The 72,089-nt window shown below is 40.7% G+C and overlaps 4 protein-coding genes across 4 annotated transcripts; 3 read left to right on the forward strand and 1 right to left on the reverse strand.

Annotated features, from left to right (window-relative positions):
* Positions 1-6,079: 6,079 nt before the first annotated feature.
* On the forward strand, positions 6,080-15,463 carry rnf8 (ring finger protein 8, E3 ubiquitin protein ligase). Its single transcript, XM_036549785.1, has 8 exons — positions 6,080-6,501; positions 9,627-9,755; positions 10,116-10,778; positions 11,624-11,686; positions 11,775-11,864; positions 12,439-12,546; positions 14,100-14,311; positions 15,152-15,463. The coding sequence occupies exons 1-8, from the start codon at positions 6,379-6,381 to the stop codon at positions 15,237-15,239; spliced, it is 1,476 nt and encodes a 491-aa protein (XP_036405678.1). The 5' UTR covers positions 6,080-6,378; the 3' UTR covers positions 15,240-15,463.
* A 9,586-nt stretch (positions 15,464-25,049) lies between these two features.
* tcte1 (t-complex-associated-testis-expressed 1) lies at positions 25,050-29,689 on the forward strand. The gene is made up of 5 exons (XM_036549762.1): positions 25,050-25,088; positions 25,991-26,214; positions 26,905-27,473; positions 28,118-28,567; positions 29,503-29,689. Exons 2-5 carry the CDS (start codon positions 26,016-26,018, stop codon positions 29,671-29,673), a joined length of 1,389 nt encoding a protein of 462 aa, XP_036405655.1. The 5' UTR covers positions 25,050-25,088; positions 25,991-26,015; the 3' UTR covers positions 29,674-29,689.
* Positions 29,690-39,355: 9,666 nt separating this feature from the next.
* tmem151ba (transmembrane protein 151Ba) lies at positions 39,356-52,885 on the reverse strand. Its single transcript, XM_036549761.1, has 2 exons — positions 52,121-52,885; positions 39,356-40,813 (listed from the first exon to the last, which is right to left on the reverse strand). Exons 1-2 carry the CDS (start codon positions 52,202-52,204, stop codon positions 39,374-39,376), a joined length of 1,524 nt encoding a protein of 507 aa, XP_036405654.1. The 5' UTR covers positions 52,205-52,885; the 3' UTR covers positions 39,356-39,373.
* A 5,220-nt stretch (positions 52,886-58,105) lies between these two features.
* nfkbie (nuclear factor of kappa light polypeptide gene enhancer in B-cells inhibitor, epsilon) lies at positions 58,106-67,880 on the forward strand. Its single transcript, XM_036550361.1, has 6 exons — positions 58,106-58,818; positions 63,570-63,672; positions 64,984-65,194; positions 65,805-65,893; positions 66,487-66,735; positions 67,543-67,880. Exons 1-6 carry the CDS (start codon positions 58,481-58,483, stop codon positions 67,609-67,611), a joined length of 1,059 nt encoding a protein of 352 aa, XP_036406254.1. The 5' UTR covers positions 58,106-58,480; the 3' UTR covers positions 67,612-67,880.
* Positions 67,881-72,089: the final 4,209 nt, after the last annotated feature.

Raw genomic sequence — 72,089 nt, forward strand, 5'->3', positions numbered from 1 at the left:
AAAACTGATTTGGAAATGGCAACAGTGTGAGCATGTCCATCTGTCAATTTAAACATTGTGCTGAATAAACAGGGCCCTTTTACTTTGAAGTCTTTGGTGCTGCTGCCATCTTGTGGTGTAATGCAGAATTACATCCATGTCGTTGTGGTCTTTCTTGACTCCTTTTTGGGGTATTTTTTGCACCACGGAGGTGAGCCTGTAGGAACCAGTGATCATTTCGTTTTTTCTGGATTATTGACAACCTGCAGCTATAGAAACTATTGATTGTCTATTATCTTTTCTAGTGCATTGGTCATGTATATCATACCCTTTTTAATTCTTTACAAATTTTCCTTTGTCTGTTACTGTATGAATGTTTGTGCTTTTCCAATCAGTTTAATTATATTTTAAGTACTTTTTTATAGCTTTTTTATGTGCTCAGTTGTCAATCCAATAACAGGAACACTACACTAAGATGTCATTATAAATCTATCTACATTTTCTGATATAAGCATCGAAAGACTTTCCTGTTATTTAGTAGGGTTAGTATTAACAATTCATTTAAATGTGTCACATGGGTTTCTAAGTCAATCAAAAGCCAATTCCATTTGTCTGCAAAAATAATGTTGTGAGGAGGAACATTTATACCTTATTTTTATCTAAATTCTCAATTAATATGATTTGCTTGAGCTGTTAATGGAATACTGACATAAGTAATGTGCTCTTTGTGATGTATTTGTTCAAATAAGCAAATTAAGTTGTTAGAACATCGTTATTGTGAACATCTGTACCTTGAACTGCTTGAACAGAGCAGTTGTCTCAGGTAAGCTTAGTTTGTTCAGCTTGTTATTGGCCCTGTTGGACAACTAATTTCTCTTGATCCATTAAAATGGATATGTGATTGTATTATTGACTTGTTCAAGGGACTCAGATGAAAAGAAGTAATCTGCAGAAACATCCCTGTGTTAGAACAAAAACATTCCCAACAAGACATATGTATAACAAAGTCCTAATAGCGGATATCAGTGGTTATTTGGAGCGGCAGTGCACCATAGTGGTTAAGGAGCAGGATTTGCAACCAAAAGGTTGTTGGTTCAATTCCCCATGGGGGCACTGCTGCTCTACCCTTGGGCAAGGTACTTACCCACAATTGCCTCAGTAAATAGCTGTATAAATAGATAACATTGTAATAACCTGCAATTGATGTAAGTTGCTCTGGATAAGAGTGTCTGCTAAACGGTAATAATGTAATGTATATTTAACAGCTCAGTAGAACCTAACTAGTTTAGAGATCAGATGGAATAAGTGCCAGCATACACAGTGAGTCTCCAGAACCAGGGCTGAGAATAACTGATGCATGTGTTGCTTCTTGACAACACATGGCTTTGGCATAGGAGAAGGTGGGGGTTGCTGTCTGCACATAACAGCTTGCCTGCACGCATTGCACATTACTGTTTGCAAAAGAAATATGACTTGTAACTTAAAATTAGTGAGTAGGCTATTTTGCTACCTACTCCAGAAACAGTGGGACTGAAATACCATAGCGTATTATGTGTATTTAATGTATAATAATGCAGCCATATGTGATTAAAATGCCAATCAATAGAGTGAATTGGAGTAAACATAGGAAGAATGGGAAAATGACAATTAAAATCTGCTAGAGAAACATATTTGTTGTCTCACTCATAACAATCACTGCTCACGTTAATCTACATAATCTGTTTATCACAGAAAAAGGCATGTAGCTTCATGTTATCAACCACCCTCGATCATAAATTTCAACATGGAGGACACTTTCTACAAAAGCAATCACTTGGTCTCAGGTGCAGGCTAAGACCTATGGTCCAGGTTCAATCCAAGAAATGCTATCAGCCTACAGTGACAAGACTCCCGCAAAAGCAGAACAAATTGGCTTTGTACCTCCAGGGTAGGCGTGAATATGTCTGCAAAGTGTCCTTGTCTCACCGCTCTGAGGCACCTCGTGATTCATGAGGTGCCTGTTATTTGCTCAGATGATGTCAGCAGAGTAGCACCTACCCTCCAATTGCCACAATGTGGGACCAGAATGCTCATAAATGTCTAGCGGATGCTCGACTGTCCACAGTCATGACAGACCTCTCCACAACAAATATTGATATCATCTTCAGAGGAAGCATATAAAGTCAACAAAAGCCTGTTCATTTCCCTTCATGATAATCTCTCAAGGAAAATAACGGAAGAAGCGTTTGTGAATATATTTCCTGCACAGATGTACACCAGTAAATCTGAAGGATAGTGGCATCCCTTGAAAGGTTGTCATAAAATAAAAATGTCTACTCAGACCTCCCTCACACACACACCAAACCCCAGTGTGGGCAGAAGCTGCACTTTGTGTGGAAGTGATGCATGCCCACAGAGGATACATGTCAAAATATTTTAAATCCAGATCGATATTCAGGTAATAGTCCAATCAACCCTTCTTAATTATCAATTAATTCATTTGGAATGAACAAAAAACATATGCAAACCAAATATTTTAGCTATTCTCTCATAAGTATTGTAAGTTAATGATTAAAAGCATGTTGCAACATATACAGTGTATAGAGATTATGTTTGCCATGGTGTCTGAGAATTCAGCCAAGCTTTCCTGATCTTGTTACCAAGATGACGATTTGGTGGGATTAGAAAGTTGCATTTCTACACTTGAAGGGCTACCTCCTCAACCAATGAGATACCATGCGTGAGAAATGTGCTTACCTATTAAAAAATCAATCCTCAGTTTTCTTGGTGCCAGGTTTTCAGGACAACCACAGATATTAATTTTGTTTCCTCTCAGGTGAACTGTGAAATTCTCAAGCTGAAAACAATTTCTGTTTCCTCTATTGTCCCCCACAGGAAAAGAAAGGGTGTGTTTCCTTCCTCTGTACTGATGATGTTGTCAGAATACTTCCATTTCCCTCACGTGCCCTGGGGATTGCTCTTGGCAAGGAATATATAATGCGATTTGTTTTCCACATACAGTGCCTTAGGAACTTATTTGTACCCCTTACTGTATACTCTAGGAGTATATAACAAACAAAGGTCCCTTTCCTTGAAATGTGTTATATACAGGCCTTTTATCAACTTCCTGTAAAATCTTATTATGCACCTAATGAAATAACCTTCAAATGAGATGATTTTTTTTTCTGGTTAAACTCTATAATTTGACTGAAATGACGCTCCATACCAGATACTCAAAGTATGTCCATCACTACCATGTACTCACAATACCAGTTAAAGCTAGCTGGCTGTCATTATATTATATTATATTATATTGTCATTAACATCTGCTTACTGTCAATAAAGGAGCCAGCTAGCATTAACAAGCTAGAGTAATAGTTAGTAAAATGAATGTTAAGCTGTAGACTACTTTACTATCCATAGCAATGTTTGTATATGTGTATTTTGCATTTTGTTTAACCCTCTCATCTGGAATATAAAAGGATGGTGACCAAAAACTGGATGTAGTCCACGACAGCGGAAGAGAAGGAGTCAAGGTCAAGGTCAAGGTATCTTTATTATCCCTAAGGGGGCAATTTGTTTCACAGCCAGCAAACAAGCTCAATCATATAGATAGATAAAAATGAAAAATAAATTAAATTCAATAAATAGTCTGCCTCCTGAAGAGACTTGTGGCGAGGAACGGAGCAACCAATGATCAGCGTGTGACTACTTGACCTCAGTTTCAGAGGAAAATCTTAAGCACGTGAAATTCCAGAGAAAAAAAAACATGTTATTTGTTAGCTGTGATTTAATTGTTGGGTAATGATTTTTGTATGATGAAGCTGTAAATACATACTCGATTTCTGTGGATGAAATTGGTGGTCATTTCCTTGCTATCCATTTAGATGCTGTAAAAGTGCAAATGTTTTTCAATGCTACAATGCACAGGTACTAAGCACTGTAGGTGGCTTATACCTTGGCGATATAGTGAAGATGACTGTGTCAATAGTGGTAACAAATTATATTTAAACTGACTTCATCTTGAAGGGGGAGAAGAGGGGGAAGAGGCCATTGCCAGACATGATAGTTTGGAAAGTGCTGCACACTGAGTTTATGTTATCTATAAACATGTCTACTTGTGATTAATATGTTAAATGTATGTTTACACAGTATTACATTTTTTCAAAAATTACTATCAGTGCAATTGCTCATGGGCATTGCAGAATCAGAGGAATGTTTACATTGTATTGTATGTTGTGCAATATTCGGAGGTCATTATGAAGTCCTACATTAAGTGCAAGGTAAAGGGCATCAAGGAGAAGATTTCAGAGACAGTTTAAAGTGCTCAAGCAAAATGCTGGGAAAGGGTAAATACAGTTTACTTACACTCAGGCCCAAACTCTAATGATTATAAATGAGTAGCTGTGTTTGTCAGCGTTTCAGTAATTCATAGCAATTGTGACAATGCCTAGACCTGCTTAATTGTCCCATTGCCCATGTATTATAGGCTGCTTATCCATAGCCATTTGCACCTATGCCATTACTCTCCAGCCATATTACACATAGCTGTTTCATCAGTATACCTATTACAAGGAGCAGAACGAACCCAAATGTAGAGAGGACCCAAGACTCAGGAGGCTCAGTTCAAAAATAAAGTTCTCATTACTCTAGACTGGCAGAAAACAAACAGCTTGGGCAAAGGTGTACACACACAAGGTACGGCAACTCAAGACTGAGCAAAGACATGAACAAAGAGTAGAGCTTAAATAGCAGAGTATACAGACGCAAACAATGACGAACTAGCACAGGAAAAACGCATGAACTACATGAGGCAGAGAAGACGAAGAGAATTTGTCGCCATCTGGTGGCCAATCAGGGTGGCAGCAGCTACATTCCTGATGACACCTGGTGCCAGTCATACATTTGTCATTACATTACATTATTGACATTTAGTAGACACCCTTATCCAGAGTAACTTACATCAGTTACAGTTTTTTTTAACAATGCTATGCATTTATACTACTGGATATTTACTGAGACAATTGTGGGTTAAGTACCTTGCCAAGTTTCTTCACTGTGTCTTTGTGAAAGCTGTGTCAATGTGCTATGGTTGTGGCAACATATCTGGGAATCTCCACAGAAAAATTCTCACACATATTGGATTGGATAGTTACTCACACATATTGGATACTTCTTTTCCGTGAGTCAGCATACTTGCAAATCAAGTCTGCCATTCAAATAATTAACATCAAAATGAAGCCAGGTTACACTACACAATTTGGGTGAAAAGCGCTGTGGCAGCCTTAGCCAAGTGTCATAGACTTTTCAATTTTCCATTGTGTTAGGGTGTTACTCTTCGGGTACTCTCAATTAAATTCAATTTACTTTATTGACAAGACCATTTACAGTGTAGCATTGCCAAAGCAACAATTCAACAAACAGGAACATAAATGTAAAACCTACAAACCAACCATTCAAAACACAAGAAATACATTAACATTAAAACAGACCGAAATTGTCCGCTTGTCCATGTTCAGATTACCTCTATGTGTGAACATTTCAAAATAAAAGTAGCATATTTCAAAATAATCAAAATGATTTTTTTAAAACAACACCAGTTATGAGTATCTTAGCAAAATTATTTTAAAGTCAAAAACTAACCGTTGAAACCAATTTATTATTATAGCTGTAATCAAATGAAGCAATTTCTTTTAAGTCTTCACAAAAGCAGCTACATCCGATAAGGTGACTCATCGAATGTTATAACATCCAGAGGTACTCTACTAATAGGATGAATTATTGAATGAATTATTAGGCGTACGAAACAAACTGTAAAGCGGAGTGTCATGTCTACTATCAGGATCCAGTGTTATTATTAGTAACAGTTTTGCATAAAATCAATTTGGATATGCTGTGAATATGTAATAATTTCGCATGTTAGAATAAAAAGCTAAAAATGTCATCAAATCAAAATTCATAAAACAGCACAAACTAGATTGGTATGTGTGGTACTAAAATCTTACTGCTTCAATTGAAAAAAAAACGTGCCAATAAGGACTTTTATTGAGTATTTTTTCCGCGGGCTGCTGTCGGAAATTTGGAGGAACTTCCTGTTTTCACTGAGACTTACGACATTGGCTATACTGTGAATGGTGGCCTTCGGTTATTGTGAATAACCGCCACACTTAACTCTCTGCAATACGATGACAGTTTGCAACATATATGTTGAAAGTGTAAATTAGTGGCTAGCTGCGGAAGTAGGATATGTTCGTATGCTGTATAGTCATCTTGCTAACTTAGCTTCATCGCGCTACTATAGAGTAGCAGCAATAACATTACAGGGTTAACTAGCGTTAGCGAAGCGCACTTTGTGTGGTACTGCCATGCTAGCAAAACAACCAAGCTAAGCTAGTGTAAATGGCTTGATACTTGAGAAGTATGGAAGAGGAGAAAGTCTCAGAGTCTTCGAAAGTCGGAGAAGGTGACGCCACAAAAGAAATATGGTGTTTGAAAAGAGTCGGGGAGAATTCTGGCTGGCTTCGGCTGTTCGAGAACACGGAGGTAATTGTGACTGTAGCAACGACACCTTCCTATAAGACTTGGTAGTGGCGAGTGATGTTAGCTAGCTAACTGCAGTACGATGTCCATATTAAGTAACATATGATATGCTAAGTAACTGTGTGCAAAAGGGCAGTAATAGGCAAGATAGGTTGGATAATGTAATTTAGCTTGTTGTCTAGTGAATCTTTAGCTAGCTAGCTAGCTAGCGTCTTCTTAACTGTTGACTAACTTGTAGCAAGACACACTGTAGCTAGCTAACTAGCCGAATTTGCTGGCTAGCTAGGTCCAGTATGTCTGGCATAGCTTAGTGAGGGCTCATAGTTGTCATTATGGCTACTGGCAAATGGAAACAGAAATGGCAGTTCAAGAAAGCAACTAACTTAAAAAAAATATCTCCAGAGAATGCCTCTGTGGGGGCATTGTTCTCCTTAAAGTAGAGGGTTGATATACTTAAGCCCATGAACCCATTAAGTGCGCCAACATAAACCTGTTGAGTATGTTGGCATATACCTTTTTTATTATCCGCAAAGCCTAGAAGCATCTCATAACGTCGGAATTAAGAATTCATAATACATTGGGGATGATAAATGTCATTCTTTGTCATTTCATAACATTAGTGTGACATGACACATGACATGTATGTGTCATGTAACACTTGTTTCTGCGGACGAAAAACGAAAATAAACGTAGTTCATCTTTTTCAGTTTAACGTTTAGGGTGAATAAGGGCACTTCCACCAACGTCACTTGTAATGGGTTCACATTCAATGCATTTTCAGACAAACCCGTTTTTTTTTCAGTTTAGGTTACTTTCATTCGTATCAGGAAAATACAAACTAATTTGGAAACACTTTCAGCTGAGTTTATGTGGACAATACTTCTTTTGGTTTCATCCCGCACCTCCTCCATTCTGCCTGGTTCATTTGCCGTTGACCTACAGTGGAGGTTCTCTGGAGAAGCTTCAGGTGGTTCATGTATATATTTGTCAGTACATCACATGTCAGCGACAGTCTGCCGTAGAGAGATAACAGTGGGTGAAAGAGACTCAGGACAGTGACTGGACGGTGTGGAAAAAGGTCAAAGAACAGTGGGGCAGATCTGAGTTCAGGTGTCTTTGCTGTTGTTTGCTTGGGCCTGTGTCTAGGTGCTCTGCACAATATGGCAGTCACAAAAGCAGTACACAAGGCAGGTGACCGAAAGGAAAGGCAAAAGCATCACCACCGTAGTTTAGTGCTTTTTGAGCAGTTTGTTTCCAGATAAGTCTGAGCACATTTTACCTTCATACTGCAGACCATTATGATGTCACCAGCATCACAAACACACTAACAGTCAATGGAAGTGGCTCAAACAGTACACCAATGACTAACAAAACGGTCATACACCTGGTATAACTGACCACCGTGGGGCATCCACCACTATGAAGAGTAACACCTTCTCTGTTATGTTGTATAAGGCTTGGGAGGAGTAAAGCAAAATGGAATATTTAAAGTACACTTGTAATTAGTTGTGTGAAGTTCAGACATTTAAAAGACAGCCTATTCAGTCTCATTACTGTTGATCACCTGAGCTATGTATTGGGCAGTACATAGTATTTGTAATGGGAAAAGATGTCTGATGTTTTAAATATTAATTTGTACATATTATTTTTCCAGTTTTAACCACATTTTTATATACATGTGTTTAAATGTGTTTAATGTTGTTTTATATAAAACAGCATTTAACAGTGGGCTTGTTTAGAATAGGCATGGGCTTATATGGTACAGTGTGTAGCTATTAAGCCCAGCCCAGAAGAGGATGATTTTTGTAACCAGTATGTTGTGCTAAAATAAATTCTGAAAACTTTTAAATGAGATGTTAACATTTCATTTTCACCTGACTTGACATGAAACCTAACATGAAAGCTGGTTTATTTAGTGTTTTTGCTAGTCTGAACATCTAAAACATCGCTCAGCTGAAATTTGTTGGGCTTAACAGATGTGTTTACAGACTATGTGAGGCTGCAGTCATTACAATTTGAAATGCGCTGTGATCTGTTTTGCACAGTCAGGGGCTTCACCTTGTATCACCGCGTGCCGTCTGTGTTCTGACCAGAGACGCTGTTTTGACGTGCCAGCTGAGGATGTGCTGACCCACTCTGTATGCGACTCAGGCTCTGCAGAGCAACTTGCCGTGACAGAATCGGGACTGGGGCCTGTAGATGGCTCGGCGTCCTGTACTGCAGTGCTTTTTACGAGCACAATGCTAGCATCGCAGAAGCATGACGATGAATTTTAAATCTAGTCGCCCATTTTATGTACACTATCTTAATGCTACTGTCTTGCGTGTATTTGTATATTTTGCAGAATGTGGGGTAAATGTCAAACGTTCCGCTTTTGTGAGAACCAGTTGACTTTCTTCACAGGTAGTGCTGGTCTCTTGGGTTTAAACTTGTGAAAGGAATGTGAAAGGAAAATGTACCTTTTCCCTGGAAGTAGATTACAGTTTTATCTGAATTGTACTACTAGTGAAGCTGAACATCATTTTAACTTAAGAATGGCTTTAACATCTGAATATCTATGAAAGAACTTTAAATTAAATTAAAACATATATTTTTTAAATTTGACAACACACATTTGTGACAAATTCAGTAGTGACAACTAATGAATATTAGTATTTAAGCGGTTGTCTGTAGCAGTGTTTTTTTTGTTTGCACCTCCATCCTTGTCGGCACAGGAACTGTTGCGGCTTCCAAATAGGTGTGAAGCTGCGTAGGAGATGAGGCTTACCTCTTAGGAGTTGTGCAGGATTTGTGATGATGTAATGTGGCAGGGAAATTAAGAGGGGGGGGGGGAGCAACAGCAGGAGAGATGGAGTGCAGAATGGCTCAGGGTTTGGCTCTCTGTTAAGTGATAGTCTGAAGCTGTATCTGAATTCTGTGTGCACAGGTAAGGGTAGATGGCACAGAAATAAATGTTTATGAGGAACTGGAGCTCAGGGCCATCACGATTCCCCTGGGGAAAGATGAGTTGGATAACGTCATGTTGACATATTTCACTCCTCAGCTTCACTTGGGAGGTACGTGATTTTGTGATGCCATCAGAATATTCACCTAATTTTGCGTGTGACCCCTGTCATTGTGTTCTGTAGGTCACGCTTGGACGTGCCTTGAATGTCACTTATCAGCTTTTGTCTCCGAACTATCCTTTAATGGTGTCCAGACACCACTGTTTGTTCAAGCAAAACGAAGATGGACAGTGGACAGTAACAGACAAAAAGGTATGACCACTATATTGTACATCGTTCTTGTGTGTGTGTATGTGTGTGTGTGTGTGTGTGTGTGTGTATATGTGTGTATGTGTACACCCCTTGTACAAGAACACGTACAAGGGGCAGCAGTGTAGCATAGTGGTACGGAGCAGAGCTTGTAACCAAAAGGTTGCCAGTTCGAATCTCCCCCGGGGCGCTGTTGCAAGTGTTTAATCCACAGTTGCCTCAGTAACTATCCAGCTGTATAAATGGATAAAACTGTAACCTAACTTAAGTCTCTCTGGATAAGAGCGAGTGCTAAATGGCAATAATGTAAAGTAGTGTATAGGTCTGCATGACCGGCTGCTGTGTGCCCGTCTCGTTCCACAGAGCCTTAACGGAGTGTGGGTGAACAGGGAGCGCATTCTTCCCGAGAAGGCCTGGCGGCTGAGCCCCGGGGACTCCGTAAGGATAGGGGTGCCTGTGGAAAGCGTGCAGTTTGAGTACGTGCTTGTGCGGGACCATCTGCAGACCCTCGAGTCCTTCCTGCAGCCGCGGACTGACGGAGAGGCTAACGCCTCTACCAGGGCGAAAAAGACCAAGAGGAAACTGGACGCGGAAGGGTCGGATCCCCCGGTTTCGCCCGAGTCCAAGGCGAAGCTTTATCGCTGCTCCAGCACGGACAAGTCCCTGGGCCGGCCGTGTCCGACGGCAGAACCGGCGCGGCCCAGATCCCCGCCCACGGAGGCTGCCGGGCCCAGCGCGGCCCCCGCGGCGCCAGAGGGACCCGAGCCAGCCGCGCAGGACGGCCTGGACCTGGCCTGCCTGCGGAGGGACAGCGACAGCATCCAGGCTCTGAGGAGCAGGCTGCAGGACGCGTGGCAGAAAGCCGCCAGCCTGCAGGCCCTGCGGCCCGGCCAGCAGGAGGAGCTGAAGGAGCTGCGGGCGCAGCAGGACGCTCTGCGGGCCCAGCTGCGCAGTCAGCAGGAGCAGCACCTGCGCAGGGTGCAGACGCTGGAGGACTCCCTGTGCCAGGAGGAGATGCGTCTGGAGGTGATGGGGGGGCCGCGGGGGGGGGTTGTGGAGCTGAGAGAGAGATACAAAAGACTCAGCATCCTCAAATGTAAACGATAAATCGGTCTGGCAGGCCGCACACATTAAGGAATGTCTGTTAAACGGTGTTAAAGAGTTGGCTTGTTAAACTGAGTGCTCAGCAGCTCTGACACACTCTTGATTGAAAATGAGTTTGTGCTGCCTCACTGTGTGGGTTCCAGTGCAGCAGGCTAGCTAACTAGCATCCAACATCTTTAATTGCAAATAATCGCTAAGTATGAAAACATAAAATTAGGCTAAATCTGACTATTTAGCCAGATAGCTTAACAGTAAATGGTGGGGACAAATTGCCATGTAGTTATGTAGCTAACTTTATCCTATAAGTAAAGGGCAGTAAAGTGTTCACGACTGTTTATTGTTGTTTTTAATTTTTTAGTACCATGCATTTGATCCCAGGAAGGTTTTTGTGAGAGAAACTTTGAATAATATGGATTTTGTCATTTGCACATGAATGGTTAAACCAATGCACAGTGATTATTTTTGAGACACCACATTTGTGTGAAATGTTCAACACTGGCCTAAAGCTTAGCAGTAAACCTGTTGTGTACAACTGTGACAGCAAGTCATCTTAGCCACAGATCCCAAGTGTAGCACCTGCAGTATAAATCATAAGCGCTGATTTTAGGCTATTGTAAAAACTAAAAAACAGCAGTTGGGTGTGCTTCAGCCAGCAGATTTGGGTGTATCTGAATGTGGTGAAACCTGGTGCTGTCCTTGAACTCAACAAGAGATACGTTGTTCCTCTAATGTATTGTTTTGTGTTGTGACGTATTTTTCCTTTTAAGGTGGCAAAAAGACAGGAGAAGGAGGAAAATTTAAAGAAGCAACTGGAGGAAGCTTTGCAAGAGGTATCAAACTTTACAGTTTCTCACGTCCATTAAGAGAAAGCTGAGCCTAGGACCTTTTTAACCCCTTTTTGCGGTTATACTCATACAGCACAGAAAGGTGATTGAGGAGCTCAGATCCTCTCGACAAGGCTTTGAAGAGATCCTCCAAGCTAAAGACAAAGAGCTGAAGGTGACAAAGGTAGGCCACAGCATCACCTGCAACCACACTGGGTCCCACATCTTCCCACACCACACTCCCGCTTCCTACAGTCTGACAACCAATAAAATTACCAGCTGTGTACAACATTTTCAGGGTGCTGCAGGGACCCTTCCTTTTAGGAGTTAACTTTTAAAGCCCAAAAATAGAATGTCTCTGTTAAGTTCATTACATGCTTGCATTATGGTTTTAATTGCACCCTGTTTCATAATGAGCAACATCTGTGTCAGCACCATTGTTCTGCGCATTGACCAACATTGTGCTGGGAACAAGGATTCTTACCTTGTCAGTTAGGATGAGTGACTTTGCAAAAGGAAGTTCAGATGGTTTCTCCTGCCTCCTCGCTACAATGTTGATCGCTTTATCTCTCATATACACATGTCAGGTTAAGCTGTCATTAGCGGTAGGTGGCCCCCACTCATTTAGAGTGACATGCAAATCAGACTGAGTAGTTGGTGCTCATTAATCTGGTGAGTTCCGCGGGGTGTATTGTGTGATCTGGGGGCAAAGGAACTTACCGGATCTCCTCAACGGCATGACCCGCTTTGTCTCGTAGGAGGAGAAGGAGCAAGCACGAGCCCAGAAGGAGGAGGTGGTGATTCAGATGACCGACGTGCTGGAGAACGAGCTGCAGTGCATCATCTGCTCGGAGCTCTTCATCGAGGTGAAGCGCGCGGGTGGCCACGTGTAACGAGTGTCACAGCTCGCCTTGAAGTCCCATCCCCTGTTGTCACTAAAGATGCCATGGCACCTGCCGCAAGTAACTAAGAGAGAAAGTTTCCCTGGTGTCCTGGCCAAATTCCCAGTCTGGTCATTTGTCAATCTCCCACTCTTAATTGGATAAATAATTCCCTCCTTCTCCATTTCTGCTGCTGAGGTGTTCTGGTATAGAATGGCTGCCTTTTCACCCAGGTGGGTCCTACTCCCTCTGCAGTGTAAAGCCCTGCCAGATACTTAAAAGGCAGCATATGAATGTAGTTCCACATTAGAGCAGTATGTCAGTTTTGATCATGATTGACTCCCCCAGCCTGAGCGTGTATTACCATATGATTTATAATTTGATTAATTATCGGCGTGGCGTGGTTAGTAAAGGAACTTGAATTGTGATGAGAAGGTTGTAGGCTTGAAATCGAGATTACAATGCTGTAACGCCCTTGACCTAAACCCAAACTCCTGATATTTATGCAGAGTAATTTAATAAGTCATCCCATAAGCAGGAAGTCTGGAGTCAAGTTCACACAAGGACCAGATTTCAAAACGGAACCATTCTTTATAGGACTGTTCATATGCGAGAAAAAGACAATATTCAGCATAACATTTTGCATAGTCAGGCCTCAGGACTGATATCTACCATACCACTTGCAGCAGCCCGTCGAGGTCATAGCTGGAATAGGGAGTATATAAAAACCGTTTACACGTGCAGGTGTCTGAGGGAGAACATAGGTAGAGCAAGCTCTCTCTGTGTGTTCCTCGGTCACGTTTGGAAGACGCAGGGTAAGCCGAACGCCATGTTTTGTGGTGAGGGTGCAGCAGTAATTACGGTGGTTACTCGTGTTTGTTCTGGTCGCAGCATTCCTGCCAGACAGACCGCCATTCTGCAGTCTCTCTCCATGCGCGTGGAGTCCTTTCCTCTTTCGAGATGCCGTCATGTCCACGACTTCCCCCTCATTTTCACAGCCGCACTAGATGAAATGTAAATGTAAGCTGTTTAAGGGGTGACTGCTAAGCAGATGCGTAATGCCACCTGTACTACTGCTAATCATAATGATAAATTATTCTTATTATTCAGTCTGACACCTTCATATATCCGTCACACCTTTGTGAGGAGAGGGGAGAAGGGCATCCGGTCCTGAATGAAAAATAATTTCTTCAGCTCCCCATATGATGAATACATCTGTGACGACCCACAACATTGTTAGAATTAGTTTAGCTTTTTTTAAAATTATTATTGATCATATTATTTCCATGTTGCCTGAGAATGATTTCCACAAGCACTCCCTTGATCTCAGATCCCTGTGTGTGTGTGTGTGCGTGTGTGCGCGCGCGCGCGTGCGTGTGCGTGCGTGTGCGTGTGCGTGTGCGTGTGTGTGTGTGTGTGTGCGTGCGTGCGTGCGTGTGTGCACGTGTATGTGTGCATGTGTGTGCACGTGTATGTGTATGTGTACGTGTGTATGTGTGTGTGTGTATGTGCGCGTGTGTGTGTTAAATTCGGCACAGGCTGTCACCCTCAGTTGCGCCCATAGCTTCTGCCTGCACTGCATTGAGGCATGGAGGAAGCGCAGCACGGCCTGCCCCATCTGCAGACAGGACATCCTGTCCCAGACGCGCTCGCTGGTGCTGGACAACTGCATCGACCGCATGGTGGACAGCCTCAGCGCCGAGTTGAAGGAGCGTCGGCAGGAGCTCATTTCCCAGAGGAAGGGTGAGAGGTGCGTACAGAGAGAGAGAGAAAGAGAGTGAGAGAGAGAGAGAGAGAGCGCGCGCGATTCTGGGAACGTTCCGCCGTGAGATCTCTGATCTGCTATTGCGGTCAGTATTCTGATGAGCACTCTGAAGGAGAATGAAATGGCTTCTCCCAGCTCCTCACTATAATAGTGATCACTTTATCTCTCGGTATTCCAATATTATTCTGTGTCAGTGAACAAAAAAGGAAGGAAGAAATCAGTTTTATTCTTATTAGTGTTTGTAAAGGAGAGGTGATAACACTGTACACAAAACAATTTCATTTCATACTAATGTTCTTGCCTGAAAGTGTTAATGAATGCACAGTCGTTGTAGCGAGTCTCTCTATGTAGAGAAATAATTGGAGTTTCAAGTGCTTGGTGGGTGGGGGGTGTAAACCGACCTCAGTTTTTTTTTTAATTATTATTATTATTATTTCTGTGAGGAGGCAGAACTTTAATGAAGGGGTCTGCTCTTTGTGTGGGGTGTGGACAAGGGATACGTTTCAACTACAAAAGCTTTGCTCCTGACCCCTGGTATCCATAGTAGTGCAAGCATCCAAATTAAGAATTTGCCTCATTAAGAAACTGACAGAGCATCTTCCAAATGTTGCCTGAGGTATTCCATGTTATGAATTTGACAGTTATGAACCTTTACAGTTTAGATGTAGCTGTCCGTTTTGTTTTTTTTTTTCCCCCCATTAAGTTTGGAAGTGTGCTGTCTGCTGTCAGTCCGTTTCTGAAGGTTAATGGGGCTAAGCGCATTGCAGTTCGGTTGCATGTGCGCCCGTGGCCACTGACTCAGCTATTCTTCTTTTATCCCTGCAGCCCAGCCTGTGACCGTAGTGGTGCTGGTCAGTGTGGAGGGCAGCGGCAGCAGCAACGGCAACGGCAACGGCAGCGGCAGCAGCAGTAGCAGCAGTATTATCATCAGTAGTGACCATTCATCAGACAGCAGCTCCATCAGCTCCCCTGTCTCCCAGGGAGAGGCCAGCCGCAGCTCTCGGTCCGCCATGATTTTGAGCGACACCGGCGATGACCTTGAGTAAGACTCTTTGCACTGGCTCAACAGCACATCTGTCCAACACTATTAAAAATTAAATAAATGAAAGAAAGCCTGTTCTTGTTCACATTGATGGTAGAATATTTTGTTTACGATGCCTTTAAAGTTGTATTTTTTTATTTAGGGTTTTTTTTTGTCTTTGTCTACTGTCTTCTTGGAAAGAAATGAATAAAACCTTTACCTCATGGGCATTGTGTATGCATTGGTCTGCTGTGTCCTTATTGGGTGTAAGCTTGCAGCTAAAAGGTACGTTTTTTAAAATGTTCACTTCCCATCTCCATACCTCAGTGGTCATTCTCTACAGTACAGTGCAAAGTATCATGGTAGAATTGCAGAATTGCATGAAATGTATATTTATTTCTGAATGCTGATGTAGTTCATTGGCTGGGGGTATGTCCAGAGAATGTCTTGATATTGTGCTTATTTACCAACCTTACTGTGGTTCCATTACTGTACTTGTATTTACCAACAGTACTGTAGTTCATCCTGCTTGACACTAGGGGTCGCCAGATCATCAGTGAGCCTGGACAGTAAGGTCATCTGGAGTGGCCGACCTACTCTGTAAGTTACAGACTACAGTGATTTTGCAGAAAATATTTTAGTTGTAGTAACATTCTTTGAGAAGTGGACTGGCCTGTTAAAATCTAATGGATCTATGTCACTAAAAACATGCTACTTCAGATCCTCATTACATGGTCACAGTTTAAAATGTTTTTATATTTGCTCTTTTTAAAAGTGTGACGAGTGAATGAAATGAAATAGAAAACATATACTTGCATCGTTCTTTGTGCAAAATTCACTTCAACATTTTAGCCAGCTAGTTCTCATTTTTCAGTTGAGTGTTAAGGTAAGGTAATAATAATATAATAATATTATTACCTTACCTTAACACTCAACTGAAAAATGAGAACTAGCTGGCTAAAATGTTGGAAGTGAATTTTGCACAAAGCACGATGCAAGTCAGGCCTTTTGCACGTCAGGTTTTTTATAAATAGCCTCTAACCTTGAAGACTCCTGTGTCGTCAAAGGTGAAATTTGCGAAGGCTGAACCGCTGCTTGCGCCTGCTGTGCGTTTTTGGTAGGACAGCAGATGGGTCTGACTCAGTGGCTTCCAGCAACTTTACAGGCGGTCTGGACTGTTGTGCTGGTTGCCTCTTCAATGGGGTGAGAAAACTCCTGCTGAATGAGAGAATTCTACACGCGCGGCCAAGTGGTCGAGTTTGATTCGCTACACAGCACACCAGAGGGGACAGGTGGCAGCTGGGACAGCACCAGGGCTGAGCTAACCTGAAAAGGGATCTTTGTGTAAAATACATTTTTTCTTCACAGGCAAATGAGCTGCACGCTAACAGAAGTACACCTGGAAGCTCAGTCAAATATAGCATATAAACATTTATACTTAAATCTTTCTTTCCCCAACAATAAAACTCAGCATAAAGCAACATCATTTGAAATTTTTATTTGTTTGTTTTGTTTGTTTTTTTATAGTTATCCTCAAATCAGTCGGTGTAACTGAAGATGTCAGAAGAAAAAATACGAAAGGATTGTGAGAACCTGGCTTTTCCCACAATCTTACAAAGTCAATATTTTATGTGAATGTGTTTCACTGTATGTGCATGTTAAATCAAAATTGCAAAAGTAACTGGAAATTTGAAGTTGTATTTATTTTGGTGGCTGGGATAGATGGGTTTAAGATAACTTTGCACTGCAACTGGCTGTGGTTAGACAAGTTGGTATTTTTGCCAGGTTACTAACAAGATGAGTTGCTAAGCAACCTTAGTTATTGAACATCTTGGGCCATTTCTGATTTGTCTTATTAAGGTCTCTGTCTGAAACTGGGGCAGTGACATCATTTTATAAGTGGTTCAGTTTTGATGGCGCGGATATGAATGCCTTATGGGCAGCTTTTGATGTAACGCTTTATGTTTACCATACTGCGTGAATGCGGTGCTTTATGGGAGTCAACATGAGTGGAAATCATCAGGAAAATAAACAAGACAAAGATGTTTTAAATAAAACAAATAAAAAAAAAATAATGCTCTCTATTTGAGCTTTATTTAAGGCTGTGGTGTAACAAAGTCTTAAAGTCACCTGGCTGACTTTCAGCGCAATAGAACATAAGTGTATGTCCAATTTAACAAGCGACAATGTCAGACCAGGCTAACAACACTCCCAGACCAGTGACGTTATGGAAGCAGACCTGGGCAAACCCCTCTTTCCATATTTTCCCTCAACTGTCCTAACTTTTAATATACTGATCTAATTGCACAGGGTAACTGACGGCTATATTTATTATTGCTGTGTGTAATGATAGAAAGAGTTGTGGGGGGGAGAAGCAGGGTACAGAAAGTAGTTGGACGTATATGGTGCTCACATTCACGTTTCTTCTAACAACAGAATGGCCTGACTACTTGCAATACTAGAGTTCTTGTAATTTACCTCTCAATGACAAAATCCCACCCAAAAAAGGCATGGCTTGGCTACAAATTTGGTGTAACAGGCTTTAAAAGGCTTTATTATCTACGCTATTGCAAAAAAATGTTAGGGCACAAAATGAAGTCCTGCTCAGTGAAACTAAATCTTGCACAACACATTTCACAGTGACTTACAATGTTCCGAACACACCAGTCTTGTTGTAAAATACCTTCACTTGCAGCTCAAAATGTATCCTTTTTTTTGTCCTGTGATATATTTAGATAAGTTAATGTAGAAAAAGCACCCGAGCGACTGTTGTTAATTTGCAGATTCTTAACACATGCTCACACACCCCTGCTGCAGCCTGAGAGTCTTCACGTCGCCTTTCCCCTCCTGCGTAATTGATTCTCAAGGGAAAACCGCAGTTGCCTGGCAACTAATATCACCGCTTTGTGGCCTTTCACGCAAATGTCTCCGAACACCGGAGCGACGCAGAACGCTAGCACAGATTTTTTTATATATTGGCTAGATAGCTCAGAGCGTTCCACACTGAAAATTGCATCTCTGCCATAGTTCAAAGCCACAAGTGCTCTGATTTGCTGGCTCGTTATGGACATTCTTGAGGGGGCGTAGTCTGAAACAGAACATCTACAGTCGGCATAGGAATGCAGAACGCAGAACATCCTAGACAGTGGACAGAAAGAACACAGGAGATGAATATCTGTTCAGAATAAAATGCCTGTGGTACAAGTGTTTTCACTCTTCTAAGAAACTGGATCTCCCATCAGAGTTACAATTCACCTGTAAATAATCTTTTTTTAAGGTTTAAGATTTTATAGAGCTCATTTTCAGTGGACCATAAATAAGAAGGACATATATTCAATTTACCAATAATCTGCATCAGCGGTCTTCACCCACTGAATTGCACAGTACAATTCCCCTTCCTGGTATTTAACACTGCTATGCAGAGTATAAATTTAGGTAAAACCATAGCATCATTATTGGAAATACATGAATCAGAAAGTATACCTGCTTTCAGCTTTGATGCAGCCTAATGCTAGCAATTCTGTAGGTATTAAAAGAACTTAAGCAGTTCCATTTGAAAAAAATAAAATATTTTTGAGACTAACAGCTGTGTGTATGTCTTTCTTTTGTATTACAGTGTTTTGATCTTTGACATGTAAATGGTTTCAATTTTTTCATTTTCACACAGTAGTTTGGCTGTTTTAATACATAAATATTAGCTAATGTAAGATGTTTCAGGCTTGAAAAGGTAAGGGGAAGATGATACCTTCATTTCTGAGAAACCATTGTCAAAGTGAAACTTGCTGAATAACTAATCCTTAATTAACAATGAGTTTCTTACAAAGGATTTCATGAACCCTCATCTGTTCTACAAAGCAAGTGTGTAGGCTAGCTGGCTGTGCACTTCAGGGTAAGGGGCGGCATGAGAGAAAGGATACAAGATTATTAGGTTATGTAGGCTACAACATAACAGATTGTTGATTCTGTTACACCAAATTACGGTATCTTTACAATGATAATGTCTGCAATACCTAATACATAAGTAAACGATTTGTCATAGACGAACACTGTCAGTGTGACATGATTGCAATATTCTGGTACGGTTCAGACGTTATGCTTTAGAGTGAAAACCACAACGTATGACCACAAGTAGCTACAGTAGGCCTTAATACAGCGATTCATCTGTGTGTGTGTGTGTGTGTGTGTGTGTGTGTGTAGCGGGGTCTTTAAGGCTCGTAAAAAATGCATTTCACTGCCAGCTTCCACAGCCTCTCCTGCTCTCGACTCTCCGCGCCGCGGAAGCCGCTTTCATGTCACTCCGTAGAGGCCGAATGCAAGAGAAGCGTGTGTCTGTCAAGCGCGATTACACCGGAACGACACTGACGGACAGCCCGGGGCCTCGGACAGTCCCGGGCTCCCGCGTTTTCAAGAGCTTCCAGTGTGATTCGTAATGAAATGAACAATGTCACCGATAGTTACCCCCGGCTCCTCTCCTCCCCGCGTCCCTTCGGTGTATTTGTTCCATGTGACTGCGGACGTCTCCATTGCACGGGCTATTACAGTCATATGGGAGCTACTGCGTAACTACACGACAAGAAACGTTGCATCCTATATAAGTATTATCTGAAGTGGCCTATATTCTGTTATATTCAATGGTGGTTTAGTGTCTTACCATTGCACCACCTTCATGTGCGTTGGTAAGACACTAAACCATACTGTAGGCTTCGTGTATTTGGCACTGGGCTGTTGACGGAGTCCCGAACGTGGCCAAGCCGTCATGCCCGTGTGTGAGGAGCCATCCAGGAAAGCGACTCATTCGATGAAGCGTGGCTGCACCGCAGAGTGTGTCCGGATGGGAGATGAGCAGCCTGCTGACTCCCGGTGAGAGGTGCCAGGCTCTGTGAAAGATTAAGGTCCAGCGGCTTTTATTTTCCCGGCTCTCCGGCTCCCAGCTGCGGCGGTAGATAACATTCACTACATCCTGTGTGGCGCGCAAGGCGCCCGAGCTGTTGTTCCTCCGATGAAGATAACGTAATCGTTGGGGTGATGTGAGGCTAAAGTCAATCAGTCTGGCTTGGTCTGGAAATGGTTTTCAATAGCAGAGTTTATTTTTATTTATATTTTATTTTATTTTATTTTTTTTGTTCATTTATGAATGAATTTATCAGCCTGAAATATTAACAGAAGCACTTTTTAAACTAAATCTCTAAGCCTGCCTTTTATTGCATTGTTTATTTTGAACAAAACCTATGTGTCCTCCATTGTTTAGTTTCAACCTTTTGAGCTCTTGTTCAAGACAATGTTCAATGCAAAACAACTTCACACAAAACAGAACAAAAGAACATTAATAATATTAGCATGGATAAATGCTGACATAAAAAAACAAGATCAATGATAAAATAAATGATAATTCTTACAGTGAGCTTCTTTAGAAGTCATACATATAAATATAGGAGATGACGCCGTAATATTGCAGACGCCATCTGTTCCTTAAAAAAAATTGCCCTCTTGGTAACATATTACTAGGAGTGTAATAGTGTAGCTTTATATAAGATGTAAAATATACATACAGACATATACACATTACATCTTATATAATAAATAAATGAATAAATAATGTAACAGATATGCATGTGAGAGATGTTTTTAATGCTGGTATTTTTTTTTCTTTGCTTGCTTGCCTTAAGGAATTTTTTGACTAGCCTGCCCCACTGACATCAGTATCAGGCCACCTCTGTCTAGACAGGGTTGCACTGGATACTCTCCACTAATTAACGCAGGGTGTCTATTTGGCGATGGTTCCTACTGAAAACCAAACTGTAGGGGCATTAGTGCCCAATCATCCAATAAAGTGATGGACAAACCATTAAGAATCTTACATTGTTTATATCAAAATCTTGCATATTACCTAGGGGTACTTCCTCTTTGCGTGAGACTGAGGAGCTGAGTTATGGAATCCTATTTCACATGACAATTTACAATTTACAATCTAAAGGGATGCTGTAGTTATCTGCTACTACCTACACATGGGTGTAGATATTAGCTGCTAGCTTGATGTGCTGAGTCCCTATATTGCGTAACTAGCCAAGTAAAAAAAAAAAACAGCTAGCTAGCCCATGCAGCCAGTAATGCAGCCACTGCTGTACTCTAGCAACCAGGTCACAACTAGCAAGCTGTCTTCCCTGATGTATTATATAGCTTGCTGGCCACTTTTAGCAGTAAATACCTAGCCGTGACTATGTGGCAAATGTATGTCAACAGTAATATTTTTATTGTCCTTTGAATGTGGTGTGTTTGAGGACAGAATAGTGTCAGAAAACCATTTTACAGCGTTCAGTGAATGTAAAGATTTTCAGAGTATGATTCTATGTGGTTGCCAAATCGATGAGGTCAATTTAGACTTTTGATTGATCATTGAACATGTCATTTATTATACAGTATTAGTAGATATTAAACATTATAAATAGGGTGACAGTTTCCAGACCAAGAAGTACTTCCCTGCTAATTAGGCTAATATGAATGAAGAAACTTGTGTTAGACAGTGTATTTGTCAGGATAAAACATTAAAAATACATGTATGTACGTAATTGTGTACTGTAACTTTCAAACATGAAATCAGTAATAAAAAATGTTTGAGTTTTCACATTTTTCACAGTTGACATGAGGTCATGTGTGAAAACATTGCTTTATCACAGTAAGCTGTTTCAGTATGGAAACAATCCCCAGTGAGAAGCATCTTAATCCTATAAAAAGCTACAGTCTCCTGTAAACTATAAGACCATGTACAATTTATACTGCAGGCTACATGTAACCCATACTGAAAAGGTCAAAGTTATGTTTATGTTTTTAATCACATGTAGAATCAAGCCCTCCAGCCACTAAAAGTGTGTGTGTGTGTGTGTCTGTCTGTGTGTGAATGTGTGTGTGTGTGTGTGTCCTTCATCGAATGCATTTTTCATTGCATCCAGAAAGAGTTGCATTGCATTTTTCACCAAGCAAGGCTGCTCATGGAGGAATTTTGTTTGTATTGAACTGGGATATAATTTTTTTCAAATAACAAATGAACTATATCAATATTCCTTTGAAGTGTAATTAGACGATTATGTAAAATGAGCAGCATCTTTCAGATTTCTTAATCCCCGCCACTGTGTGCAACCGTTTTAAGTGCCTTTGAGAGCGCCGATATCTAAAGACCTATTTATAGCAGCATGCCCTTCATTTCTCTCTCTGATGTTGAGTTTCAGAGTTATGGCCGTGTTCAATTTGAGAAAACATTATAGGAGAGACATAAAGCAATACTAATTAAGAGAGGGATAATTAAGACATGGTCCTTCATGTATGCATGTTTCTCACTTTGTGAAGGCTTGATACTCTTTGACTTCTGAACCAAATCTTTGCTCTCTGCAACCAAGCCGGAGACACCGGAGGAGAGTAACACTGAGATGACAGCCAAGCTGCAGTTCCGTATAAATCACGAAAGCTCTGCTGACTGTGAGAACCCACACAGCTCCTTCTCAGATCAGCCTGTCGCTAGCGTGCGTCTCTTCGATCAGATGGGCTGCCGTCAGGGCTGTCGATCCAGATGATGTGAGGATGGATTATTTTCTCTCCTGTGCTACAGAGCACTGCGCCTGCTTTCATAAAAAGGAGCACCAAGAGTGCCTGTCATTAGGTGAGAGTAGCTATGACATTATGTTTGTTTGCATGGTCTCCTGGCTTTGGTAATGCTTTATTAGTGATTGTACATTTTTTTTTGGTGGGGGGTGGGTGTGTCTGTACCCACATGATTGTACATTTCTTTCTTTTTTTTTGGGGGGGGGGGGGGGGGTGGATATTCATGTGAGCCTTCATTGACATTCTGCTTGGCTTTGGAATACTGGGCAGCACTGGGTAAAGAAGTTCGTCCACCTGTCTACAACGGCAAGAAAGCATTGAGTACCATGATCCCCCCACCCCTCCACTCCAGAAAATGTCATTATAGCTGAGTTATAGACATTCAGTAATAGCAATGTCAGAGCATCACAGCAGAGAAATGTTTCATGTCATACCCTGAAATAAAAGTGTATCAACCTATGTGTGTTTAGAATCAAAAATGAACACCTCAGCAGCTCTGTATGGTAAAAGATTGCCTGCCCTCAGATGCCCGCTATATTTAATTTCATATTGCAGAACATCACCATATTTTTAGCCACCATATTACATGGCAAACAGATGACCTCTGTTCAGTTCTCTGCACTGATCACATTGCAGTGCATTTTCCTTTTGTTTGGTGTATTTGGTTTTATGTTCATCTTTGTGAGTGATGTCTTGTTGAGAGATGTCACTGTCTTTTTGAATGCATGTTATGGGTCAGATTCATAGAGGTTCAGGTGAGAAATGTTGCTGGTGCCTACAGTAGGTCAGAACCAGTTGGTCATTACGCAGGAGTATTGGGATGTCACAAGCCCGTGACACTGTGCCGTCTAGCATCCCTCCCTTGGAACAGGGAGTTGGCCTCACAACATTTCCTGGCCGCTGTGTACACGACTCCTATGCTGTCTTTGCCAACTGCAAAACCAATGAGCACTATCACAGCAGGGGAGGCTAATTCATCTGCCGTTAGCCAACTCAACCACCTGTCGCAATATTCATTCAGTGTTCTGCCAGCTCTCCTCGCTGTCTGTACTGTGGTCTCATTATGAGTAACAATTTCTTGACATAAAATCTTCTAATCTTCTAGAGTCTGGTTTTGTTCTATCAATATCCATATAATTGTAACTATGTATCCAATGTTCAACCACAAATGTTCAACTCTCAAAATTATCATTGATTCACAGATGCACAGATTGTACTTCCCTGATGCCACGAAGAGACCTTGATCTTTCTTTGAATTTTTGGGGAGTGTAGTTCTATTAAACCAGGAACACAGAACTGTTGAAGGATAGACCTGAATGCCCTTAGATTTATTTTAATTCCAGCATGTTACGTGGGTATCAAAATAGTCTGGATTCACATATTTCAGGAGAAAATCCTGTCACATACGTGCATTAATATGCAATATTCATGAAGATGGTTACTTATTGAGGCCATAAATGTAGTAACCAACAGCAACATTTGTCCCATTTGTTATTCTGCTCACATTTACCTTGGAGGTGTGAATGACAATTCCGTGCTGTTGTTCTCAACTGTATGAGAATTATACAACTGAATAATACACCATGTATTTGAGCTAGTATGAAAATGTATTTTATGGAAAATTAATAGACATTTTTCATTGTTACCAGTAGAATATAAAATAGATTAACCACAAAATTTACTCATATGGAATTGAAATAATTAAAAATACTTTAATGAGAAAGTAATGAATACTGGTGTCGTGTATAACTCCTTTCATTGCACAACGGAAACAAAGCAGTAAACTTGTGAAATTATTTGTTGTGAAGAATGACTGGCTGTCACTACAGAACACGTGGCTCAATGGCCAGCGGTGGATTAGTCATCCACATTTGACTTTTCCTGTGTCCCAAACTTGTTTATCGTAAACGCAGCCTGTGACACGGATGCCCGAGGGAGTCGGCAGTCTCGGATCTCTGTGATCTGATCAGCCTTACCAGCCTAACTAAATTTACTTTATTTGTTTTCAGGCGCGACCGGCTAAAAGCATGCTCTTGTAGCTGGCAGAATGAATTTGCGCCGCGCATGGCCGGTGTGCTTTACGCTCCTGAGTGTCTGTTGTCACGGCAACCGCTCTTCCCCTTGAAGACAACACGTTCACACAGTTAGGTATGTGCTGCTAAACTGACTTGAACCTTGTTCTCCAGGAACATGTAGCTTCCTATGTGGCTTTCATATTTTAGTTTGCACGACAAAAACTGCTAGCCAGGGAAACATGAATTCTAACTGACAAGTAGTTAATCAGCGATTTAATTAGGAAACAGCAGGTTAACTGCAGTCTGTGGCTAGCTGAAGTTAGCTCTGTTCTGCTATTGTTTGGCAGCCCCACGCGTTTCTTACTGTACAGTAGTATTTTTTTTAAATATCAAGCCTTAAACAAGAAACTTAGTACTGGAGCAAACCATTTTTACATTTTTCCCGATTTTGATCAGCAGCTAAACCGGTCAAAAAAGCTAGCCAGCCAACGTTAGCTTGGAGAATGTAACAAACACAACAACATTGTACTTGATATAAGGATTAAAGGAGTGGATGTCAAAAACGGAACGACATATAGGAAATAGGTGCTGATATTAGGAAAAAAACACTTAATGTTAAGAAATTAATTGTTAAAAACGGTCCTCTTATCTCCATCTTATCCTTTACGTCTTCCAAACAGTCTAGCTACATGTGAGACTGTTAAGTGTGTAAATGATTATTATTTCAACATATATTCATTTAAGCCATATTTCTATGTTTCAGTTCCAGCTCTTGCGGCTACTTAGATCAACTAGCGAAACTGACACCAAATAATATTGGCAGAGAAAATTCTTTGGAATTGATGGTTCAGGATATAAACGAGAAAACCACGTTTTAGTCTCGGAAACAATATTGGGGACATTCATGAATCCTGCAGAAATTGTAGAGCCCTGATTTATGATTTATGTTCTTTTTTTGGTGGGAGGGGCACTGATAATGAGCCTACGGCAGTTCAGTTAAATGTACACAACCTAATTTCTGCCTCCCGTTTTAAGAAGTTTGGGCAAAGGTTGCTGCAAGATGTCAGACCTGAAAGAGAGTGCGGACAGGCCTTCAGCAGGCTCCACACTGCAGATGCCCCCTCCGGTAACGAACCTGAATCCCGCCGCCGACCCCAGAAAAATGCGCAGGATTATCGCGGAGGATCCAGAGTGGTCTCTTGCCACGGTTCCTATGCTGACAACTATCTGCTTGAGGCACATTGTGAACAACTTTGAAGGTATGTTTATGATTTTTTTTTTAATTTCAGAACTAGGTCTGTTCTGTTGTCACATTATTGCAATGTGAGATTTATTACGTTCTGTGCATCAATCCAAGTTAAATTCGTACGTTGCATACTTTGAAGTAAATAAATATGTATTACATTTCATTCTCCTCATAAAACACATTTGGGTGCCTATTTAATAAGAGAATTAAATTACTCCATAACAGATTGCTCCATGGTAATTGTTTGGTATCTTGATTCGATTTTTAAATTTTATTTAATAATTTTCTGTAATAAATTTCTGTTGTGAATAACATTTACATTTACATTTATTCATTTAGCAGACGCTTTTATCCAAAGCGACTTACATAGGTTACAGTTCTTCACAATGTTATCCATTTATACAGCTGGATATTTACTGAGGCAATTGTAGGTTAAGTACCTTGCCCAAGGGTACAGCAGCAGTGTCCCAGCGGGGATCGAACCGGCAACCTTTCGGTTACGAGTCCTGCTCCTTAACCACTATGCTACACTGCCGCTAAGTCCCATTCTGACCAATAGCAGTAAGATTTTGCTTAAAAGCGGTCGTGAATGAAATTGCTTTCTTTCTGAAACAAAAAACAGCTGGAACCATGTTGAATAACCTTTGATGATTGTGTTGGGTTGGAAGCAAAGTGGTCTGTCCTTCTTTCTTCGATATCACAGAAAACCCAATTGTAGACCAGCTTCTGCCCAGGCACAAAGCACACGTGCTAGGGAGACTGTCCCCATCCCTGCCCTTGGCCGTGACAGCTAACCTGATCAGCGACGAGGGTTACTGGAGGAGGTGCTGCCAGCGACGCTGGTCCCTGTGCGACGTCTCCGCCTACGGCCACAGCTGGAAGCGGATGTTCTTCGAGCGGCACCTCGAAAACCTCATCGAGCTCTTCATCCCGGACGTGACTGACCCCGGGTCAGTCCTGGAGGTGATCCCCCTCTGCAGGAACTACGTGAAGAGGCTGGACATCTCCCAGCTGCTGCCGCCCATCAAGCAGCCTCAGAAGGCCGAGGAAGAGGAGGGCTCCGACTCGGCCAGCGAGGCGGGCTTCGACGGGCCCTCCATCGACCACTTCGACTTCAGCATCCTGCTGGACAAGCTGGTGAACCTGGAGGAGCTGCACGTGGTCTACCGGGTCAGGGGCTGTGGCATGAACTTTGAGTGGAACCTGTTCGAGTTCACCTCCCGCGACTGTCAAAGTTTGGCCAACGCTTTGAAATCTTGCAAGACTTTGAAGGTAAGGTGTGTGTGTGCATGGCATATGCAAGCAGCACCCTGACTGTTAGTGTCCACGTCTTTGCATTAACATTTTTGTCATTTAGCAGACACTCTTTTTTCCAGAGTGACCTACGTGTTCTTTATTAATGCTTACATTATTTTGTAAACATTACTGATTACATTACTCTAGATACATTACTGTACACATGTTTTTAATGTTTTGAAAGGGGAGCTAGAGAGGTGGGAGAGGAGAAGCACAGAGACTAAGCAGAGGACAGGGCATAGTTAACAATAACATGTGACATGATAAGGCCTCCCTAGATGGAGTCCCGCAGACCGACTGTCTTGTCATTTTATGATCAAGTCTTCATAGTATGTGGATGAGAGACAAGGAGGCTGCTGCTTCAGTGCCTAGTTAACAAGTGGATGAGCAGCCAGCTCAGAGGGGGAAACCCCAGCTACTGAATAATTAGCACTTAGTGTAACTGTACCCCGGAAACTAACAAAGGCAAAAACGGTAACTTTGTTTTTGTTTTTTGTTCGCTTTGGTTTTGGTTTTGTTTTTTGTGGACCATGTTTGTGGTGCATTTTGCCATCACGCGTAGCTACTGCTGATGTAAGCAATTCATCTGATTTTAATTTGTTCATCTTGCCTTTTCAAAGGTTCTCAGAATCCATCAAAGCAAAGTGGACGACGACAAGTGTCGAATGATTGTACGCAGTCTGCTGGATCACCCATCGCTCCGGGAGCTCAACCTGTCCCACAACACAATTGGGGACAGGGGTGCAAAAGCTATCGGCAAACTGCTGAACCGCAGCGGCCTGGAAAAACTGATCCTTTGCGATAACAAGATCGGAGGGCTGGGGGCCCAAGCCATCGCTCACGCGTTGACAAAAAACACCACCCTGACCTCTCTGAACCTTCGCCTGAACCTTCTGGGGGACGAAGGGGGGCAGGCTATCGCTCAGGCCCTTTTAAGGAACAAGACCCTGGTGACCGTGCACCTGGGAGCCAATCAGATGACAGAGCCCACAGCCACTGTCCTATCACAGGTCCTCCTCCAGAATGACATTCTGCAGGAAATCAATCTCTCCTGCAACAGGCTAGGAGTGGTAAGTGGCTCCTCAGTGTGTAAACACAAAGGTCTCCCGTACTGTGGTTTAAAAGCATGAAGATTCATGTGCAAACTGTCCATTCACTGTGAATTGTCCATAATTTACCAAATTTTGGAAGCTTGCAGATTGTAACTCATTTCACTACAAAGAAAGCTGAGCTACACTGCGCATCATGACAACTAATCTAATGAGTGTAAAATTCAAAGTCTGTCCTACTTTGCTGGCAGCGCTCTTGCCATCGCTGGCTTGTTCAGCAGTTGAGTGGGAAGGAAGATAAACATTCACTACAAATTGTAATAATGCTGTGATTAAAAATATAGTTTGGATGAGTGAAATGTTTAAAGCGCTGTTACAGCACAGACAAACATGAGATTGCTCTAGAGAAGAGGCATTCTTATGTCCAGGAAATCTAGCGTTCCCCTCCAAATATTACTGCCAAGCAGACCGTACGTTTTCCCATTTCAGTCTTTCCCCCAATTTGCAGTCCCTATGATATTACAGCTCTAGGGAAAGAGTGAAAAAGTGCTACTTCTTCTTTAGTAGTGTGTTCTCGGTGTCTTGTAAAGCCAGTCGAAGGTGTGAACCGCATGTGGTAGAGCCTTTTATATGTCCTTATCACATTTCTAAAAATAGGGCTGTAGCTTTCAAAGTCTTTGGTTGTCAAGCCTTAGCAAGCATTTTATTCACTGTTCATAAACCATATATTTTTAGAATATGCATTCTCAAAATGTTGAAGTATTTACAAATACTCAAAACTGGGGATGGAAGGTATTACATCCTCCAAGTTATAAGTAGGTGGGGCACACCCCATACCTATACCCACAATGACAAATAGGCTCTTTTTGGGTAAAATGATACAGAAGTTTGTCATAAAATGAACGACAAACTCTGGTTTTGAAGTAACATTAGCTGTCTGACTGATTGTTTTTAAGGATGGTGGAAAAGTGCTGGAAGAAGGCATGTCTCACAACAGCACCCTGTTGGAGTGTGACATCCGTCTGACAGAAGTGGGTGAAGACAGTGAGTACAACATCAGCCAAGTCCTTCAACACAACCGGCACAAGGCCCGCAGGAAGCACCTCCACGAGCAGCACACCACGTAGCTTTCAAACAGTCTTCAAACACGTACACCCTGATACACAGAAAGGTCCTGAGTTCAGTTTAATGTATCCAGACACGTCTGGTTGCCGAATTCTAATTTTATTAGAATTGATTTGTTCATGAAAAATAAAGAATAAGATTAATAATTAAAATGAATAATTTCACTGAGTTCCAAGTATTCTCTAAATGTCAGTGTCAGCAAAATTAATGTGCACACAGTATTGTGGCTTCTGCTAGAGTCATTGCTGAACTCTGAAGACTATTGAAACTGCTGTAGAGGAAATGAATTTAAAAGTCACCCAAAAAGAGGGTGCTGGAGATTTAGATCTCAGCAACTCTGTATATATCCCTTTCTTGTGGAAAAAATATGCACAACCAAAAATATGCAAAACCATAAAGTTAAAATGTGCAGCTGACCGACTGAAACTATATGAGATTCTATATTGCTATCTCATTTTGCACTCTTTGATGCTGCACTCAGACAAACATTTAATTTTTACACAAAACATGATTACCCCCACCCATTTGCAGAATACTGTGAAAAGATCATCTCAAAAACTTTGAGGATTCCAATAAAATCTCACCAATGTTATGCTTCCTATGGTTATGCACTAAAATATCGCTTTATGAAGGGCTATTTCCCCAAAAGGATACGTTGACAAAAGCTATTTCTGGGTTGTCATGGTCAGAGGCTCTCTTATTCAAGCCAGGTAATAATCCCTCACTTTAATTGGCTGAAGTGATCCTTGCCTTGTCAGCCAGGCTTATGTGTGGAAAGCAACCTGGCTCAATATAATTGCTATGCAGCACCTAGGTTAGAGGCTACACACTAGTGGTAGATGAGATAGACGAACTTCCATCTGCCTACTTCTCACACCTTGGGCCATTTTCAGAATAAACCATCAGCAGTAAATTATAATTTAGGACAATCGGACATGTCAGTAAAATTGTGACAGTCCTGCTTTATGAGCATCTCTCTTATGTCCCAATGGAGGTATCACTGTCACAATGTTTAGGCAAAAAGGAAACTTTTGTAATATCTCAGTGGGTCTTGGTCCCATCTGTGTCATTAGCTGACAACGACCAGGATCCCACGTCGTTTGACTCGGGGTGAGTCTTAAAGGCTTCTGGTACTCTGCATCCTTACCATTGTAAGGTGCCTGCAGGTTGCTTGGATGACATCGAGTCAGTTCCCACTTCCCTATAGTGCACAGTCTGACTTGCAGTGTGAAAAATAGCCATTGGCTGCGTTCAGGTATACCAGAGGATTGCATTCGTCTCACTTCAGTGCCGGTGCAGGGCTGTAGAGGCGAGACGAGCCTAACGAGCAGTTGGCGATCACAGAAAAGAATAATATTCAGTGGGTCTTATTCAGCAGTCCACCTTTTTGACCTTCTACTCTGTTTAATGCCTTTGCTGGACAAGTCAGCTAAGAGGGTGTGTGATGTAGTTCATTTTTATTTATTTAATGATGCAACAAACCTAAAAGACTCTTCAAAAATCCATACAGCTTCTCTTACATGAAAAAAAAAAATCTGAATCTGCTGCCAACTGTTCCTGTAAATGGAAGACTGCCGTCCCACCCACCCCACTTTTTCCTTTCACACTCTGGCCGTCTTTACAGTTGTTTTTTAGTTAAAATATTATCCTCTTGCATACATCAAATTTGAAGGTGACATTCATTTTTGTTTTTGTGGGTTGGAAAATACTGTACCGCACCAAGCACACACAGATACAGTACACACTGAGCTAATGGCTATGGCAGGGCATTCCTGAATGCTTGGCACATTGGACCAAACCCTCTCTCACTTTTGGATTTCAATAACACTTCCCTAGGTGCTTTTCAAAGTACTTAAAGATCACAGATAGAAAGATGGTATAGCAATGGAGGTACATGCACAATAATGACCAGAATCATTCAATGGACACACTTTACTCTTATACTGATTATGAAACCGAAGTCCGTTTCAATTGAATACACAAAATGTTTTATTTCAGTTAGCCTTTTGCAACTTTGATACACAGGTTTGGTTTGCAGTCTTTGTAATGAATGTAACATAAAGGCAACATTGTGATTAATAGTGTTAATATACATACAGACTTGCAGTTTTTTTTTTCAGTCTTACATATTTATTTTAGAGAAGTCAGTACACACCAAACTAGTGAAATACCTTATCTAGGCAGTACAAAGTGTGTTATGTTACATGTTTCCGGTCGGTTACAACTGCTGAGATGATCAGTCGGACACGAGAAAGAAAGCCGGGGAAGCTAAGTGGCAGAGCAGTGCTTTTTGTGTATGATTGTATGGTTTTGCCAAAAACATTTGGATAACATAATGTTTCAGTGTAGCCGGAAGAGTCATAATACAGTTACATGTGTCATATGATTTTTCATTCTATTATGGATATGTCTATGCTGTATGCGCAGTCAGATCAGCTTTACTTAAAACACTCAGTGCAGCAGTTGCTGCCCCTGTGCATTCAGACTGTAAAAGTTGCTCATTTTTTTCTATTGTACAGACAGGTGAATGAAGTCCCATAGAAGTAATACAGTCTCAGCATTGAGATATCTTTTGCATGCGGTGTTTGGTTAACAAGGTTACTTTACAACGCGACACTTGAGATGCCATCCCTGTACTTTGCTGGTTTGTTGCGAAAACCATGAAAGCAATCTTAAAACTGAACAAAAGAAAGGAAAACAAAACAGTGCTCTGCCAGTTTGAACTCGGTGATTCAGTTTGTACAGCACCAGATGTATTCCGGCATAGCCTGATCTGTATATATACAATATATTGTTGTTTTCCTTTTTGCAACATGTCTTGAACATTGTATCAGATATACATTGATTACTTGAGCTCTAACAAACCAAAAACGCCCTTTATAACATACATTTTATGCTTTATTTCATTGGTGACACATTCAACAGTACACCAGAAACACATTGATATTCTCTCTATCCATGTATCTCTGCAATATTTACAGTATAAAAATGATCCACTCTTATTTCCTTCAACGGCTTACAGTGTAAAACGTACTACAAAAAGATAATTACCTGAAGCATTCTGGCTGACAAAATACAGAAAAGTCTTTTTTTTTAATATAGGCTGTTCAGCAATAAAGTATATTGTGTTAACAGTCACTATTGGTGTAAAAATCTTGTTTTCAATCATGTCAGTGTTTTCAATCATTTGTTTTTCATTTCATCTTGATCCAGGTTCAAGTCTAACCACACTGTACTCTGCAACTGCTTTTTATCTTTGTCTTACGCTCTATTTCTATGAGGAATTTCATGACTGTCAAATTTACAGTATTATGCAAGAAACAAAAAGAAATGTACTCTTCAGGACAAAGCACATTGTGGTTAGCCTGAATCTGGGCCTTCATTTATTTTAAGTGAAATTGGGGTGACATAGTTTGATTTCTCCTTTTTTCATGTAATGCAGACTTAATTCTGCATTTTTTTTTCTTTCATATAATTGCATGAAGGCAAAAAAAATTTCAGTATAGTCATGAACAGATTACCTCTCCTATTGGTTCAGTGTAGTGCACAGGGAATGTGTTAAGTAAAGTATTAAAGTTATAAGGCCTCTTTAAAGTAACTATTTAAAGCAAGTTTTAAAACAACACTATGAAGTCTGTGATAGAAAAAAAGAATGAAAAAGAAACAGATACTATAATACTTCCTCAAATTTGTTCCCCCATAGGCCTATTTTAATCTACCTGCGGTGCACTTTGTAAGTAATTTTAAGTACATGTTCCTTTTTCTCCAATACTTACATAACACTAGGACATCAGCAGACACATTAACAAAAATGTTGTTTAGTAATAAAAAAGTAAAACATTTAATGCCCTGTTCACATTATGGGCAGTTTTGTGGAGCTTCACTTTTTTATTAAAAAATAAATAAAATGATCACATTTTACCTAAGTGCTTAAGGGCAAATAGGTGCTTTTATGTAATTACATTACATCACATGCAAACCTCTGGTGTAGGACAATGCCTGACATACAAGCATGGGTTTGCTAGCTGACTAAAAACAAGCTAGCTAGCTTTTTGCAAGCAGGTTCATCCATTAATCATTTTCTTGCAAGGTCAGTTGCTGAAAAACACCATCCTACATCTCTTTCAGAAAATCATAATGTTCAATTGATGAAAAATCCTGGATAATTTTTGGCCACAGAAGTCACATTTTTGCATTGTGCTGTGCTCTGATGGTCACAATGTGAATGGCCCTCAGAACTCACTCAGGTAAGGACAAAGCATGGTGCAGCTAGATTAAGCTGAAGCCAAAGTTGCAGACAAAGGACCTTAATATTGAGTAGAGGCATTAATATGATTATAACATTAATTGTATGTCTGAAATCAAGGTGTGTCATGAGTGATTTGGTCCATCAAATTTAAATTTCACACATAACTTCATTTCATTTCAACCTCCCACTAATGAATCGCAAAGACACAAGAAGATGTCAACATTATAAAAAGGGTCATTCCGATACTTAATGCTCACTTACATAATCAGGGTGGAAAATATTTATCTGGTAAAAATTATTTTGGGGATCCAGTGATTAAAATGTATATGGCCTATATGAATTCGAACACAGGTGTTTGGTCTAGACATTGAAAGAGAAGCGCATCTGTCAGGCAGTGGCCAGGAGAAGTCTTTTAACCTTTTCATCCGTGAATGGAAAACAACGTGGAAAATGTCATTTGTTACCCATTCATCACTCTTAAATGTACCTTAAAATTCAGGATATTGCAGTGGGGAAATTTACCATAAGCATCAAAAACTCATATTTGGTCCATGAATGTAGCTTTCCAAGTGTGACCCGTTTCAGTATTCTCTTTGACCCATGATTCATTCAACAATGCAATACACAATCTATATAATACAGCTGTGATACGGACTTACAGCGACTAACTTATTATAATATAGTCACTTGCAAGGATACGGTCATTTCAACTGTACCTACACAGGTAAGTCCTTCCAAGAGTTTCAGAACATACTAAAAAACATTTCACACCTTTCTCCACTGGGAGACAGTAAGTACCACCACTAGATAAAAATACAAAACACTGAAAATGCTCAGATAGAAAAAAGAAACAGAAATTTAGTATCTTGGCTAGATGGCTGAGTCTGTTTTGGGTCTTGCATAGATGTGTGTATGTAGAGAAAAATCATATCTTAAAAGATGGCTTTTGGAAGTTTGTGGTATATGGAACATGTAAGCAGTGATATTACCATTAACTCACAATGCCGTATCATCCACCCGATACTTGCCTTTAATGTATAGTTATTTTCTTATATATTTATGCTTATTAAGTACGTATGCTTATTATTTACAGAAAAAGAAATTGGACCAATCGCTATGTAACCCACGCATTGTTTTAAGTGAATAGAAATGTTGGCCATTGGAGGTATATGTTATGTTTAATGGTATTCTAGCTTTCCTTTTATCCTTGAGTTGGTCAGACCTGCACAAAAAGCACTTCACACTCAGCCATCCGTGCTGGCAAGACGTACAGTCTAGAGATAATCAGCAGAACGGGTGCTTTTTCATGCTTTTAAAAAAAGAAAAAAGAAAGGTTGATACACCGGTGTAATGAAAAGTAAATTTAAATTCACAAACCCTGTGTGTTCCTGAGCGTGCAGGGAGACTGCCGTAAGGGCTTGTTTTGAAACTGCTACACGGTAGGAGGTACTGTAGATTCTTCATTTTCCTCTTCCTGTTTTTGCCTTTACTCCCCGTAAAAACAAATGGAAGTTGATGGTGCATGTGTGACCTAGGTATGCATAAGTCAACTGCCTGACAGATTTACTCATAGTGGATAAATGTGCAGCTATTTTGATACTTCGCAGATGCCTCGGCCAGAGGTTAACTTGCCTGTCCGCTCTGATCCTTTAAGAAACCGTTTCAGCTGGATGTCTCCAGGCCAGCGTACACATGGCTGGCAAATAAAGGTTTTGTTTTGCCTCTTTTTGAAACAAGTTTCAGGAGAGAATTATGTACAATGGTGGAGCCTTCAGAGGATTTTGTGGTTTGGGGTGCTGCCAAATGCTTTGCACATGCTGCAGTTGGCATTGGTAAGCCCGGGCGGATGTAACGTTGCCTTTTTCCATCAAGCCACGTCAAGATATAAATGTTTTGAGCCGTTAAAAATTCTACATGTAAAGTACACAGCAGATTAAAAATTAGATTACAGGTTATACAGTTGTAATCGTTTTTTTTTTTTTCCATGCTGTCCTGGGAAATTGGTCAATCTACTTTTATAAGGAAGGCCTAAGGCGCAGGGTTATTTTCAGACTCTTCTGTTGATGGCTGCCTCCCTAACACATCTTTAGCAGCCATATCTCTGGGTTCCCTGCTTAGCCTGTGAATCTTTTAAACGACAGACCAAGCAGATTTTTTTTTATACTGTCTCGGGTAAACTGCATTTGCAACGAAGCCGGAAATGCAGAGTGTAGCCTCACGTGGTTGAACAACAGCAGACTGGATCAGCACAGTGTGTAAGTGATCGGGCTTTTCGTCCGTTTTTTAGGAGAACCGGTAGCTTCCATCCCGACAACTGACCAAATCAGAAGGCATGGCAAACCACTAAATATTGCTTTGTAGGCTGCATAAGGACCGTTTTACTCTTTTATAAAGTTTGAGTTTTTACCATCTGCTTCAGAGCTTTGTTAAAATGTTTAGAGGATAAATATTTATATAAAGAGCCCCCAGGCACTTCAAACTTTGAACAAAGAAGAGGTAGCTCTAGGGATAAAACTGACTGGATACCACAGAACTAAAACAGAGCAAAGGGTCTCCTCTTACTTCAGGCCATCGTATCTTCAAATCTCCTGCTCAGGTGTTCATGTTTGAGGTTGTCACGCTGCACCTGTCTACACAGATTCACTGGTCTTTTCATCATCCTGATTCCATTCATCGGAATCTGGTCTGAGGCTGATCCACACACCATAAAGATCAGCAAATCGGTGCAGAATTTTGCGTGCCGTGAGGAATTCAAACATGACAGGTGTTTTCCATACCTGGTCCTAGGGGATCGCTATAGTGTGGTGATTTTACTTCCAGCTGAGCTGAAAGAGTCAGGTTTGACTGAACTTTTACCTGAATAATGGTCTGGATTTGACATTTCGTGAAAATGACCATCTCACTGCTTAACAAATATGTTTTTAAAGGTGGGTTTATCCTACTAAAAATATAAAATTGAAGGTATCTCTTATTTGTTCTGCTGCTCCAATAAATTTAGGCTAGTAGTCTCAGTTGACTAAGCTTAATTGACTGTTTAATTGCTCTAGGCCCTACAACAGTCAATCAGCATATATACACTCCAATTAGGCATTTCTTCCACAAATGTCTTATACAGTAGCAGATAACTGTCAAGAGATGTTAAATCCGATTGGTCATCAAGTAATAGTTTAATCAAAAATGATTAATTGAGCTCAGCTGCAATTAACACCGGCATAAACAGGCCCAGGACTGACAAACACAAAGCTGTAGGAAATACACTGTGCCTCTGCAGGAGCCCTGAAATATTACTGTAATAATATAAAATAATAAAAAAAGAATATATTTTTTTGAACATGTGTAACAAACAACAATCCGGATTAGATGTCCTAATTACAAATATGAATGTACTACAGCTGACGTCAATGCATTCTTACAATGAGCTGTTGTTTTTTTTTTTTTTTTAAATAATTATTGTTGCTATTAAGTGAACAAAATCAAAATGTACCCCCGTTTTGACTCAGGACAACAGCTATAAAATGACTTGTACTTTGCTACATCTGGAGCGCGCCGCGGGTGCTTAAGATTTCTGATGTGCAGAAATTCTGTTTGAAGTACTCATATCCTTTGGCATCCCTTACTAAATTATTCATCACACTGACTAAGATGCTATAAATAGAGGAGCACTAGGAATGAGAAACGTCTGCACGTCCCTTCATGATTTTAATTTGCCTTTTTTTTTATGAATATCCCTGCGTTGAATGTTTCACATCCCTCCTGAAAACAATTAAATGGCCATTATAAGTTCTTTAAATGTTCTGGTTTAATAACACAAGGTGTCATGCCCACACACAAAGAGGACTGAAATCAAAGACACCGTTTTATTCCATGCCTGTGCTATTTGCCATCTCTATGTGCACACTTAGCTAAAGGGAAAATTGCCCTTTTATCCTAATTTTTTACTACACTTTCATGAAAATGTATGCAGGCTGCAGCTGATTATTATTCAGGCTTTTTGGAAATAAGGTCGGTTTATTGTTATGGTTTAATCTTATTCTCACTGTGTTCAGAATCATTACAATGCTATGATATAATTGCTGTTCTCTGTCAGCATTGTACTTGTTCACATTTATCAGGACACACCCTCTAAAACACAGGGTTCCAATTTCAGACTGAGGATTAAATATTAAAGATGAGTAAATATCCCAGAGGCTTTTGCCTCACTGATAAATCACTCCTCTTTGAAAGCTTTTTTTGTTTCTGGGGCCTGTGCGGTGATCTGTCATTTTGCTAATGTTGGCATTCCGTATACATGTTGCGAAGAATAGCCAGTTCTGTCCAGCTTTTTAACACAGAATCCGACTTCAGTTCATGTCCACATTTCAAATTGAAGTGCACTGCATATTCTTGACATAAAGAACATTCAGGTTTATGCATTCACTAAATATCCAAAATATTCCATTTGCTTAAATTGAATAGATGAAAAATACTGTGTCAATCTTGAAACATTCCAACAACTAAGTTTTCTCTGTGAGAAGTTGGGGGGGGGGGGGGGGGTTCTATCCTAATTTCACAAAAGACTGACTTTTTCGGCCAAATTTGGTGGTTATGTTTTTTCATGGAAATCTTTCCCAATTCTGAGGCTGATGAATTCATTTCCACAGCAGACAGTAAGTACAGAATCATGGTTCGTCAAGGTTATTGCCATAAATTGTTGTAAAAGTGCTATGATGGTGAACCATAATCTCCATCAATTCCAATTTGTCACAAACTGACTGCAATTTGCATCTCCCAAACTGAGTTTAAATTTCTTCTTCTATATAGCTGATTATCATATTTGATCATTTTACCTAACATGCTGCAATATAAAACTTGACTTTTTTTTCTTGACTTTTCTTTTTTCTTGCTATTAAAAATATTACTGGAAGAAATCTCATCGGACAGAGTGACTTGCGGGGGATTGCAATATTGATTTGAATTATTGAAGGAGTGGAATATAGAGCACATAAGCACATATCCCGATGGTGGACTTCATCCACGTGTGCATACTTACTGGTACGCGAATAGTGGTGGATGTGCTTGCTCTCCGGCAACGGTCGGTAACATTTCAGTGAAATCTCTGGTACATTTGGAAAAATCCCACATTATGCTTTCCTTGTAGGAGTTCAGCATCCAGGTAGAGTAAGGGCCTCCAGAATTACATTCCCGTTTTTTTTTGTCATGAGGATCGTACGGGGGTGGGACAGGGCGGGGTGGGGGTGGGTGCGGGTGCAGGCCCGGCGCTTTGGGGGTGCATAGGGGTGCACTGCACCCCCAGACAGACCTTAGTGCACCCTCAATTGTCTCCTTATATCCCAAGGTCTACATAGTATTTATGACTTTTTGCGCCCCCCCTGTGGATTGCAATTGCACCCCTCCTGGCGCCGGGCCTGGGTGGGGTTTGGTTGGGGGGGGGGGGGGGGTGGGGGGGGGCAGGGTCATAAGGAGGTCTCGACGCAGGAGCCGTTGCGGTGCAGGGAGCGGTGGTTGTGGTTGAGGCAGCCCTCGTTGCGGTGCACGATGAGCACGGGGAAGTAAAGGGCGTCCTGGTAGGCCGGCGGGTTCTCCTCGCCCTCGATCTGCCCGGACAGGCAGCGGGTGTTCTCGCTGGGGCAGCCCGGCTCGTTGAGGCTGCCGCTGTGGCTGCGCCAGAAGCAGCTGCGCCGCGAGCCGTAGAGCCGCCCCAGCGAGAAGCGGCTGGAGCTGAACGGGATCCGCGGGCTGCCGTTGCAGATGCTCAGGGCGCTGCGCGAGAAGATGGACGAGCTGCTGATGGTGCGGTGGCAGCGCTCGCAGTTCTGCCGGTAGCCGCCGCCGTAGCTGCAGACGGCATAGGTGTTGCAGCTGGACAGCTGGGCCAGGTCCATCAGCACCGCCTCCGAGTAGCTGGGCACCAGTTGCTGGTTGGAGCGGATGTGCCACTCCAGCTCGGTGCTGTCGATGGTGTTGACCCGCGGGATGTGGCGGCAGTAGGGCCGCTCGTCGGAGGGCGTGACGGGGGCGTAGTCGAAGCCGAACAGCTTCTCCACGTGGTAGTGCACGTAGGCCGTGCGGTACTCCGTCAGCACCCGCAGCGGCCAGGACAGCGTCAGCAGGGCCGCCGCCCAGAACACGTACTGCGACACGTACCAGGGCAGGTGGTCCGGGTCGGAGAAGGCGATCATGTACTCCTTGAAGTCCACGTTCTTCAGGTGCATCCCCTCCCGGGCCTCCATGTAGTCGTCCAGCCCCTCGTTCTCGGTGAAGAAGCGGGCCCGCTGCGTCAGGTAGGAGTTCTCCGACTCCACGTTGGCGAAGCTGAAGCACTTGGTGAAGCGCAGCTTGGTGACGGCGAAGCTCTCCAGCCCCAGCAGGTGCTTGGAGATGTCCTTCACCCCGCAGTTGCCGTAGTCGAACTCGGCCTCCGCCACGTGCGTGTTGACCCGCTCGTGGTACACCTGCGTGGTGGTGTAGGCGTCGCCGTTGCGGTAGCGGGTCACCTGCCGGGTCCGCCGCACATAGTGGTAGCTGATGGCCTTCCACCAGATGCAGGGCGTGGCCTGCTGCATCCTCTGGATGCGCTCGGAGACGCTCTCCACGTCCACCTTGTACTGCAGCTCATTGCGGGTGTAGCAGTGCCAGCACTCCACCAGGTACACCACGTACAGCATGACCAGGAAGGCCAGGGGGATGTAGATGTAGCCGTTGGAGCAGGGGCTGTCGTGGTACATCATGGACTTCCCCTTGTAGGCACTGTCGAAGGTCAGCCGGGTGACCTTGGTCACGTGACACCAGGTCATGGCCCCGACGCAGCCGTACATGAGCAGGGAAAGCAGCAGGCATTTCCAGTGTGACTCCCTGCACAGGGACTTGCTCAGAGATTGCTTCAGCGGCCGCTGCTGCACGGGGACAAGGGAAAAGAAGACGTCAGTGATCATCATTATGTATTATGCTTCATCCTTTGTATGGTGGAAACAAGCAAGTATTTCTTGTCTACACTTTTTTCAATTATTTTGGGAACTCAAGATGTGTAAGTGGTGTAAAGGTACTGTAGCACTCCATTGTTAAACTACTTTAAATTACATTTATTCAACATCCAGAACAGCCTCATTGCGGTTCCACTGAATCTGGGCTTTCATCTTTGAATGACCCCAAGAATGATCGTTATATATACACTTTTCCTGCGTGTGGTTGGGAGCAGATTGTGTATGTAAAATGAAAGGACAAAGCTGTATTGTAGAGATGTGCAAATCAGTCGATACAACAGGATGTCACAGACAAGATCCCAAGGGGTTTGTAGCTACAACCCTATATTTAACAATACATTTTGCGAATATGCATTCTTGCAGTTTTGTTTTTTTTGCAATGTTTGTACTTAATTCTGCATCAACGCCAAATCTGTATAAGTGATATAACTGCCATATAAAGCATTTTTGTTTTTTGTTGTCAGCATCCACATTAAGTGTGATTTTGGGCGGCCAGCAAAGGACTAACAAGTCTAGGGCAAATGATCCTGGTGGATATGACTGCCAATGGGTGGATGCTGTCTTTCATTGATTAATGGGTTTTAAATATGTATTTGATTGGTCGGTTTTGAGCGCTGAGGAAAAATGTTGACGTTGTCATTTCTGTGACCTGATCTAATAAACCAATAAATAATAATAAACTAATAGACCATCTTCTTCCCACTTCTTATCTATTTCTAAACCATAACAAGAAGAGGAAAAAAAAGTCCCATGCTTGCAGCTGGTGTTGGTGGACCTAAGTGCATTACAGTTGGGCTCTGTTGCTGTAGAACAAGAAAGCTTTTTCCACATAAATTTCCATGTAAGTGTGTGTGTGTATATATATATATATATATGTGTATGGGATATATAGGGGTAGTATGTATATAGTGACTAGAACACTTGTAAATATTTGTAAATATTTTTAGCTCTCCATGCAGGGAGTGGAAGGTGAGGAACATGAAAATGTCTGACTCGATCAGTTTTCATGAAATGGGAATGGCAGGTCTTTTAATCGTACTGAAATATTTAACGTAGAATTCAACCTTCTAAGTGCTTCTGTATTTCTTATGCATGAGCTGGGATCTTTGTGGATCTCGTTACAGATTCGCTATCAAACATCCACTTATGTTCAAATTCTAATCAGAAACAGAAACTCTTGTTGACTGATTGAACTGAACTGCGTCTAATAAGTGATCAACACATTTCTGTGTGAAGATGGCCCATTCTTGGGCATAGAGGAAACACTCAAATCCACTTAACGTTGTAGGGACGAATGAATTTTTTTACAGGAAAGGGACACTTAGTGTGCCTTTAACAACAACAGCCTTTACAGCTATAGAGCGATTGCCTCACACACTGTGGAATACATTGGTTTTCACATTTGTACATCAGTGAAATGAAATATATCTGTTTTCAAAAAGGGAAATTTGTTAAAACACCTTTTTGTCTCATGCACTTCTTGATTCTCTCAACCAAAGCACTGTGTCACCTGTATGAGAAATTTCCACCAATTAGCTTCATTTTTGATTAATGGTGGATGGGTGGACATCTCATCATGTAGGAGACAAAGGGAACAGGTATAGGATGCTCTATGCAGACAGTATTTAATGCTTAAAACAAGGAGGGAAAGAGCTTTTATATTCATTTCCCTCTTTTATGAAGATTTCCATTTCCCCAAGTCTGCATCCAAGTATGTAAATATGACAAACAGCTCTAAACGTGATAATCAATTAGCACTGCTACGGTCCTCTGGGCCCTCATGCAGAAAAACTGAACAGGACGTGTCATGTTGCCTTCACAGTATACAAAATAACAACAAAAACAAGTCAATAAACACTGTATTTGTGAGCAGATTTTTTTCTCATTCTCCGAATCTGACAGGGTGCTACTTTCTTCAGACACGCGGGCGAGGTCACAATCGTCCCTGAGCAAATCTCATATTCTCTCTCAGAATTTACACTTTCTCTCATTTTCACTGTTTTTGCGCTTTTTTGTTGTTGATTAATTTTTCATGCACTAACAAGTAAATGAACAACTTCAGTGTTTGCATACAGCTGCTTTCCCGGTACTCCTGATCGTAGGCTTGTGTAGGTTTATGCCAATATTGTACCCCAGTAGTGTGCCACTGGTTAGACACTTGGTGGTGCTATAGTAGTCTACTCATTTCAAATTTAAACGAAAATTCATTGAAATAACTAGTGTATCACAGAGGTATGAATCTTGATGTGTTTCCTCCCTTCATTAAAGTCGCTCGTGTCTCACAGAGGTCTGAAACTTGCTACAATGTCTCTTCTCCTCACAAGGAACAGTTCTGCCACAAGTATCTATAAGTCTGTCATATCGGATTATCTACTATTTTTAATGTTTTGCAAAATTCTTAGCTAAATGTCAGCTCCTCATGAACCATTGTGTTTATCAAGACACACATACCAAATCATAAAATTAGGAAAAAATCTCATAAATATCACACAGTAAAAGCTGTATGAATATATTACTTGTGATGTTACAATTTACATGCAATTAATATGGGACTGAAATCACACAAAATTAAATCCAATTATATACGAGACACAAGTCAGATCTGGCTAAGTAACATTGATCATAACGCAAGCTTAACAAAGGTCTGCATTTTTCTTATTGTTATATTTCATTGCTGCAAAAAGCAACCAAGCTGCAAACCATCCTGATATTGATTAAGTTGCTCTTTGTCCTGTGTGTGTTTAACTAATTATTTGCTTTCTGGCTTAGATAATGTTAAATTGTTGTTCCCTCTTAAAAACAGACTGTTGACATTGCATCATGTGTCACATATCCGCACCCCCAATGAGCACTGTGTGTAAAATCAGTTGCATGAAATAGGATTTTCATCCATTTTCATCCAGTACATTGCTTTTAGATTGCTTTTACATGCAGCAATCTAAGACCTATTGAGTAGCAAGTGAAAAAAATGCATAAATTCATGTCACGTTGGCTTAAGTTGCAAATAAGCAATTCTCACCGAGTACTGGGTCAAACATTGCCAAATTTAGTGCTTTGTGGGCTGAACCCAAATTGTGATAAAAATTCTGATAAAAATGGACAGTAGAAACGATAGAAAATTCAGCAATTTAAAATATTACTGTTAGGTAACACTTCTCATGAACCCAAAGTCTGATTGATATCAAATGTAGTATGTAAGACCTTTTTTATGTAATAAGATAAATTGCATAAGGAAGTACAGATGCATGAAAGACTCCATCATGGGCCCATCAAATTTCAGATGAGATGCTATAGGTGAATTATGAGTAAATCATGTTTGAGTTGGATGAAATGTGTCAATAAATCTAATGCTATTGCAAACAGTGCTCTTATTTTACAGTTTCGACTATCTGAATATTTATAACACCAGGATTTTTTGTATCTTTAGCTGGTAATTATATTTGTTGATTTAATAACCCGCCCCATCAGTGCAAGGAATCATTTTTCATTTAGATTTAATATGAGGTTAGGAAAGTCTGGAGTGAGTGCAGTGCTAAGGCTGCATAACATTAATAATAAAGAGAAATTAAATTTTAATATTCATATACTAAAATGGTTTAGACTGCAACAATGAAATAAAAACCAACATTTGGAAGGGTGATTTAGAACTAAGGCTGAAACACCCTCCTTAACTTTATTCATCTCTGGGTTTAGGTTTAGTGATAAGATATGTTTACCTAACCCATGGAAATATGCAATAATTTACTTCAACAGCAATTACTGCCAAAATACCACAATTCACAGTCCTACATCAATAGTGCTGATTTTATTACTGTGCCCACAAGCCAAAAAACAAAACAATAATCCCTTTTCAATGAATTTTATAGAGAACTTCTACAGAGGCTTTGGGGCTGGTCCGATTACTGCTAAGTCATGCCCAGTTGGGCCTGCTCTCACATTGTGCAATATGTGTTCATGCAGCTCACTCTAATATGCACAAACACGCTGACAGGTGTTCAATGTAATTCCTAATGCAGTCTTTCCCTGCATTTTAGTGACCAATTTAAGCAAGTATTACATTTTCATTTTTTTATGTCATCACTCCGACAAAGAGGGATGGAATCCGTACATCAAACAAAATACATGGCAAATTCAATACTTTCCAAGAGAAGAGTGCATCTCTCTTTGTTGCAGTGATTTTGTTTTGATCTTTCTTATCACACAGCACCTCATTTTCATTTTTGAAAAAGTCAATTTTTTCAGAGCTGAAAGGTTTACATCATCACAAGTTTGGCCATTATTGAAATTGACAACAAAAAATGTGTAAGGATAATGTGAAAGATTTACCTTCACGTATCTTAACAAACACTGTACTGCTTTAAAAATGTCTGCACGCAGTCAGTCAATGTTTTACAGTGAATGAGTGCATGTATAAATGTTGCTTAGAGGATCCCCAGTTGTTTTCTTTATCAGTAACAGAGCTCATTCAGCAAAGTTCAAATTTAAACTGCTTAGTTGTAATTAATTGTTTGTTTAATTGTCTGTGTGTGAGAAGGCCAGCTACTGGATAACGAGTCTCACCTATTAATTACCTCAATTATTAAATACAGGTGTTTGTGACTGCCAAGTGGGTTGAGCTGAGTTCATTGGTTTTGTGCCTCTGACAAAAAAATAGTGTATGCTTCTTAAATAAATAATTTTATTTTTGTTTTTTTTCTGTTTTAGATTTAGAGGCGTGACTGGGCACCAGCTCAGAGAATATGCATCAGCAGAAAAAAGGGAATTTAAACCACAAGAACTGTTGATAGACCAGACAAAACCAACACATCACAGAGCTGCAGCAGCTTAATACCAATGTAGCAAAAAGAAGAAGAGCACTTGCGATAAAGTAAATGTCACCAGAGGAAATAAGAACTGCAGATGAAATAAGAAGAAGGTGGCAAGATCGGATGTCTCTTTTTTGCTACAATGACAGTGGCCATCATAATAGCCTTTGTTAGTGCTAAGGTTAAGACCTGTTTCTCCCAGCTATTATTAAATTTGTATAATTGCCTTTTTTGCTATTGCTTTGAACCTTGGTGATATGCATTAGTTATTGCGCAATCATATATTCACATTTTTTTTTATGTTATGCTTTATCATAGGAACGCCTACAGTAACATATTTATTCACATTAACCAGCAAAAAGTTATGTTTCATGAATCTTCCATAGTTAAGAGGCACAAATCTCAGTGCACCAGGTTAGTAGGTAGGCCTTGATGATTTATTGCCTGTGTTGACACTTTTACTTGTATTAAAATGAGTAAATCAGGTCCAAAGTACCAGAGTACACAAGGAGGGAAGGTCCCTGTCCATGTGCCTGAATGCCAGTTCAGACATCAAAATCTCTTCAGTGAGTAGTATTCAAGCTTGTTTTATTTTCACTGATTATATTTAGATTATCTTTCTTTAAAGAACCTCAGATAATTTTAAGTTCTTTTGACAGATTTTGTATAATTTTTGTATAATATAAATCAGCTAGACATTTTCTAGATCTTTTTTTTTTTCTAAAAATAAAAAAAATTAAATAAATAAAAAGTGTGGAAATTTTAGACAAGTGCCACAAAGCAGGTGCCATTTTTTCTCCCCTTGGGCATCGACAGCCCCAAGCTGGCATTGGCAGCTCCAAGCTGGCATGGGAGGCTGATAATGACTCAAGGGACCCCTTTCACAGACCTGGCACACTCTCAAAAGGCCAGGGATGGATTGTAGTGCAGCACAATCACGCATTTCCATATCTGTCGCACTACATAAGGCCAGGAATTACTGTGTTTTTCTCCCATGCAAAATGTTAAACCATGGCCTGTGGACATTTGTGTGAATTTGCGTGTATGTATATCTCAAAAAGCTTTATGTAGATGTAAAACAAAAATGGCTTTCTTTGTACATTCAGTGAGTTACCATAGCATGAGCTCATGTACAGTATGTACAGCCGTTTTGTGGAACAATGAAATAGTATAGATTACAGGAAAAAAACACAATAGTTTTGCTTTTATTTTACGGAGAAAACTGTGGCATCATTTATTTGCATAGAGGATATATTTACCCAGGGCAGGTGATGGAATACTTACAACCTGTCAACAGTTTATATGGCTATGAACTTGTGAAGCAATTCAGGTTGCATGTCCCGTGCAGAAGGGTACAACATCTGACTGTAAGTCAAAGTTACTGTCCCTTTCCCCACACTGCTGACCTTATTGCCTCTTTTTATTTTCACAGAGCCGAATATCTGCGCATCCGACGAGCCTTGCTCCTAAAACAACACCAGTGGAAAAATCAATGGTTCTCTCCCATGATGCTCTGCTCTGCACTGTCACATGACTGCACCCAGTGACTGTGTGAACAAGCTGCTCGATTCTGAGGCCGTGGCTGTCGCCGCAGAGTGTTTACGCTCTGGCAGGGTATCAGCTATGGCTCTAATTGATAGATCACAGATTACACCATCAGGCAGGCTAGTCTGCCTCTCAACCAAAACGCAAGGCCTGGTGCTGCAGGCTACTTAATCATTTTTGTTACAGTTACTCAGTGCCTTAGGAGAGCAGGCAAGGCTCATATTGTCCTCACATTTACAAGCATTTTCACTCCACCCAAACTCCTGATGGTAATTTCGAGGGAGAAGCCTGTAACAAAATGCGATGTGTCCACCATTTTTCCGGCAGGATCTTGCATAGCAAAAAAAAAAAAAATGTCTGTCTTCTAATTCTAGTTTGTGATTCTATTGTCAGAGTGTTTACATGCACCAGCCAATCAGGTGGTGCATATAATGTGAAATGAATGTAATGTAATGGAATGAGGGTTTCATGAGTGTTTTCTTGCTTAAAAATGAATGCTGATGTAGCCTGCTGTAAGGGCCTGCGGCATGCTTTGCCGTCATGCTTAAGAAAGTTTTGTATTTGCAGCACTGCAACATTTTTAATTTATGTCAGTGACCACTGGTCTCACCAGTGCTTTAGAGGTGCCGAAAAAAATACACAAAACTTGCTTAACTACTTTGTAATGCAATAACTGTTCTGACACCGATTACACTGAGTCACAGCACCCTGCAGCTCAACAACCTTCATCCTCCAGTTTCAGTGAGGTTCACTGAGAAATGCTGTTCTTTGTGTAGATATTATTCTACAATATGTAGCCCCTCGCTGTTTAAAATTACATTAGTAATTTCGACTTTTCACTTATGACAGTATGTAGAATATTTCAGAGCTATGGACATCCGTGGGAATGCCAAGGTGCCTGAAGCAAGACTGTTCTGTCATGAGCTATTTTGGTGAAACGGAAAACATTATTTCAGGCAGCATCAATTCACTATGGATTCTTCATGAATCCTTGACACAGAAACCGACTGTAAAGATTTTTTAAGACAACTGGAGGCTATAAAGCTTCAGAAAAATAAAAATATAAAAGCACCAAGAACAGGAGGGTTCCATATTTGAGGTTATGTGCCACATATATCCACTGAAATCACCCAGGGGCTTGCTCATTTTTGTTGATATCATACTTACTCATACAGGTTTACCTAATTAGCATATGTTTGCAGAAGCTTTACAGACCTACCCATTTGCTGTTACATTTTGGCTGAAGATGCTATTTGAGTTGCAAGGGAATCAGACAATCTGCTGCAGCAGTTGTCCTTAACTGATTGTTCCAATTTTTGGACTCTTACACAGTATTCCTCCTTAATTCCGGTTAGTGCCGAGCTTGTGATAGAGGTTAAGACTCAGATCTGTGGTTGGGCGCACAGATTGGCCCCTGCACATGGAAAGACAGCACTTCTGCATTTAAAGATATCTGAATGGGATCACAAAGGATGGATGTGCCCTGGAAACAAAATTAAACAGCACTGAAAAGCTGGTGTGACTGTTTTAAAGCAAGGCTGTCAATGTGCCAACGTTAAGGGCAAAACACTGCTGTGGTTAGATTGATTGTTCCCCTGGCTTTAGAATTAGCTGGATTCATACTGTTCTTGGCACAGGCTGCTCCTGTTATTACAAAATAGACCCAAACCTGCAATCAAGCAGATATTGTCACTGTTTCCACAAAATTCCATCCAACTGCTAATGGCAGTGCACTTTAGGTACTGTATTTTGTGGGAAATATCACATGAAATTCAATTTCAAGGTCATAAAATGCACTTCTCTTAAAAACATTCTCCTTTGAACATTACGCAAATATACCAAATTCAGGGTTTGTTTTTCAAGCAACTATTACTTTTTCTCACAATAAAGCAGCTATTACTTTTAAACCTCAGGTGTATGGTTAAAGAAGTGCCCTATAATACAAAATGTGATATCTGTGTTTTTTGGGGTATCTTTGACATTTTTCAGAGTTTAGTAGTGGAAATAAAAATTCCATCACTGTCAGTCCATAACGGTTTGTAGAAAGTATAAGCTGATCAGTATCATCACTTCAGGCTGTGTGGGTTTGAAAGTGAAATGGAAAATTTCATGCTTGGGGTATGTATTAATAGGTTGTGTTTTAGGGTGCCATGCTGAGCAAAAAAAAAAAGATTCACTGATCCATAAATCATCCGAATGGCTCATTCCATTCACCGTTCCTACCATATGAGCCAATCCACCAATTTTAGACATCACAGAATCTGCAAAGGACTACATGCCAGAAGACACTGGAGAACATGACCATAAACATACCGTAGCACACTTACGAGCAGAAAGCCAAACCCGCAGCTGTTTGAGGCTCAGTTTTCTTTGTCATTTGGTTTTTCTCTTTTAAATTCAAAACTAAACTAAATTCAACTTAACAAACCTAATAAAAAAAAAATACTTATGATGCAACAATGATGTCAAATGAAAATGTACTGCACCGAATGAATAGATTGCAAGCAATATCTACTCTACACTTTTTGTATGTGGAAGTAAATGGAGGGTTAATACCATGTTCAGATGGAAAAGCAAATGAAAAAAAATCACCCAGCAATTAATTGCCACCCTAAAGCATTATCATAAAAGATGGGGAACTAAATTAAAAGAGCTGCATGATGATGAATGTAAAATTTAAAAAAAAAAAAAAAACCTTCACTACCATTATTTAAGAAGACTGTGGAAATGATCTTTCACCAGCCTATTTCAAAGAAAATGATGGGACTCAACATTCTGGAGGGAGGACAACCGAATTCAGAATTCAGCTTAGTCCAGGGTTCATTCACACACAGTTTATTTAAATAGGATCCTTTTGTGCGGAGTTTCAGGGTCCAAAAAATGTGTTGCTGCAGCACTCACATTCAGATCTAATACATATATGTTAACAGATATCTCAGGCTCATTGTATCGTATCTGTATCAGTTTCAGGAAAAAGAGCCACAGCATGAATTTCAGAGCCTATATATGTAGATTACATAACAATGCACATACCCTTTGTGTCACTGACATACAGTCTTAGTAGTGAGACCTACACTGCTGCAAATAAAGTCAGTCCCTGTGTTCAAAGCGCTGTCTAAAGCACATATACTCTGTGCATAGTTCTCAGAACAGACTACACTAGTGGTTTAATTGATTGATTGATAATTGGTACAGTTCTTAAGGGACCCATCATTATTGGGGAGGGTGTGGTGTCGTGGACATGCCCACCAAGTTCCCCAATAATAAAGTCCCAATAAACACCAGGACTGAAGGATGTTATCCTTCAGTCCACAGATGTGAGGGCCCTTGGCTTTATAGATTATGAGTTTTCATTTTGCAAAAGCATTATGTTTTATACGACCTAATATGAATTTCTTACCAAAAAAATAAACTACTACCATTATTGCAGGTAGTAGTTACAGTGTTAGCATTGGTACTGTGATGGTAGCAGCACACTGACAATAGTAGTAGTAACCATTCTAATACAACTACTGACGCTGCCACTGTGATCGCAAATAGTATAATTCCAAAGGTGCCCGTATTCAAAGCGGCTTAAAATGCATGAATTACATACCATATCAAACAATATCTCGACTGAAGTAATACATTTGGTTTTCCTAGTTTCAGCTGTGGAACACGGTGCGTTGGAGAACAAGGTGGGAGGGTTATTTCAGAGATAGATGCATTAGTAATTATTTCAGGAGAGGGGGAAGGGGATGGGGGCTGTTGTGTAAATGGAGGTGTGTCATTAGAAGCCGACGAAACGTAATTCGCCACTTTTGCTGCCAGGTAAATTATTGTGGCATATAACAACTCTTGTTTACTGTTTGGTATTTTAGACTGGTGCACGTGCAACACTGTTAAACAGTATGTAGACATGTATAAAGGCACCAGTCAACTACTATCATCATCATCATCATCTTCATCGTCATCATCATCATCACCTTCATTCATCATCATCATAATGCAGGCTAGTAGGATGGAAAGCCCAAAGGTGTCTTTGCCTCCCCGCTGTTTTTTAACAAGAGCGGGCTGCAGAGGCAATGAAATGTAGTCCCGCACATTCTGTCTGTGTTTCTTCCTCTTTTACATGTTAAAAGACTGTAGGTAATTATAAATGGAATAAAGGAACAATGCAAAGATCTGATTTTGGGACACAATATCTCGGGGTTTTCCACGTCCAGCTCAGAATCGGCAAGAAACAGTATTTTCCCGAGGAAGGGAGCCCTTCCAAAAACAACAGTAGTCTCACATTTTCTCGAGCACCAATTAACTAATTAGATTATAGACATGACACACAATTAAATACCGGGAACTGTAGCCTGCTCGCCGATATTGTGACAGCATTGCGATGAGGAGGGTTACGTAGCATTGTAAATACCCAGACCGGCAGGGAGTAATTTAACAAGATGCATTTCAATGGCTCGAGGGTAGAGGACTAAGAATTAAAACAACGTGATTCTACACACATAGCCTACACACGCTTGAACAATACGCATTTTGACTGTTTATCACAGGTGCCTTTTTAGGGGCACAAAATGTTTTCATGATTGATGCTACCACTTAAAGCACCTCTGCTAATTAAAATCGCCTCGCTCAAGCGCTTCATACATGAAATCCATAAAACATTTAGGTAAGTGGGTGATGGAGCAGCCATCCCTAAATAACCGAGAAACACCCTTTAAATCTCACAGAAGAACCGTTTCGGCACACATACCCATTTGAATAGCAACCGCGAATATAAAACCTGGTCTATTTTTAAGGTTTAAAATCACGGGGCGTGGGCTTTTTAAAAAGGCAAACATGGAGACTCAGGCGAGCTAAGGTGTCATTTACTGTGGGCTCTCACCTCCTCACGGGGGCTTTCGGTGTCTTCCTCGGGGACGGTGGTGGTGCTGCTCTCACTGGCTGTCGCAGCTGATGCTGGGGACATGTTGATGATGGCAAAAATAATGGAGCATGGATCACCTCAGGAATTAATAGTTCCGAATCACAGCACAACAGAAACTCGCCAGCGAACAAATACATTATCCAAGCCAGCCTTGACTGAATAAACCTGGCCCGAAATGCTTAAAAAGAACCCATCCCTGGCTTCTCCGCTCTCACAGAATTCTCTATACGGTTTCTATTTGTTGCATGGCTACGTGTTCCCCAGACAAAAAAAAAAAAAAAAAAGATTTTGCTAATAAACTGTGTTTGTTTCACAGATCCGTCCCTTTGCCGTTTTGGGAGAAGATGGAGAGAAGCTGGTTCATATGATCAACCAATAGCGAAGGTGAAGACGCTTCTCCGAGCGCTTTTCTTTTACTGTGAAAATGAAAAAAGACATCAGTTACCCCCTCGGTGAAAAGTCATGGCTGTTGGGTGAATGATAATGTGAAAAAAAACCATATGCGCAAAAGAGGTAAAAACAATAAACACACGCGCACGTTTCACGATGGTGTGTATGGAATACAAATAAGATCCATTCCGCGATAAACAGCGTTGCATGGTTATTGTAATCCTCTTCAGGTAATAATGACGAGGCAGCGGCGGTTTTAAAAGAGATTTTTTTTCTCCTTTCTCCGGGATTGCGCTGGGAGGGGGAACGTGACCTTGTCAGTATGCTCCGGTTTCTCCACGCAGTCAGCAACATAAACGTACACCGGATTCGAAGACCGCCGCTGAGCTAAGCAGTACCACAATAATTAATTTTTTAAAACTGCACAAGGCTTTCGTGAATGCAGTCTCAGTTTTGATACGAAACCATCTGACCACCCTTACTAATTGCAGTAGCAAGTTCAATCACTGGAATTAGACAATAACTAAAATCCTTAATGAAGGCATTGTAATTTAGGGGGGGAAATAATTTTATTTACAATTCACCAGTTACGTTGAAAACAAGATTATTTCAGAACTTGTTCAGGGACATGTCTTATGTAGAATAACTACATAAATATACTGTATCTATAATTCATGAAAACCGAGCACGGTACTGGCACCAGACACTCTGGCTTGTGTCAATGACTAAGGGCTAACTGTGTGCTAACTTATAGAATATAGCTAATTACTATCATTATTATTATTTCCTAGCTTTCCAGATGTCCCGACACGCATAGGTTACCATTTTAAACCTAATAATCCATTTGTATGGTTGTGTATAAATGTATACACTGACTATCACTTGATTAGATTACCCCATTAACCAACTCCGTGATTAGAATGATGCTTTTATTATTACATTTTACATTATTACAGCCATTAGTGATCACTCCTGAAGGAAAGGGATGTGGGAGAAACGGTGATCCTGCAGTCCACTTTGAAGGGTGTGACACAGTGGACACTGGGGCATGTGCAAGCTTGCACAAATTTACATATGAAATTTGGAAAAATCAACGTGTGCATTAAAGAGCACAAAGTATTGAAAGGAAAGAGGAAAAGGTAGCGGGAAGAGGAAGGGGGGAGGGGGGAGGGGGGAGGGGAGGTGGATGGGCTCTGGACCCCTTAAAGGAAATGTTGTTGAAATTGCTCCAGGGGGTTTTATTTATTCAAACCAGGAAGGGTCACACAAATAAGTTTTTTTTTTTTTTGAAAGGATAAGCCTGCACAGAACACTTGGGCCAAGTGGGAAACCCATGGAGTTGCATACCACTTACCCACTGGAGACAATAACATGGATTGTGTTTTTTGGATGACTCAGTTGAGCTCTCTTGTGTACAACTTGTAAAGAGCCATTTTGAAAGCTTGCAGTATACCCTGGGGCTGTTTTGACTTGCTGGAAGAGAATCCCTGTTTGGATGCCTAAAAAATAAATCATAGGATTTATCCATTGAATAATAAACCTTGTCGATCATCTCTTGCCGCTTGATCTGAAAATATGATCTTAATTTTACAGCCATCAGTGCCAGATACACAAAGGAATATACAGTATAAATTTCTGTTATTAAATGAAAGGTCTAGTGTTTAGTGCCCCCTCATGGATACAGTTTTAAAAAGCATATTCTTTGTACAGGGGTTAATTTACTGTGGAATTCATGTCACACAAGGAACTACCATACATACAAGCAGTCCCTGTTTTAATATTGCAGATATTTTATTATCAAATATTTTCATTAAAAGGCGAATAAACCAAAGTAGTAAGGTTTACTTGTAAGTGCCACACAGACACCATCACCCCTAGAATTGCTACACCTGAACAGATATGAACAAACTGCTTCACCTGTCCGACTGCTGGAACTCTTAAGTTCAAAGAAACCAAAAGGGGAGCCAACAGGATGACTCCATGGTTAATAATTGCAAACTAAAATGAATTCTACGCTGTTGTCAGTGCTTTGGAGTCAATAAACAGGATTTTGTTACTGTGACTGTGAACACGGCTTATTTGTGCCCACTGTTGGGGTACAGCGCTCCCATGTGACATTCTTTTGTTAGACATGGCCACACTTTATCAGATTGAAAAAGATCAAAAGATCAGAAAAGATCTCGAATCATCCTGGACTTTCAGTGCAACAGCTATTCAGCTATATTAACCTCACCTCCTTGGCAGAAGGAAGAGAGCTTTGCCTTACCTTTGCCCGATACCTGTTACAGCCTGATCTCGTTTATCTTTTACCACAGAGTATATGCAAAGTGTCTGGCAGGTCAACATGGAATTCTCACAAACTGAGACAAGTCAGAGCAAGGACTGAGTACTAACAGGCCTCTTCCATCACTTTTATGGGAACACCTCTTAATGAACATTCATGATTGAAATTCTCCATTACTCATTTAACCACTTCCATGCAATATTTAAAAACAAAACTTAAAATTGTTATGCTATCCATGTGCTCTTCATTTAACTAGTTGTAAGCTATCATTAATTCAGAAAAAGTGTTCCCTGCTATGTGTATGACATAGACTTCACATGACAAGCATTATTTTGGCTAGAAGCCTGTGCTTTTTCATAAATGCAGGCTCATAGATAACTAGTTTGTTAGTCACTGTAGATATTTCACTCCTACAAAGCAAATGTTGCTGCCATTCTGCAACACATGACTGGCCAATTAGCCAACTAGCTAGCTAGTGCTTTTCACACAGGCCCTTTATAATTTAAACCTTTACTACTGCCAGTATATCTCATTGAAAATTGCACTCAGGGTACGTTATTTTGTCCAATTATTATGAGATGAACAATGGCACTAAAGCCAAATATAATAGACTTGTGATTGAATCTTTGTTAAAAATTTTCCATCAGTGCCTAAAGCAAAACATAACCACAGCACTGAGGCCCTATGCTGACTTGCAGTAACTGATGAACAGTCCATTCAGAAGGTATAGAACCGCAGAGGTTGTAGCAAAGGTAGCTGCTAAGACAACGCACAGAGACTGGGTGGCCTAGTCAAAGCAGTACAGAGCCTAGTCAAAACAGTCATGGGTAAGCAATGCCCCAGGGGTAAACCGTGAACTAAGTAGGCCGAAATGAGACTACCTGAGAGAGAAGCCTTTACCTGTCCCTGAAAAATGAAATGTATTAGAATGAATTTGTATCCCATATTGTTAAATGTTTGTGTATCAGTGGAGGATCCTCTTTTTTATTGCCAATTCAGACTTACCAATAACTGATCAATTTCAACCAGCTTAATTCAAAATAGATTCATTTTCATTGTGTGTGATAATTGTCAGTCTGGATGAGCAATTGGTAAATAGGCCCGACCAGCTTGACTGAAGGCTAATATAACACAATTGTGTGGGTGGAGTGACAAGACAGTCTTTTTCAACAGTTTGTTTGCGGTGGCTGTGCTCAGACAGGTTCCTGTATTTGTGTTGTTTTTAAAAAGTGTTATTTTTGGTACTTTTTCTCCTTCTTGTGGGTTTTTTGTGTGGTGCATTCACTAGCAATGTTATACTACTCAATATAAGCTGAGTGTCCTATGGTTTATGTCTGTATGCTTGCCACGCTATGGCTGAATAGCCCTCATTAAACTCGTGAAATGTTTTCATTTTATGTGCGCATAACAGCATGTTGCTGCTATTTCATGACTCTCCACATGATGGCAATAGTAGGATGAGTTAAAGTTTTGTGTAATTTTTTTGGTGATTTTACTGTTGTATGTTATCTGTAAAACCTGCTGTAAAGTATTTATTGATATTCTGTCATTCACTTGTTAGGTAACACTGAAAAGGAATTGCTAATTTGCATGCGGGTGAATTAAGTATGCCTTTTTTTTAAGGATAACCATAAAATGGAGGTAATAAACTATTACCAATGCTTCTTTTTGAAATCAGCCTTAATTAAATATGTTATCTATTGATTATGCAATATTTTTAACAATATATTTTGAAAAAAAACATAAAGCAAAAGGAATTATGCCAGTATGGTGTTATTTACTCAAAAACATAGGAATTAGCTACATACTGTATATGCTTGCCATCATTCAGCAAGATTCTGGCTACTGCAGCCCAGTAATGCTGTGGTATAAAGCCACCATTTTCTACACTCTATTTTCATTGCTTAGATCTCCACTGAATTAGGTAGGACAGAAGTTCCGTTTTGGATTCCTAGAAGGTAGTATAAAGGACTTCTATAATGTGAAAGGTGTAAAAGTTGCTTCCATGGAACTGCTGCAGATAAGAGTCTCTTAAGTGTGCAGGACAGTGTGGGAGTGTACCTAGCCTAGTAGGACTGAAAAAGTTGCTTACATATTATTTGGCATTGTCACAGGCTGATATCACTCATTTGTGCAGTCTGATAAAATGTGTCATATTGTAGATAACCTTATAACCCCTGCAGTGAGCAGTATGTTATAAATATAATATTGGTAACATGTAATGTTGGGGAAAACCAACCTGTAGGGAGAGGCAATGTTGGCCTGCCAGATTGTCTCAGATGAATGTGGAAAGTTCAGTTTATCATGTATTTCTATTGGGTGTGACACCCATTTGGGATATCGTGTATTTTTTCTATTGCACTATATTTCCAGGAGCTTCATGATATGGGTTTCCATGGCCAAGCAGCTGCACACAAGCCCAACATCTATATGTGCAATGCCAAGCGACGGCTGGAGTGGTGCAAAGCATGCCGCCACTGGACTCTGGAGCAGTGGAAACGCGTTCTCTGGATTGATGAATCACGCTTCACTATATGCTATACTATAAAGATATGGTTTGACGAGTTTGGTGTGGAGGAACTCCAGTGGCCTGCACAGAGCCCTGACCTTAACCCCGAACACCTTTGGGATGAATTAGAACGCCGATTGTGAGCCAGGCCTTCTCGTCCAACATTGGCTCTTTTGGCTGAATGGGCACAAATTCCCACAGACACACTCCAAAATCTTGTGGAAAGCCTTCCCAGAAGAGTGGAGGCTGTTATAGCTGCAAAAGGGGGGGGGGTGACGGTCCCACTGTTCACTTTGTCTTTGATGTTCCATTGCCAAATACTACTAAATGTCCCCATTGCAAGTTAACTACAGTACGGATTCACGATGAAAATTTTAATATATTTGTAATCCAATACGTGAGTAAGTGTCTATCGAGTTTTCATACTGCAATACTTGCAGATATAGTGCCCGTGTATTTCCTGCTGTAAACTGCACACACGGAATGGCTCTTGTTTAAAACTGAGACTTTCGCGAACTGCGAAACTGGAAATCTCCCGGTTCAGACGTTTCTCAGCAGGAAGATTTCGCGGTGAGGTCAACAATCCAGTTGATCCGGGGAGAGTCCGCAGCCTGACTTAGATAGACTTGTAACATGATCACAGACCACTCCCTCCGGGGATTCCCCATAACAACAAAAACGGTTTATGATTGCACGAGCCTCCGCACCGCCTTTCACATGGCCCGGCTGCCGCTCTCGCATTACGCGCTCACATGCGGAGGGCTGCTGAGAACCGAACAATGCTCTGCTACTATTAATCAGATCAGTCAGATGATTTATTTTTTGGCGTTCGTGTTTTGATTATCTTCTTTTACATGGAATAAGGCTGCTTTTCGCGAAAAAAGGTGTATGCACAAGGAAGAGTTAAGTATAGGGGTTGCGATTTAAGCTTCGCTCTTTTTGACTGCGGCTTAGAGAACTAGTAACTAGTGGAAAGAGAGGCGGCTGGGGGCATGAAAAGCAACGTTTCAACGGTCCGGTTTCAGAGAAACGCTTCTTTTTGGATGAAGTCGACTCGACCTTACTTGGACTGCATATACCATTAAACATTTTTTTTTAATTAAAGTAAACCACTGTAGCTGGCCACAGTTCGATCATGGCACACATTGACGACGAAAAGGGGAAAGTGGACCTCTCCGAAGACTATCGAATCGACTCTGGTCTCGATTCGTTGAGATCAATCAACAAAGATGAACAGTGTATCAAAACAGTGCAAAAACCGAGCAGCGAGGAGACTGACGTCCACAGGGACAAGATGGATAGCATAACCGAGGAACGTTTGGACTCCTCGTATGGCTCTTCGTCGCTCACAGTTGACAATTTGAGTGAGATAATAGAAGGTTGCAAGATCACGGAACCCCCCGATGCAGAAAGCGCACAGTGCACTGATCAGGAAGTAAACCTTCTAACTACAATCACTGAAGATGGAGACACGTACGTGTTTTTTTTATTTATTTGCTACCATTTAAATACCGCGAAGATTCCGTATTTGTGTGGAGAGGTTGCTTTGAGTATATTTAAACATACGCCGGTATTATTAACCATTAATCATCATACTAATGGGTTTATTATAGTTGGTGTTATAATTGCAATTCAGTTTTAAAGTTAATTTATATTTTTATGACTCATCCTCAGTAGGTCCATAGTTAGAACATTCAGACATGCCTTCTTTTGATAAGAAAATCGCAAAAAGTAGTCCACAGATGGCAGTATGACTTGAGGTGTGTTATATTTAATTGACAGTCTTTGCCTCGAAACAAGACAAAGTTGCAAAATATTCTTGCTTATTGAGGTTTGTTCGTTGGTTTTTTGTTATTAGAATATCTTAAATAGGCCTTGTTTTACCGCGGATGTTTGCATGTTAAATAAAAAGGTACATTTGGAAGTATTGTGTCTCTTTCCGTGTACCAGTAGACAAGTCATTTTTTCATTTCATAAAACAACATAAGTTACATCATCCTGTCGTGTTGACTTACCCTGTAATTACCCCACACTGCTCTATAAGTACAGAAGTTTTTCCTGTTGAAAGATAGTTTCTCGAAGAAGCATACAGTCCCGATTGGTTAACTATGGATGCTACTGAATTGCATTCTTTTGGGGATTCTAGTTGTGCAACATACATGCTTATTGAAGGGGTTTTTACTTTGTTTACTGAAAATTATATTTTAAGATAAAAATAACCAATTTTTGCCTTTCAGCGTGAAGTGCTGAATGGTAGATCATTAAATGAACTTATCTGGTGACTCCATGATCAGTTACATCAGGTATCCAGATGTTTCATGCCATACTACTGTATCAAGCATGGAGGTTGGACATAGAACTCATTGCCGTTTAATACAGTTGGAGTTTGGACCCCACAAACTTCCACTATCAGGCCAGACACTTATGGCCTTGCAAAAAGCCTGAAAACCTTCATTTCAGTTCATTTAAAGGTAACGTTCCATGATGGCAATGGTGGCAGTTTTGCAGGTATGCCATCTGCCAGACTGTGTTGTCAAGGCATACCTCATATCTATACAGCGTAGAGACCGAGGCCTTTTTTTAAACAATGGAGAAGGGTTGTGCTTCACAAGGCTGGGTTTGGTGGTTTATAATGAGGCTATTTCTGTGCATGGCAGTGGAGCTAATCATTGTACCCATGAACAATAAGGAATGCCCTTGAAGGTTGGGGGCTGAAATCCAGAATGGGTTACTATGCTTGGAGCAAAGTACAGAACCTGCATTTCTTCAGTAAATATCAAGCTGTGTTAATGGGTATCCTGTAAAATATAACCTGTGCAGGTGGCCCTGGATAAGTAAATTCTGCCATGTACTGATTGTTGCACTTCATAAGGGTATCCTTCAAGTAAATCAATAATGGAACTTTTAATTAATATTTAAATGAATACTTCTTAAATGACCCCTTTGCTTCATTACTGGCTGGGGGAACTGCACTGTATGGGCTGTAGCCGTTGTAATATTTAATTGGTTTGTAACCTTGTCTTTATTGAAACATTAACTGGAGTAGATCATAAACAAGAAAAGTGCAGACTCGAGCCGTTATCGCATATTCGTGTGGTGGGGCTACGAGAATCTCCATCAGCACATGTTCTCTTTGACGTCAAGCCAAGTAAAATCGCAGGCTGTCTGTGTTCCCCTTCACTAGCTATTTGCATGTATTGTGAGTTTGGTTTTTCAAAAGTTCCTGTTAAATGAATGTCAGAAGAGTGGAACGCAAAGTGCACTGATGTGGAACGACCTGGAGTCTGGCATTTTAGGTTTTGATGTTTACTGGTAGAGACCATTACCGCATTGTATGGTTACTTATGTGGAGAGGGAGTGGAGTACAGACCAGTAAAATTGTTCCATGTCAGGGACACTCCACATTCGTAGGCCAGAACCTCCACATAATCGAATAATCTTGGTTTCGATAACACTCAGTTGAATTCTCCTTGGCAGTTTTGCTTTGCCATGAAGTGAGTTGCGTTTTGATTGCACGACAAATCTGAAGTCACAGTGTCAAAAATCTCCTGGATGTTGGTCAGCAACGGAGTGTGCACTGAAGGCCCAGGAATGAGAGTTGTGAACCTGCCGGCCCGTTTGGAGTCCTGCGGGTGACGCAAATCGGGAGCACAGCCCAGTGTGGTTTGCTTTACTCAGAAAGCAGAAGTGCAGAAATCGACTGTGGAATTCCCCATGAAAGGCTAGGCACATGCTCAGTTAATCCTCCGGCCTTCACACGGCTGCATGAATGAAGAAGCTCAAATGCAGACACACATGTACACACACACACGCGCGTTTAAAGGCACAGAGACAGAGACATACGTGCACACAAACACTGAAATACACACACACACACACACACACACACACAGATACATAACCCCCAACAGAGCTACAGAGGCATACACATTACATTCATTTGTTTGGCAGATGCTTTTATCGGAAGTGACTTACAAGTGAGGTACAATACAACACAAGCAAAAAACCATACAGAGTCAACAATATTAGAAGCACTGCATGACAAAGTTCCAAAGGTTGGCCAGGCAAGGTAGGCACTAGCAGGTAAAGCTAACAAGTGCATTAAACCGTTAGATTTTTATTTATTTATTTTTTAATTAGTTTAGTAGGAGATAGTTTTAGTTCCTTTAGGGGGGAAGTGTTTCAGGTGCTAAGGTGACAGCGAAAGATGTTTCTTGACACATACATTCAGACATAGTCACACAAGCATTCCTACATAGATGCACACACATATTCACTAACATATGTACAGTCGCAACACACACACACACACACACACACACACACACACACACACACACACACACACACATATGCATGCAAACAATCACTCCTGTATTCAGAAACATCTTAGAGACGTACATGCTGCCACCCACATTCAGAAACATGCACAGGCTTTTGCTGTACTCACCTCCTAACATGTAGGTTTTATACTTTATACGTCAGGCTTTGCTTGTGTAGATAATAAGTTTATTACACACAGCAGAACAGCATCCCACATGTCACGGTGTTGTAGTGAGCTTGTGTACCATTGATAAATTGAAGCTGCTGCTCGTTGTCTCACTCATCTCTGTTTGACCTCCTTTCGTTTCCGCCCTCACTTACTGCCTGCCACAAGGAAACATCGTAATAGCAGTATTGTTGCCTGACAGAATGAACCCACAGCATGTCACGCTCCTCAGTGCTGTGGAAAAAAAGGGCCGCTTCGTTGCGGGTGCGCATTGATGAGATGCAGTGCTGCAAAGGCAATCTGTAAAAACACCAACGGAGTTCTACAAGCTCCATTTATGCAAAGGATTTGAGTTAGAATCATCATTGCCAGTCTACAGAAGAGATTTCAAACTGCAATTCCAGCCAGAAATATTTACCATTTACAATCTGTAGAACAAATACAGACTGTATTGTTATTATTATTATTACTAATAATAATAATAAGAAGAAGAACCATAACAACTGTACAAAGAATATCAGAATGTCACAGGGTGTCTGCTATTAACTATTGGAAAACACAGTCAAGAGGCTCTTGACTGAGGATAATTTTAATGTGCTGGAAGTTCTTGGTAGACATAAAAGACTGCAATAGGGAGATCTACATCAGCTGAGTTTGCAAGAGGAAAGTGCTGTTTCTGTGACGTTATATCCGAAACCAGGTGTATGGAAACACTCAGCCTCCAGTCCGAATGAGATATACTACCTGTGCAGATTTGGTCTTAACGGTTTTAGCAACAGGTGCATATTCAGTCTGTTCTGACAGTGGATGACACCAGACAGTGGTTTGCTAGTTGAGTTTTTAATGTCACAGGTTAGTGAAGGAAAACTGAGAAGATGAGTGGGCTGTTGCTAAATAGTGAGATTGTGTGTTATGCTTTAATATGGCAAGCCATGTTACTATGACAGTTTGTTATAAAAAATATGATTAGGAAATTGAAAAAGAAAAACTCTGCCATGAGAACTGAAGCCAGAGACACTACATGTGTTCACATATTTCAGAAAATAATTGAACATAGGGAATACAAGTACACAAATACTGCCTCATATAACTTCTGTGGTGCGCACACACCGGCAGGGCTCTTCACAATTGAATGATTTAAAAGAAACAAGCACACATGCACACATGTACCAGCAAGAGAGTGGGCTGTGGTTAGATATGAGAGAGGTCTGTTCACTCTGCCACTTTAAATATCGCTACTTCTGCTTTTAACGTTACTGCCACCTTGCATTGCAAGGTGTTAAACGTAACCTAAGAGCCTGAATTAACAGGCCATAGCATGTGTTAATGTCTCAACCTCAAATAAAATAGATTTTAATAGAATTAGGTAGGAGGAGATTGTACTTCTCATTTTAAGATGCTGGAAAGGCCCTTCCACTGAAGGGCTGTTTCCTCTCGAACTAAAGTTCCGCAATTGTGCAACTTCTTACAGCCATTCAGTGACCTGCAGCACAATTTAGTGCAGTCTTCCATGGAAAATCATTTTGAAATTTGAAAAAAAAAAAATAATTCCGTTGAGTTGTAGGTTTACATTTTCCATACCACTTTCTTTATTATGTTGAATTTTCCTGCCATGTGGTAAAGTTCTTTTTCTCCACTCTGTATAGTCTGTAAATGTGATCTTATTTTTGGGATAAAATATGGAATTCAGAGATTTTAATTTAACTGGTTTGTTTAATTTGTGTTATTTTTACAGGATTTTACACCTTGCTATTATCCACGAAGAGACAGAATTTGCACTGCAACTCATACAGCTTTTTCCCAAAGATGTGCTGGACATTCAGAATAATTTGTACCAGGTGAGTTTCCCGACCTGCGTAATAATACCTTTAAATGTCAAAAGTTTTTTTTTTTTGGGAAGAAGTTCTCTCTGTAGTTCTCTCCACACTCTCTCTACTCTGACGTCCTCTCTGTAGACCTGTACAGTTTCCACAGTATAGGTCTACATTAAGTAAAAATAACCAACTTTTTTGTGTATTTGATAGAATTTGGTAATTTTTTGCAGTAGGGGTCAGGGATTTTTATGAGGGGCTGATGAGGGAATCCCCCACAAAAAATCTATTGTGAAAGTTGGGGGGCGGGGGCGGGGGGGCTTTCCATTCAAAGCAAATGTTAAAAGAGGTGGCTCTCATGCCATAATTTCAGTTTTGGGAATGCATTCGGTTTTGTGCTGTAATTATCTGAAAGAAAGACATAACATTTAACTCAGCTGAGCGGAGGCAGAGGGTGTCAAGTTGTACGTGTTAGTGATTGAGGCAGGCTGACTATGCTGTCTGAGAAGGGGCTAATGGGTAACAGGAAAGGGCTGATTCGGCATTTAAGACAATGACTCACCAAGCTGTTTTTTTTTTCTTTTTTTGTGTGTGTTGTGACATGAAACATTACCTTGCGAGGCAGTTAGTTAAAGCCACATTGACAAAGTGTCAGAACAATAACACGCTGTAGATGCGTCGTAGATGACTGGTTTAATTTCCTGACTCGGTCTGTCTGCAGTCCCACATTCGGAGGCCGTATGTTTGCCAAACCACGGATCACATGTTTGATATTTTTTGTTATTTGCTAATTTAGCCGACAGTGAGTAATTCTGTGGTATGACACTTGTCTGAGGTCCCGTTGCAGTCTAACAGCAGTGCTCTGTGTCCATATATTGGTTACAAAATCAAGCAGGTGTGACATTTCTCAGTGTCTTATGTAAAAAAATGAGCAATGAATGAAATCAATGTTGAATGGTGTGCAAACTTGGTTACAATTTGTTAGGCAAAGTTCAGGGCAGAGCACAGTTAAACCCTGGCCCTGGGTTTCTGCTATGGAAATAATCACAAGGTAGCAGAAGCAGTGTCATGGGTGGTAGTGTAGCATAGCAGTAAGGAGCAGGGTTGCTGGTTCGATTCCCCACTGGGGCACTGCTGCTGTACCTTCGGGCAAGGTACTTACCCCAGAACTGCCTCACCTCAGTAAATATCCAGCTGTATAAATGGATAACATGTAAAAGTCGTCGCTCTGGATGAGAGGGTCTGCTGCATGACAATAATGTAACGTAATGCGATCAGTGAAGTGCCTGCAGTGTCTGCCTTTTGTGATCCCAGTGCATGCTTGGCTTTCGATTGCAGACCCCCTTGCACTTGGCCACCTATCTGGACTTGCCGTCAGTGGTACAGGGCCTGGTGCAGAAGCAGGCCAGCCTGGAACTGCAGGACCAGGAGGGAAACACACCCCTGCATGTTGCCTGTGACCAGGGGCGGGGGGAGTGCGCAGGGGAGATGACCAGTCAGATGTCCCCTAGGCAGGTGGCTGTGGTGGTGGAGATACAGAACTGGAGAGGTGAGAAGAAGAACCTGTTATACCCTGTAATCCTGTTTTTTCTCCCTCAGTATCCTGTGTAAGGTTTAGATGTTTTGTTTCCAGACATGATTTGGATGTTTTGTTTTCAGACATAATCCTTCATGACAGTTGATATTTAGAGCACTCTTTTGCCACAACAATGGCAGAGACATAATTATTGAGGTTAATACAGATACAGATGATGTCTTCAGTAACTGCAATGTCTGTTGTAGTGTACTAGCCTCAGTCTCCTAAGTGTTACTAACCTCTCCGAGTGTATGGATACATTTCTGGTTGGCCAAAGCTTTTGATTGATTTATTATGTATTTATACCCTACATTAATGGCATAGTTAAAGCCCATACAACAATATTTAGAGAATATGTATTTCTAGCTAAATCAATACATTTAATATATGTAAAGTATTTCCATTGTGGTATACTGCAATATATTTATAGTGTGCATGACGTGTGTATGACGTGCATGATAGAAAATGATAGGAGGCATGTAATACGGCAACACCAGTTTTCCAAATCCTTCATAAACATAAACATGAACGGCAAAAGGTTTTTTTTTTTAATGTGGGGTTGTACAAAATTGTCTTGTTTCAGGTCTGACCTGCCTTCACCTGGCAACACTGCGCAGAAATCACCGCATGGTCAAGCTCTTAATGAAGAAAGGGGCAAACCTTAATGTGCCGGTGGGCTTAAGTGCTGATATGCATGCTGAAGAAGTAACTGTGTTTAGATGCCATACCCCTGGCCCCTTTCTCTACTCAGAATCATGGGGCACAAAACAGGGGCCTGGGCAGTTTATGTGATGGAGCTTTTTCTGTCTGTATGACTGGCTGAAAACTGAGCCTCAGAACAGGTTTCAGATGCACACTGATGCTAACACACAGGGCTGCAGTGGTTTTACATTACATTACATTACATTACATTCATTTAGCAGATGCTCTAATCCAGAGCGACTTCCAGTGCAAAAGAACAGAAGTGCATCCATTCAGGCTGAATGGGCAACAGAGTTAGACCAGGCTAACAACACTCACACACCAGTGAATGTGAGCATAACACTGTTCAGGCCTTACCACAAATTCCACTATTCAAGCCCTTTGGTCTTTCAAGCTCATATTCACTGTCTCATCGTTCAAGTCAGCTGGAAAGCATTGTGCTCCACGCGGACAAAATGTAAATGCATCTGTTTTTGAGGGGTCGAGTCTAGTTGAATTGTTCAGACAGCTCAGCTCGTGACATCACTTCCCTCACCCTCCGCCTCTTGCGCCGGTGCCTGCAGGAAGGGACGAGCGGGAAGACGGCTCTGCACATGGCGGTGGAGCTCCACGACGTTACCATGGTGAAGCTGCTCCTGAACAAAGGGGCCAACGTGGACGCCGCCATGTTCAACGGCTGCACCCCGCTGCACCTGGCCGTGGGGCGGCAGGATGCTGCCATGGCGCACATCCTCTGCCAGTCCGGAGCCGACAAGATGCTGAAGAACATGGAGGACGAGACCCCGCTGGACCTCGCCGACGGCAACGATCATGTGAGTTCAGCTGGTTAACACCTGCACTTTATTTTTAGTTGCGTGTACAGACCACAGGTGGGCGTGCATAGGGATAAATGCAGTCCTACATATGTTTCTAAGAAAAGTCACTTTATTAATTTTCACACATTGTACAGTAAGTCATTTTATACATGTACATGTGTTGTACAGTAAATGATTTTATGCATTTATACAGTAAATCACCTTGCATCCACTTGAATCCATTGTACTGTATTATACCTTGCATGTCAGGTGCCTTATACATATATACAAATCACACTTTTGCAATAAACGGTTTTGTACAATGAAAAATGCTGCTGTCCGCATGCATACCAACAAACTTTATTTTTTTTATGATTCCATATGACAGCTATAAGGTTTTGGTCTGAAATTTGAGTGAACACTTTTTTCTCTATTTGCTCGTCATCATCGCTTCAGCATTTACTGAAATAAACACGCTTATACTTACTTACTTACTTACGCTTATACTTACTTAAATTTATAACCTAACTTAAGGATGACGCAATACAGCCACTTGACTGAATTATGGTCAACGATTCAACAATAGCCACGGCGTGTAACCAGAGGATATGGCCTTGGTTGCATTGGATGAAGCACGTAATGACTTTATGCGTGTGTTGTGTGAATACAATAGTCTTTAGACTAATGCATTGTTTTATGTTGGAATGTGGAAGGTCTGTGCAATCGTCGATCTCGTCGCCAGTTCTCCGCACTGCATTTCAGTTCCCTTCCTAAATCAACTGCCGAAAGGATGTGAGACGCTCTCCCGTTCCCTCTGTCTTTCAGATCCTGGCTCTCTTTCCCTTTGACGACATCCAGATCTCCGGCCGGTCAGTCGTCGGAATGAAATTTTAACAGTCGTCCGGAGCTCGGAAGATTTGAAGATTTGTTTGTGCAAAGTCGACGCCCTGTGAACTCAGCTTCGGCAGTCACCATCGAGATATTGTGGTTGATTTGAATGTTAAACATCAGATTTGAAACATACAGTGTCCTCCAAGATGAAACAAATTATTAAACCTTTTGTTACAGAAGCAGATGGCTGGATTTATAAATGCAAAATATCTTAGCTCACCATCCCACATAATGTACAGTACTATATATTATCTATTTATGCAATGCATAATTGTAAATTAATTAAATGAATATCCAGTAAATGTATGTGTTAGGATATAAATTGAATTTGTGATTTTTTTTTGTGTGTTTGCAATAATTTTGTAATATTGCCCCCAAAATAATGATGGAGTACTGTGTAATTGGGTGTAATTTTAACAGGCTCCTTTCCTGATCTACTGTGTGGAAGATTTTCTCTCATGACAACTAAGTCTGTTACTCATGAGGAACAGGAGCCTGAGAATGTGTTTGTGCTTCTTTTTCAATGCCTGGAAATTAATATAGTGAGAGCTTTGTGCGAATAGTTGGAGTTATCAAGTCTACCAATTACGATACACCAGAAGAGCTTAAGGTACCTGTCCACTGCTTGTTTTCCAAAGGTAACTGACACTAAAACTTCATTTTTATGCTGAATGGTCTACCATTTCAGTATTGAGAGGAGAGGGAACAAATCATACATCTCAAATTCAACCAAATATATTTCAGACAAATTAAACAAATTCAACACTTTAACATGTTATTATCATCATAATAACATAATTGTATATGAATACAACATATCCAGTAGATGTTTTTTTTTTTTCTAATCATTAGTAATAGGTGTGGTAGCAGCAATAGTATGAGTAACAGTGGGACTTGAAGAAATAGTTGCAGTTGTTGTTCATATTTAGTCACTTGCTCATCATGTTCTGATAAATAAGCAGTTATCAAAACATTGGTAGTAGTACTGCAATGAAGTTAGAAGTGAAATATATATATATTATAGTGCTTTTTCCCAGGTTCCAGCTGTTACAAAGATGCAGTAGTATATTGCTTGATAAATGTAATAAAGTCAGATTTGTTACATCTGTGTTGTTTTTATGCTTAACGTGGTCTTTTAATGATGGAATTTTTGTTTAAGAAGTTCTATATATTAATACACCTCAAACCTCTCCAGAGTTTAACACCTGTTTGGACGTTTTTCTTGTGAGTATAATGTAAATATATAGAAATGAGAAATGTTTTTTGGTCATTTTAGTGAGAGCATGTGCTTTTTATTCTCAAGTATACAGTAAGAGAGATATTAGGGTCTGTAGCATTTATTATATTTCATTCCTTATTGGTAATACATTTTGCATATAACTCGTTTTTATGTTCATAACTGTTAAATTTCACAGTACAAAGAAAGATTGCTCAAACTATGTATTCTTATAAAGGACTTGTTTGAAAATTGCTGAATCATCCTAAACTGACCCTGATCCTGTAAACAAAAGCTCCTTGACAAGCATGTGAGTACTTCCTCATCCTTGCATAACCCGGAGATATTCACTGTTGTTTTCCTCATATTTGATTATCATTGTGATATGATTCGCACTTCAGATGAGGGTGGAAATTCCAGTCAGCAATATGTGTACCGTGTCTGTGCCATCATAGTGTCAGAGTAACGAAGGTTCAGGGCCAAGCCCGAGGCAAAGTCTAAGAAGACAGAGAGCTTTTCAAAGCTGTTTATTCCCCCCCTCAGGAAACGATGAGGAGTGAAATTATTCCACAACTCACAGTGATTCCTCAGTTGGGATTTTCTCTCAGGGGGTGGGCAGTTGGAGGTGGGGGTGGGGGGGTGAGGTCTGCACAGGTGGGGGTTTTGTGTCCTAGAACAGGGTGTCCAGTGCTGTGTTTGAAGAGCTGTAATTTTCCAAGTTGGTATTAATCCACCTGAATGCCTGCGTCAAAACATTACTGCATTAATTCCCCAATCAAGGAGGTATTGTTTTTATAATTCTGGACAGATTCAGCAATATTTATAATATATGGATTGGCTGGTATAATACATGAAATATTAATGCTTTATGATTTATGAAAAAGAACATGCCCAGATGTTGTTAGTTGCTGAAAGAGAATACGAAATCCATGTCCTCTTATGAGCAAGATTAGGCACCTCCATAGGAAGCAAGATGATCTGGGTATATGTAGTACTATAAAGGTTATGCAGTGCTTCAAGACAGAAGCCGTATGTGTATAGCCAATAGTATAATTCAGATGATATTTACTTAGACCATTAACGATAAACGTTGTGGTTAGGGAAATGAAATGACTATTATTAAACTTTTGCGTTGGGACACTGGCTATGAATAGCATATCAAAACTAATTGTTTTGTAAAGTACGAATAAATCCCACTGTAGATTTGGATGCAAAGCCATTAAATCATCTCACCAAAAAACAATTTCCGCATGCAAACACACCCAGTCACTCAATCTTACAAGTCATGCATTCCCTACATATCAGTACATACACATTTGTCAAAAATGGGTCTATGGCTAAAAATGACAGCTTAAAAGGGACAAGTACATGCACATACTGATTTACAGATGCTAAAGAAACACTACTCAAAATGAATGGCTCCCCATAATTCCTCCGTTCTTCCATGTCAGTAGTTTGTGTACATGTGTTAGTGGTCAACAAGTAATATTTTGTTTTCTGAAAACATTTAACAAATGTTACAAGAAGTATTGGTGGCCTTATCTTGACATACATAGGAAGACTCAAATGTATTTCTTCCAGCACAATAGAACATAACTGCATGCATTCAAGCTGAATGAGCAACAGTGTCAGACCAGGCTGACAACACTCCCAAACCAATGAGTGTGACCACAGCGCTATTCATGCCCTACGCTAAATTAACTAATTATCTCCTCAATCAGCCTCTAACTAAATAGCGCTGCAGTTGAAACTTCCAGGCCCAAATAATTATCAAAACAATAACACTAACTCAGCAGCAAACAATAAACATGCAATGAACAAACTAATACATCTTACAAAATGATGTGAAAAGCTACAAGATATAGTTACAAGGCACAACACGAGTATTGGCTTAAAATAATGTTTGTGACACTAATTGGCTATCGGCAGTAAAACCAATCGAATCTAGTAGAACACCTGACACTCATTCCACAACTGCTGAAATACACTCTACTGACACAGTAACATGACTCATGCCTGTAATATTACCAACAATGCTTTGTGTGACAGAGGAGGCAGCTAATTTGGTTACAGCACATAGATATTATTATAGACTGAAAATTGCCATAGTCTGAATTATGATAAAGTGTAGGCTATCCAAACAGGACAGACCAAAGATAAGAAGCATTATTACAGGGCCTGGATTTCCAATGGTGTAACTGGCAGGAAAATTATATGGGAAAGATGTAGAACAAGAAGAGGAAAAGCAGAAGATAACAATGTGCAAAGTGGACATTGATTTTGTGGCCTTCTGAGTTGAATCAAAATGGTGTGTGTGTGTGTTTCAATGGAGTGAAATGGTACAGACGCTGTGAACAAAAATAGATTTTACCCACCAGTTTACCTCAAACAGAACTCCTAATGTTTTTTTTTCATGTCCCTGTGTTCTGGGAACCTACTAAACCTCCTTAGTGGCTAGAGAGAATTCAAAATGGTTTAATACAGTTTTTAATGTATCTTATGTATCATCTATGTTCCTCTTTGTAATGCTCTGACATAAGCAAGGAATTAAACATGAATGAAAGACAACAAACAACAACAAGCATATATTTGTATGATTTATATTGTCACAACATCTATTATTTTACAGAAGTCACTTTAATTATATAGCTAGGTAAAGCTAGATGGCACATTCCTGTAGACCAGCTCTGTTATTTAAAGCACAGCATGCAAGATGACTCACAGACTACTAATTCCTCTTACAAGTTTCTTGTAAGACTGAGTCAGATACTTGTTGAGATTGATCAGTCTTGGCTTTTGGACAAGGAGGATATCTACAGCATTAGCATCTGCTACGTTGTTAGCTAAGCATAGTTAAATGGGTCTTTGTTCACCAATCTCAAAAAATAACATCGTTAGCCGCCAAATAAAAAAAAAAAGTTAAACAAATTTAATTTAGTTTCATTTTTGTGTGCGTCACTTAAACTGATCTATCCCCTTCAGAGGGAAATGTTTGTAGGACCTTACGGTAAGTTTTTTTTCTACAATACACTACGTGAAAGTCTCAGCCTTTAAATCAGTGATACTGGATTTGCACTACCAACTCGAAACCTGATGGATGGCGTGGGGACTGTCAGCACAACGTGAACACGACGCTGGACAACGTATTTCAATGCATAACTCACTTTCTGTTTCTCACAATCAGAAGGCGTGGTTTTGACATTTTGTAACAAGTACGCCGCGTCAACGATATAAACCTGTCAATGCAAATTCAGGAACGTGCAGT

Source organism: Megalops cyprinoides, chromosome 17 (genome assembly GCF_013368585.1).
Source record: "Megalops cyprinoides isolate fMegCyp1 chromosome 17, fMegCyp1.pri, whole genome shotgun sequence".
Lineage (NCBI taxonomy): Eukaryota > Metazoa > Chordata > Actinopteri > Elopiformes > Megalopidae > Megalops > Megalops cyprinoides.

Excerpts from the sequence above, each read along its gene's own strand:
- rnf8 (XM_036549785.1), top strand. The coding sequence starts at position 6,379 with ATGGAAGAGGAGAAAGTCTCAGAGTCTTCGAAAGTCGGAGAAGGTGAC. Across the intron at positions 11,865-12,438 it reads AAGAGCTGAAGGTGACAAAG|GAGGAGAAGGAGCAAGCACG; the intron begins GTAGGCCACAGC and ends TTTGTCTCGTAG. Across the intron at positions 12,547-14,099 it reads GCTCGGAGCTCTTCATCGAG|GCTGTCACCCTCAGTTGCGC; the intron begins GTGAAGCGCGCG and ends AATTCGGCACAG.
- tcte1 (XM_036549762.1), top strand. The coding sequence starts at position 26,016 with ATGTCAGACCTGAAAGAGAGTGCGGACAGGCCTTCAGCAGGCTCCACA. Across the intron at positions 26,215-26,904 it reads CATTGTGAACAACTTTGAAG|AAAACCCAATTGTAGACCAG; the intron begins GTATGTTTATGA and ends TCGATATCACAG. Across the intron at positions 28,568-29,502 it reads CCTGCAACAGGCTAGGAGTG|GATGGTGGAAAAGTGCTGGA; the intron begins GTAAGTGGCTCC and ends ATTGTTTTTAAG.
- tmem151ba (XM_036549761.1), bottom strand. The coding sequence starts at position 52,204 with ATGTCCCCAGCATCAGCTGCGACAGCCAGTGAGAGCAGCACCACCACC. Across the intron at positions 40,814-52,120 it reads CCGAAAGCCCCCGTGAGGAG|CAGCGGCCGCTGAAGCAATC; the intron begins GTGAGAGCCCAC and ends GTCCCCGTGCAG.
- nfkbie (XM_036550361.1), top strand. The coding sequence starts at position 58,481 with ATGGCACACATTGACGACGAAAAGGGGAAAGTGGACCTCTCCGAAGAC. Across the intron at positions 58,819-63,569 it reads ATCACTGAAGATGGAGACAC|GATTTTACACCTTGCTATTA; the intron begins GTACGTGTTTTT and ends TTATTTTTACAG. Across the intron at positions 65,195-65,804 it reads GGAGATACAGAACTGGAGAG|GTCTGACCTGCCTTCACCTG; the intron begins GTGAGAAGAAGA and ends GTCTTGTTTCAG.